Here is a 72089-nt window from a genome sequence, read left to right as displayed (position 1 = left end):
AGGCCAGCACAAAGGGATTCTGGTTGACAAAGTTCACAGATGATTGCAAGTAGGGAGCTATTATTAACTCCCCAAGTGATGCCGACATCCTACAGAAAGGCCTCAATGAGACCAACGTCTGGTGTCAGAACCACGGCCTTAAGCTCAATGCCAAAAAAATGTGTCTTCATCCCCTTTGGGAAAAACCCGGTTCCCTTGAATTACCACATTGGTGGTAGTCCACCGAACACAGAAGGCATTATAAGAGATCTGGGAACACAGGTTGACAGAAACCTCTCTTTTGACCACCATGTTGCCACTGTGGTCAGAAAGTCCTTATATGTGGCACATCTCATTACTAAGGGTTTTGCATCCAGGAAGAAAGAGGTCATTGTCTCCCTCTACTCTTCCCTCATTAGGCCAGTCATCGAGTACAACGCCCCATTTGGCATGTACTTCACTAGACACCTACAACAACTGGAGAGGCCGCAAAAGTACCTCACAAAGAGGATCCTAGGCCTTAAACACTTGTCCTATATGTACAGACTCAAAAAACTCCAGCTATTCTCTGTCTCATATCATCTACTTAGAGGCGATCTCTGGTTGACTTACAAAGCCATGTCTGACCCAGCTCTGTTAGAAATGCTACATCTAAAGAAATCCCAATCCCTCCATACCACATGCTCCAGAAACCTCAACCTCATTACCACAATCAACAGAACATGCTGGAGGGACAGGTTCATAACCCAGAGACTGCCCATGCTATGGAATAGACTTCCCATACATGTCAAGCAGAGCACCTCACTGGCCCTCTTCAAGAGAAATCTTGATGAGTGGATGGGAAATAGAAAATTCACCCTGGGGATAACTTCAGTGACTCTACTCGACAGAGGCACTAGGAACTAAGGTTGAGTGGCAAGATGCCCGGGTAATCCTATGGACTAGGCTTGTGAAGGCTCCAGGGCCATTAGCCTAGTACACACCTATGAACCTATGAACCTAAGTGTGAATTACCTAAAACTATGTTAACATATCATTTAGCAACAAGTCAAGTTTCCTGAGGATAAGTTTTGAAGTGTAGGCTACAACTTAAATGATAGTAATTTATGAGTAACTATCACAGTGCTTTAATGTGAATGTTTCATATACAAGTTAACAGTGCCTTGCCTGCTGTTTGTAATGTATATTTTGGTAGACTAGTAATTTCAATCTCTTTGTGCTTATAAAATACTCATAACAAAAACCAACTTATTTTCCGCAGTTAGGAAAAAAAATCATTTGTATCACATTTTATAAATTCAATCAAAAGAAGGGAAAGAAGAAGGAAGAAGCGATAGTAGAGGGGAAGACAGGAGGGGTAAGAACTGGAGAGAAAAGGGGGTGAGAGTAGATGAGAGAAAAAAAAGACTGAATGTATAAGATGACATACAAAGTGGGCATGTAAAATGGGAAAAAGAGGAATTATGGGAGATGTGAACTAAGTGGGCTGCATATGATGTTAGCTGTGGTATGATATGATATCAGTTTCTTTATCTGAACCAACAGCAGGCACTATATTTTATCATTATAAGTAATTCTATTAATAATGAGCAATAGACCATGTCCTGACACTTTGATTTATATAGTTATGAGACGGTATACCTTCAAGTACAAAAAAATTAAAAGTGCACCTTAAGCAGCTCTCTTCATGAGAGAAAATGAAAATATCACACAAAATCAGAACCCTTCATGCTCCCCGTTTACATGTAGTTTCAAAGGTTTGCGTCAAATGAGTTAAGAAAATCTCAGAACTGATAATTATCCTTGCATGAAACTAATTAGAATTGTTAATTTCATCAGGGACTACAGAAGACAAAATCTTAACATTAAATTGCATAAATTCCAAGCACATCTACACCTTCCTGCATTACACGAAATAGGTGGCAAATGCAATCCTTAGAGAAGATAATGCTTAACTTTGCATATTAAGAGATAAAAATAATAATAAAAAGGATTTAGAAGATGAATGCTATTGAGTGCTTAATCATACAACATTCCCAAGCTGTCAACCCACAAGTTTCATACAGTGATAATTCATTAGTAAAGATATAACTTTCATAACAAAACTATGAGAAATAATGCAGATTCCAACAAAGTTCTGTGCATGAGAATTAGAAACTTAACCTGCATGTGCTAAATGTTCATTAAATGTCAGTTTTTGCTATTAAACCAGTGGTGCTGTGGTAGCGCTGTTGCCTCACAGTAAGACGCTGTCCTGTTCGATTCTCAGCTAGAGCGTCTTCTGTGTGGAGACATGCGTGAATGGGCGTACCTTCATTGAAGGTTGTGCATCAGAGCTGGCAACTCAGCACGTAAAAATCTACTGCCAATCATTAGCGGACCGGAATTCCGCTGTGGCGACCCCTATCCAGGAAAAGCCGAAAGACACAACAACAACAACAACATTCAAGTTAGAACTACACAGTGTTTTTGTTTAGGCAGCACAGATTCTTAAAATCAAAATATTGTTTTGCAGTCTTAAATTTCCAACTACAGTCTTTCTCTGTTGGCAATGTGTAGGTCTCAGCAACAGATATTTAAGCAATAACTGACGACATGGTGTGGTATATTGAAGATTTTCCCATTGTTGGCGTGGTTTAATCATGAGAGCAAAGTCCGAGTGATTAAATAAAGCCAACCGTGGGTAAATCTTGAATATACCAAAACTATGGAGTTAGTTATTGCTATTATAAAATGACATTATTTAAGAAAAAAAATACTTACTTTTCTTAAATAATGTCTTTGTATAACGACGCATTACTGTTCTTCCACCGGTGGTGGTGTACTGCTTCTTTGTGTTGATGTACTGCACATGCGTATGGGACTTGAGTTCTCACACATACCCAATACATCAATGCTTTGAAATGGAAGCACTGGAGAAAAGAAAGTCTCTGTTGCTCCGTTTTTTTTTTTTTAATAAAAAAAAAGTTTTGGACACTTTATACCAACGGAAAAAAGTTTGGGCGACTGGACCTTTTTCCACTGGTATATTGTGGGATTTACAATGGGCACGCTGGTCAATCAGTGTGCACATTTCAGAATATTAATGGGGGGGGGCATTGTATAATTGTCAATAATGGAAGTGAACATAGTTGTATTTTTGTATATGCTTTACTGTTTATATAAGCAGAGCACAATACCATTGTTTTTAAAACACAGCTTGTAAGAAGTATTTCTTGCTGGCTCTTGCAATCTCTCCTTATGTACTCTGGCAGCTGTTTTCTACTTTTTCTAAAATACACTGATTTCCTGTGGTACGATTCTCTATCTTTTGCAACAGTTTTCATATTTTTGATCAGAGAGATGGCGGTAAGACACATGCAGTTTTGTTTCAATTAAGAGTAAAGGAATGATAATTTTTTTAAGCATTATTCCCTGCCTCAGTGGAATATTATTTAATACCTTTACCTGTTTGTGTAATTTATTTTTTATATTTGATAACTGTGTAGGTGAGCTGTTCATTTTATTCTTTTTAGCAATGATCTTTGTCTCAAAGGAGTAAATACAAACGTGAACATGAGCAGAGAACATAAAGTACATCTGAGATTTCAATCAGCAGATACAATCAAATTAACAATATAGAAGAACCTCAGGCAAATATAAAGTATCTTAATAGTAAACTTAACTTAGCATTAGTATGTATAACAATATAAATTTATATATAAAACAGTGTGCACATTTCAATTTACCACGCATTAGTGTCATTCACTCTTGCTGCAAAGTGTTTACAAGGTGTACACAAATGTTAGTTAAGCCAAAATCTGTTTGCACTGTAGTTCTTTACTTTCAAGAGTCAGTTTAGACTTAGCTGTTTTTTAACTGCTAAGTCTGCAGTGCAGACTCTCTTCATTTTAAAATATATGTTTTTCTGGAGCTGCTTTTCAGCTGTTTAGTGCCTGGTGGATTTATACTTCCATAAGTTTGTGATTTCACATTGTTAGTCCTACTTTTGAGAAGACATTCTCACCAATGAAAAGAAAAAAAGTGTGGTTTCACCAGTGAAGTTAATTCATTTCACAATCCCTTCACGAATACAGTTGTTTTTTTATATGTATTATTAACATCAACTTAGGGTCAGTTGCTTAACTTAATGATTTTAAACAACAGGGTGTAATGGGTTCTGCCCTGGAGTGTGAACCAGTGAAACATTTTCAGCAGATCACTGTGATAATTTTTCTACTACTAAAACATGGCATATTTTATATTAAGCCTTTTGCAACAACTGTGCATTTGAGATTGAGTTTAAGACAGTGATTGTTAGGCTATATTCTGCTCTTAAGCCATTCCTAGCTATAGTTGTCCTTGCAAATGGAGGCACTAAATGGAATATTTTATAACAATTGTAACCAAACATGTTATTTTTAACTGTCACTTTCGTAATCTAAGACTCTGGAACATTTGTTAAGCTCTGTTTGGAATTATATCGTTAACAGAGTATTTCACCAATATCGGGAGTTGTTTTGAGAGTTTCAGTGAGATACAACATAACTCTAAGAGGATTAATAGTTTATTGCTCTGTATCTAATGTGAAAGGTTTATAAAGTTACCCTGCATCTTTTTACGTAGAATATTAGCAGACTATTATATACAGTTGTCAGGAGTATATTGTCTGCATATATTGCACAATTACGTGAGGATAGATCATGGATGAGATTCACAAAAAGATGGAAAAGGAAAGTATTCATCACTGATCTTTTGCTGCATGACAAAGTTGCATTTTCTCTTAGGGAGGTGGTAGAGAATTTGAAATGTTCTTTTGTCAATCTGTTTCACCAGTTTAAAGCATTTCTTCCAATGTTGAGCCTGCCCGGTTTCTTAAGAAGAGTTGCTGATCACCTGTCTCAAAGGATCTCATCTCATCTACAAAAAGTCCAAGTATTACAGCATATTCATTCGTATTACTGTATACTGTGCTGGTTTCCTTCCATAGGGAGTTTGCAGTGTTAAATCTCTTTTTGGAAAACATACTGCTGATAAATGTGGTTTGGAACAAATCATTTTGTCCTGGGACATCTTCAAGTGGGACTGGATACATAGATTAGCAGGAATTAGGAGACTAGGGGAAGGATATGGTTAAATGGGATGGAGGGAGGTTTAGGCGGAAATGAGGTAAGGATAGGGAGGGACTTAGAGGGTTTTGTCAAGTGTAACTGAGGTAGGAGTCACAGTTTTTGGTGTTAACTTGTTACTGCAAGTAGTACATCCAGGTGCTTATGATGTGAGCAGGTAGGCCTTTGGCTTGAGTGGGTGGCATGAGGAAAGGGAAAAATTGGTAAGTAGCTATGAGCAATGGTGGTGGTTAGTGCTGAGTTATTGGTGTTACTGTAACTTTGGTAGTCTGTGGGAGTGTGATACTTATGGGTGAGGAATATGTTGGTGGGTGGTTTTAACTTGTTTGGATCTGGGTTTTGTGGTATGGGAATAGTATGTGTGGGGAATGCTGGTGGTGTGCCTTTTCATGGCTGAAGGCCTGGGTGGCATGAGCATTGGTTCATATTAGAGTTACAGTTAGGGGTTTTTTTTGTCTTGTCAAGGGGGCTTGGGGGATTATGGGAGGAACTGCAAGCAAGGCACTGCACCATTACTGTTAGGGCATCCCACTGTGTTGATGTAGTATGGCAGTTGCAGTAGGTGCAGCTTTTGTTTGCAATATACACTTGCAAGCTTGCCATTATTCGTGGGTTGGTAATGCATGGTTCTCTGGGGAGGCAGTTTTTGTGACAGGCCATGCGCGGGGTTTTGCGTTCATTGGTGGTCTAGTGTTTTGCAGGTAGTGCCTCCTGTTCGTGGTACTTGTGAGCTAAGGTTTCTTTGCCGTAGTTTGCGGTAGCAGGGGTTAGACACATACGCAATGGTGGTAAGGGATCTCTGTGGCTGTTAAACACAGGAAATGGAGTTACTTCGGGTTTGCTCAGCATGTATTGGGATGTCCCTCGTAAGGCACTCTTGGCCATTTGGTGAGATTTGTGGGGCAGATTACAGCCCCAGAGGAACTATAAACCATATATATCAAAGAGGAATGGCACTCTTTGGGACTGACAGTAGGATTGCCTCCCTCTCTTGCATTGGGTTGTTGTGGATTCCCATGGAAGTTAGGTAAGTAAGCCTCTCATCTGCCTATATTAGTTTTCTGAGTTGGTCATTCCTCATGGAATTGTTGTAGCTGGACCGGCAGTGGAGGATGGCATGCATTTGGGTTTCTGACTTTGGGTCCATCAGAGTGGTGTGGTTGGGGCAAGCTCTGGTGTTCTGGCAGCTCTCTGGGTTAGTGAGAGCAGAATCGGATGTGCTGCTATCTTCTGCCTCTGTGGGTCATTCGGTGCAGGTTTGATTCTGTAGTGTGTCTGTGCTCCTGACTTTATTTCAGGGAGCTGAGTTGGCCTGGTGTTGTGTTTCCCTGATGGCAGTTTCAGAGGGGAGTTGATGGTTGGTTGTTGATGTTGTCAGCATAACTCCTAAATGCACAGATTTTTGTAGAATGTCCAGACTTGTAACCATATATCTGCATACATATGTTGAAGTAAATCTAGTACCACCTGTAACATAGGGTTCTGTAACAATATAATGGCTGTGAATAAAACATTGTTCTGTGATTTTATATAGATTTAACTTCAGCATTTGCCAGGATTATACACATAAAACTGATAAATAAATTAGTACAACGAGGTATTGGTGTACTCTCGATATCATGGATAGCTGCATGGCTTACAAATAGGACATGCAAGTATCATACTGCAACTGGACAAGCGAAATCCTTGGTTATTAGTCAGGGTGCCCTCGGGGCTCTGTCCTAGGCCCTTACTTGTTCAGATTGTATCGTTCAGACCTAACTTTTCATCTGAGGTGTTCTACAGTCTATATACAGATGATCTGAAATTGGGTAAACTGATTACATGGGTTACAGATATGGTATGTCTGCAAATTAATTTGACCATTTGAGCACAGGAGAATAATATACTGATAAATACATCAACAACTAAGCATGGGGGGATTTGGTAGGCATGAACTGAAAGGTGAATAATTAGTATAGCATACAGTAATTAGACTGTAGAATAATTTAAGGATCTGGCTATATCGTAGAGCTATAGGTTGTAGAAAAAGATGTATAAAGCCTAGGAAATTAATCATAATGAGGTCATTGTTTGTTAGTTACATTAGACCCAAGCTTAAGATTGGAAACCCTATATATAAAAAAAAAAAAACAAAGGGGGGGGGTGGGAAGAAATGTCCATATGTCCGGATGTCAGTTGAGTCGTGAGTCTTTTTGCAGGCTGCAAGTTGCTCACAGGTGCCTTTAGCACCTTTGATGGTGCTGTAGGGGCCCCTTCTTCACTTGGCTGGAGGATCATGAGGTGGTACCTAATGTGGGTGTGTTGTTTCGGTCATCCAATAGGGTAAAAAATGTTATATATATATATATATATATATATATATATATATATATATATATATATATACATAGGACAAATAGGTCATACCTTTTGATTCTTCAGATTTTGCCTGTCTTCATGCAATTGTCACGGGCAACTTAATATAAAAAAAAAAGACAGATGCTTAAGTTTCAGACTTTATACCATTCAGGTAATTTAGGCTACCCCTCAGTAAATTCAGACTGGTGCAAGTTTGTTATTTTGTCAACTTTCTAAGTTTGTAAGCAGTAGTAATCCTCTCCCTCTTTGGGTCTTGTCCCAATTCTACTCATGTTTACCATGCATGCGCATGGCAGGATACACTGCTGGGTTGGGAGTGGATGCTCACAAAGTGCGGTAAGATGGAAATCTTTCCTCTTTGTGGCTTTTTTCTTTTGACAGCCCATGTGGTTGTGTGGATAACAGAATGACTGAACATGGGGTCTGTTTTTCTGATGTATTGTAGGCAAAGTTATCAGGGTTATTGAATATGTGTGACTGAATGCACATACGTGTATCTGGCTGTTTGGGTTTTGTTTGGGGATTCTTATACCTAGACACCACAGATGAAGGTAAGTAAGGCATGGAAGGGTCATACTTTTAACATTTTGGGAGGGGAATAGCTTGTGGTTAATTGATTTGATTTATGGGTCAGATTCAGTAGCAGGGGAGTCCGCATGACCTCCCTGCAGCCATAGGGGTAGCAAGGTGGGGTTTAACATGTACTGTGTGACTTTGCCTAGATTTCTTGGTGCAGGAGGTTGACAAGATGGCCACACTAGTTATTACTTTACTCTCTTAATTCGGTAAGCCTATTAATTGTGTAAAAATAATTTCTCAAGTTTTGGGCCTTTGCTTCACAGTTGTTTATGGCTTGTCTTCGGTATAGACTTCTTTACTTACAGTGTTTAATTAATGGTAGTGCACTAGAATTTTGTAGGTGAGCATACACCTCAGACAACTACTTAACTACATAAAGTGACCTATGAGGCATACATTGGTACAAGGACTGCAACGGGGTCTTGGATGCTGGAGCTACACACGGTGAGGCCACAGGTGGGAAGAGGTCAGTGGCCTGAAGGAAGCAGATCTGAAGGTTAATGGATTATACTGGGTGGATATTCTGGTGGCTGGAGTGGCGTACAATGAGGTATCAGGTAATCCTACTATACTCAGTTGTTTCTAGATCGGGTTTCAGGAAACATTGCAGGTATGCAGGTGCTTTTGGGATACTTCTGGAGCTGGGTGCTTTGTTGTCGTCAGGGAAGTTAGAAGGTATAAGTAAGGCATAGTTTGGGTTTCTTTGTAGATGTATGCCAGGTTTCAATCCCTTGCTATTTGCATAGGTATCCTAAGGGATGAAAAGCTTTAAAGGGGAGGCTGAGGACAAGCAGTAGATTAATTTTGTTAAGCTTGTGGAGTCCTGCAATTCATTTTGAAGATAGGGTAGGCTGACGGGTGATGCTGGGTTGAGGTATGGTAAACAGTATGATGTTAAGTTTGTTATTCTGCACTTGAGGGTGGTTTCCAGTCTTATGGTCCTGAGGTTTTTCATAACCTAGCCATATTCATGTAAGTGAGTTTTCACAATCCAGAGTGCTGCGCATGTTGTTCGTTGTTTAAAAGGACAAGGGTGAATGTTGTCCTTATCCTAAGGGCATATAGATGGAGCTATAGGGGGAGTTTGTATCTCTGTTTTTTGTAAATGGCTGTACAGTAGGATTGCGGCTGGCTTTAAATTTTCTTTGTCTAGTCATTAATTTCATTGAGACCTCCTGTTTTGGTAGAAGAGTGATAATTTTAGCTGTAAATAAGACCTTGTTTTATTTTGCAGGGTGATCTGTTCTACTGTTACTAAGGGAGTTGGGAGGTAATTTCATGGGATCTTTGGTAGGACATTTCATTTTCAAGAGTATTTTCCATCTGGTAGTGTCTGCATTTTATGCAGTTGGTAAATGAGATATGCCTTCGGTGGTGTATAATGGTCTTTAAGAATTTGGTTATGTGTGTGTGGAGTATTTACAGTCTTTTCTTTTTCAGATCACTCTGACTGGAGACTGGGACATGTAGAGTTGGTATTTACTTGGGGGATTAAAGAAATGTGGTTTTGACAGGGAGAGAAGATCCTGAGGAGGGTTTCGGCTGATGTAGCGGTACGACTGGTGGTCGCAGGTTGCCAGCAGTGCAGTGAATATTGAGTTGTTGGATTGTGGTGTTTTTCTTCCCTGCAGGCACAAGGTAATGTCTTGTTTGATCTTGAATGGGGGGCATCAGTGTGGAATTTTACTCTGTTTCATGGGTAGCACGGGTCTTCTTGGAATGGGTCAGATATTATTGCAGACATCAGGGCTAGGGGATTAGTGAGTGGCATTGCATCAGTTAGGCTTGTGAGTTAGATGGGGGTTTGATGGGAGGATTTAGCTTTGCGTGACTGCAGTTTCAAGATAGACTGGACTAGGCTGATTCACTATATTCTGGATGGTAGTAGCGTGTCACAGACATTGTGTGACCTGGTAGCATCAGGCTTTCTATAGTTTATTGGCATATTGTTTTGGTTGGTTGTGTCTGGCTTGGTCTACTGGTGATGCTGGCCATGGTAGGGGTGTTTTTAGGTCATACTGCTACCGGCCATTTTGGTGGTTTAAGTGTTTTATTGTTTAGAATAGGTAGTTGGTGTGATGGTACATTTTGTTAAATGGAATTTGGAAGTAGTTTAAGAGGGATTTTACATTTATTGGACAATAAAAAAAATAAAAATTCATTGGGCAATACTAAGGGGTTGCAATGCGGCATTGTGGTATGCTTTTGCCTCGGCATGGCTTCAGTGCTGGTGAGCTTAGTAGTGGCTCCATGGGATGGTAAGGCTGTTGGCATCATCGTGAGGCTTTCTGTGGCTGGGTGGTATGGTTTAATTACATCATGACAGTAGTTATGATAGGTGATGAGGTTATGATTTGCTACCTTATCATAAGTGACGGGTCAGTGATTTGTTTCAGTGGTTAGGTACTTGGCTGTTTCCATTAGTTATGTATGGGGTTAAGAGGTAATGACTTGGATCCAGCTTGGTTAGGGAGGATGGGTACCCCGAATGATGTTTGAGTTTACCTTTATATTACTGAGAATGACAACTACGAATGCACTATTGTGTGACTTTAAAATGCAAAAATCAAATGTCGAACGTCACCAAAGTTCGAAAATCAAAATCTGGAAAACCAGATTCGAAGATTTTCGAACTACAAATTACACTACTTATCGTTATGCAGGGGGGAAAGCCCCCTGCACCCCTAATGTGGGGGGGCTGCACCCCCCACATCCCCTACTTTAATATACTAACTCTGATATCACACTACAGTGAGTGAAAGGGTTCATTTCCCGATCCCCGCTATAGTGCAATCTGCACCTGAAATGCCGAATCTGAAATGAGTGAATACCAATGTGCATTCGCTCATTGCAAATTCAGACCATTTTTTTTGACATTCTGTGATTTTGGAATGTACTTTCAACCTTTTTGGGATCGAATTTGTGCATATCGGTAATTAGTGCTTTATTGGTGTTTAGAACAATGAAAGTTTGGTCGGATAGAGGGAGGAACAGCCTGGTCAGGCTGGTGGACAGAGAAGAGAGGCAGGCTTGCTGGTGTTGGATGTGTACTTCAATAAGATGGGAAGGAAAGTGAGTGGTTGTTCTGGTGGATAAGTTAATAAGCAAGCAGAGCTGCTTATGTGGATGGTGGTTTAATTCAATAAATTGAAGGGGAGCGGGGTAACGCTGCCTTGTTAGTGCAAAGATAAGTGACCAAGTGGGGGACGCTGCTTATCAAGGGTGAGTGGTTACGCTGCTTTATGATTATTTTATGTTTTATTTCATGGATGTTATTATCACCTGTGTCATGTTTTGATTGAAAGTAATAATTATTGGTTTACAATCATGTTTATGGAAGTTTAATAAAGGTCATCAAATGTCATTCGGTGTTGTGTGTTTACTGAAGCGGACCAGGACAAATGTGATTTGGAACAGACCATTTTGCCCTGGGACATCTTCAAGTGGGACTAGATACATAGATTAGCAGAAATTAGGATAATAGGGGAAAGATAGGGTTAAATAAGATGGAGGGAGGTTTAGGAGGAAATGAGATAAGGATAGGGAGGGGCTTAGAGGGTTTTGTCAAGTATAACTGAGGTAGGAGTCACATTTTTTGGTGTGATCTTGCTACTCTCCCTCCCTCCCCCTTTTTTATTAGTGGGATTGTGGGAGAAGAGGGGCAGGCTTGCCCTCTTCTGTTCCCCCTCTGGTGTTGGATGTGCAATTCAATAAGTTGGAAAGGAAAGTGAGCAGTTGCTCTGGTGGATACGTTAATAAGCAAGCAGAGCTGCTTATTTGGATGGTGGTGTAATTCAATAAATTGAAGGTGAGTGGAGTAACGCTGCCTTGTTAGTGCAAAGATAAGTGAGCAAGTGGAGAATGCTGCTTATCAAGGGTGACTGGTTACACTGCCCTTATGTTTATTTTATGTTTTGTTTCATGGATAATATTAACACTTGTGTCATGTTTTGATTGAAAGTTATAATTATTGGTTTACAATCATGTTTATGGAAGTTTAATAAAGGTCGTCAAATGTCATTCTGTGTTGTGTGTTTATTGAAGTGGACCAGGACAAGAAGAGTTAGGAGTGGTTTATATGATTAAGTAAGTGTTTGCATATTACCTTTTCAAAGAGTTTCCTTACCAGACAGAGATTACAATCTTTCAGTACTTTCACATAAGGTACCTTGGTTAAAAGTAATATTAAACTATGATATAATGGTTTAGGAACAAAGCCTTTCTATAAGAAAAGGCTGTAAATAAATGTTAAAGATTTTTTTCTGCAAATAGTTTAGCCATCTTAAGAACGCCGGATGGAGGATGTTAAATGTTGCCCCTAACTTTGTATCTAATTTCTGCCAAGCTTTTTTCATGTCCTTTGTTGTTATTTCTTTGAGTTGGAAGGATGGGCAGATGGCTCCCATAAATGTGGGGCATTAGTAATGTTTTCTGTTTTCAGACTGGTGTAGTTTAAATTTGGTTATTTATTATTATTATTATTATTATTATTATTATTATTATTATTATTGTTATTGTTAGTATTGCTAGTATTATTATTGTTATTATTATTATTATTATTAATCATTACCTCATCTAAAACAAACATCACAAGGCCACACCTTTTGATTGCAGTTCAAACTGAAATTTAAGAATAATGTGTATATTCTGCATCACAGCTAACTAACAGAACATTAGGAAGATCAAGAAACATTACCCATTCTAGTTTATGCAACAAAGCATCTGTAAATCAAATAGCACTGCATATAAAAAGGTGAACATCCAAAGATGTTAAAGTACTAAGACCTGTGGCTATTTAAATCAGTCCATGAACTGTTATAAGCTACTGCATTCTTACCCTTTAACTACATTTATGTTTCTTCCTTGATATAAAAATATAGGTTTGAAAACCACTGAAAAGTGGAAAACTTGTCTCAGCAAATGTATTCTAAGACTCAGTAGCTCCTTCTGTGTTTTCTAACAGCATTTTCTCCTATCAGCCATGAGCAAGTCATCTTCCACCCAATACAAACATCCTGTCCTTCTACCTTCATCCTTTTACCTTTTTCTCTAGCTCTCACATATTATATTACATTACACTGCAATCACTTGTTGACAGAAGAAGAAAATTAGCCCAACTAGTCTGTCCTTTAAAAGTTTTTAACATTTTGTCTCACCCCGTCATTCTCTTCTTAGTAAAACATTTTTCTGCATGTTCATTTTCATTTCAAATGCCCCAGACGATTTTTCTATCCACTATCTATGTTTACAGACCACTCTGTAGATCACTATCCCTGTGTATAAAAATGTTCTTGCACAGCTCCAGGGATAAGTTGGCTCCAAGAATCTGCTACTTGTGCCACCTTCCCATTCTCCATCCTCTTCATGGTGACCTTCCTAGCTACTCATTGTGATCTAGTTCATTAGTACATCAATATTATTCCTACACCCCATGTTTTCTGTTCTCTCTTGAGAAGCACTCCTTTTCATCTAGACTCTGGTTTATAGCCCCTCCCTCATTTCACATGCCCTTCTTGCAGACTTGCATTGAGCATCAGATGTCCTTCTTCCTGTATGTCCTCCAAATCCATATTCATCACAAATGGAGCATTACATTCAATCATGTTGCCAATTTTCTTTACACACACACACACACACACACACACACACACACACACACACACACACACACACACACACATTTGTTATTTGCAGGTAGTTCAGTAAAGTTTAAATTGACCTTTATTTTGTCTGCAGACTTTGGCTGAAAAAACAGATAGTCAAAAGTTGTGTGACATCTCATAATTCCCAGAGTTTGGGAATATATCATTTCCCTGGAGATTATACAATCCAGGAATTGGAATAAATAATTAGGAGGGAGTGTGGGATAGAGGAGGTCTTGCCACCCTGCAAAAAAACACTGTTTTAAAGCTTACATTGTCTGAGGAATAACCATGGAGTGCATGCAGAAAAGTGTCAAGTTTTGCTGATGTTAGCAATATTGATATTTCATCGATTTGACAATTGCCATGGACCTACTTTGGAATTTCGAAGTTTCAAAACTTCGAACTTCAAAAGGCTGAGACCATAAGATCAAAGTTTTGAAACTTCAAAAAAGTAATAAAAAAAATAAAAACATTTTTTTTTTTACATTTTTGCAGGGGGGGCACCCCCACACCCCCTGCTAATAAATATACCAACTCTGAAATCACACTACAGTGAGGAAAATGGGAAATATTCCATTCCGAGCTGTACAGTAATCTCCATTCAAAACATTCAAAGTTTCTTAACTTCAATCTTATGGTCTCAGCCTTTTGAAGTTTGAATTTTTGAAACTTTGAGCTACTGAAGGGGATCCATATATATGTGTGTGTGTGTGTGTGTGTGTGTGTATATATATATATATATATATATATATATATATATATATATATATATATATATTTATACACACCCATGTGTTTAAATATAAATATTTATTCACATATATACATTTATATATGATTGTGTGTCAGTATATCACCAACTCGCTAAATCTGCATACCCTATATCGACCACACATGGTCAGAACTTAGAAAAACATATGCACTACACGTGACATTCTCTACTAATTATATATACCAATTTTGAGATTGTAAAACAGTGGGAAAAGGGAAAAATTCCACTCCTACTCCAAAGTAATCCTGCAAAACAAATGACAGCATTTTGCAATGAACTAGTAGTTTGACTAAACAGTTCTCCTAAAGAAGGATTCATTTACTATACTTGCAAATGAACACTATTTAAGACATAATGTAATATTTGTAGTGCTCAAAAAAGTTAATCCAGGGCATCAACCTCCTTATAAATTCACTTTAATACTTGATCTTTTTGATTAATATCTAAATGTAGGCTATCTCATTTCTGTAAATTATTCCTAATTTTTGACAAGGAAAACTCCTTAGATTTTTCATAAGACTAAGTAATTCATATCCTTAAATATCTGATTTTTTTTCCTGATAGAGTAGAAGGGAGAGCCTCCTTGGAGTAGCCTGAAGTGCTGCACTGTTGTTAAGTACCACCTTCATTTTATTCCAGTTTTGTTTGTAGCCAGAAATTCCCCCCAAATTTTGAACTTTCTGGAGTAAAATCTCAATATCACTAGCGGAGTCTGATAGTGTGAGTAATTTAGCATTGGCATATAAAGACAACTTTAATTGTCTCTGGGCTCAGTGATAACCTGATATTAACAACTGCCTGGTTTCTAGTACAAGAGACTCAAGGTAAAGAGAAAAAAGATGGGGAGACAGAGGGTAGCCTTATTGGGTTCCTCCTGTTAAAGCTACTGTGTCAGATAAAGATGATCTTAGTTTCATCCAAGCTCCATTATACACGTGTTGAATTACTTTAATCAATTGTTGTGGAATGCCAAAGGCATTTAACATCTCAAACAAAAATATACACTTAACACAATCAAAAGCCTTATTGACATATAAACTCAATGAAATAACTGATTATTTACTGAAATAATGTCTTGCGCTATATCAGCATGTTTAATACATTGTCAAAGGTAGTACTACCACCTATAAAGCCAAACTGATCAGGGTGTGTTATCATCAGCAATACATTGGCAAGCCTTTTAGCTAAAATTGCCATAAACACTTGATAATCATGATCTAAATAGTTATGGGTTTATATGATGAAGACTCACAGAGGTCATTGCCATCTTTAGGGAGTACCACTATGATAAGCTGCTTCCAAGAACTAATGAATCTTTTAGATGAATAATCTTTGTACATCAAATTCTTCCAAACTTGAGTTATCCTTTTCTCTATCACATTTTCCAAACTTTAACTGGTATTCCATCTAACCCTGAAGCTTCCCATAAGACTGATTCTTCAAAACTTCCTTTGTTTCTTCTTCAGAAATTTGTTGATAAAGATTCCTTGTCTGTTCTTCTGTTATTTTTGTAAGGAGAAGCAATTGCTAATAATCCCTGACTTTCTGCTTTGAATCCCAAACTGTTACTTCTGAAGTATAAAGCTTTGCAGAAAAATCTGTGAAGGTTTAAAGAATATCATCAGATGATCTTAATAACATCCTTGAATCTGGAGCTCTGATAGCTGTAATTATACAATCAGCCATTTGTTGTCTAAGTTTGCCTGCTAATGCTGTCATAACTCTAGCAGAATTAAAGTGGTACATTTCTTTTAAGATTACCTTCTGCAATCTTAATTTACTGTCACCTATCTCTTTGTCTGACTTGTTAGTTGCCTGTACACTTGAGAAATAATGTTCCATTTCAATTGCAATTGTATTAAATTGTCATTCAAGGTCAGAAATTTCTGTTTATGAACTTCCTTCCTAAACTTCATATAAACTTTAACTATTTTGAATATTCTTTTTCACAATGTCCCAGCTATCTAATGTAATTACTGACATTTCCTATAGCTGGTTTACAACTTGGTCACATATTCATTGTTTAAACCTTTCCCCCTAGTAGGTAGGTTGGGAATTTCCAGTGGTGATGAATATTATGTTGAGAGGCTTCTTGTAGTGCCACCTTGAGATAAGCATGGTCAGAAAGGATTATGGAGTCAACCGAAGCATCCTTTACCAATTGTATTTGATCATGAGTCCTTATTTGTCTTAAACCAATAGTCGTGTCTTGGTGAATAATTATTAAAGTTATTGCCACCTACTAGGAGATATCTAGATAGGTCCACTAAATCCAAGTTGACCAGCATTCTACTGCAAAGCAGTTCTCTCTTGGTTAATTGTATTATATTTTTCCACTGGATGCCTCATCAGAGTGAATAAATCAAGTTCTAATCCCCCAAAACTAGCAAAACCCCTTCATGGAATTGAACATTTTCTGTCATTATTTCACATATGTCTCTAAGGAAACAATCAGGGAGAGGACGACAATCATCAAAGTAACCATCAATGTACCAAACAAAACCCTTCAGTGCTATAAATCTGCCCTAATTATTCTTTAACCTGTCCATAACATCCCATGATGAGTTATTGTCTCCCAGAATTACAACTCCCTTATGTCTGGCAGCTGCAAAGCTTTGAAATAGCTTCCAGCTCTTTCTTTTGACCTTTGTATGCTCAAGTGGAATTTGCTAGAATTGCATCTCTTCCTTTCTTAAGAGTATTTAAAACCCTATCTCTCTTCATTTGGTTGTTACATTCTAAGTAGCAAAAAAGCAAATATCAAGCCAAAATTGACTCAGGGTGACTCTACGAGAAGATCCCTTTGGGTTTTCATGGCATATTATGGAAACAGAATCCCAGGCTTTTTTTTCCACACAGACACTTCTACTGCCCAGTATTTCTCCCAGCCAGTTTTCAAAACCTACCAGCTGCCAATCCTGCACTTTAACCTCTTCACTAACAGGCCCGCTAACTAAGTGACTATATTATAAAATAAAGGCTCTGCAGGATAAAAGACCTTCTAGTGAAAAATAACATAATTGACTTTCACAATTACAAAACAGCCACTTAACTGCCCATTACTTTAAATTAACCCCCTTCATGATAAGTAACTTTGAAATGTCCATATTCCTGACAATTGGATGCATGGCTAGGCTTAAAAAGGCCCTTGTGGTCGTTAGCCTATTCGACACCTATGAACCTATGAACCTATAAGACAGGAATCCTCCTGCCAATTATCCTTCAATGCAACATTGCTGAAATGTTGTCAGTTTTGTATGAGCTGCTTAAGAGAGCATTTTAAACAAGATATAAAATCCTTATACCAGCAAAAATACACCTTCTTCTAATAAATATTCTCTTGTATATCAGTAACATGTGCTCCAACACCTGCACTGTGCCAATGCCACCAAAACAAGAAACAAGACAGTTGAATAAAATGGTGAGACATTGCAATTGGTAAAATGATTTGCCTTTCCAGTCCAGCTGCAATAATCCACAGTCATACTTAAAAGTGTAATTGGAGCAAAAGACTTTAAGAATTGCACACAGAACACTGAAGATCTCTCATTTATAACATTGGCGAGACTAAACATTGACAACAATCAATCATCATTGGTTAAAAATAATTAATCTATACTAAAACTACGTATCTATCCTAGAAAGTACCTAGAAATATGCAAACTACTTGGCAGACATATTGTCTCTTTACAAGTACTGCAAAGAAAAGAGGGGTCATGACAAAGCTTACTAGTTAATCAAAAATCACATAGCAAAGATGAAAATATTTCATTAACAAATTAGCACAACTATTCATTATGAAGCTGAATTACATTTGCTATGAATAAAGAAAATATATAAATATTTAATCAAGTATTGCCCTATTAACTTGCAGAATAATGATTCTATTAACTAGTGGAAAATGATGGTGTAACCCCATCCATGGTCCCATTTTGTGAGGAAACAAGGATCATACCACTCCATTAGAAAAGTTAAACAGGTGGTATATGCCTAAATTTATCATTCAGAAGCTACAATATATAATTTTAAAAAAATCATGGAGAATTTCAGCAGTCAGTACTGGGATGCCACAAAATGATATACATAAATTAAAAAAATAGCCCACAAGATTATCTGCACATATATTCACTAGTAAGTCAATGCTCCCCCTTAATCCCTGCTGAAAGACGCTTGTAGAAAATATTATTACCTTACCCTATCATAAAAATGTAAAGTTCCTTGCTGAGTCCTTCCTGCTGAGGAATCCACCATTTTCAGTGTTAGTTGGGGAGGGGGTGAAATTTTACCCAATGCTTCTTAGTTATTGTAACTAACTTGTCAGATAATAAAATATATTGTATGAGAAAATATATCTGAATACAGATTCCTTCACAGAAATAAAATAAAAACAAATTACACTTTTAGTATGGAAAACCAAATTATTAATAAGTTGGAAGCTCCACTGCACCCCTTAAACTGGAAGAAACCAAATATCTTGCAGCTGTCTTCAGCTGTCAAAACACAACTAAATATGTTGGATATGACTGAAAGAAAAGCTAAAGTATTGTTTTGGATAAAAATAAGCATGCACACCATTTTACAAATCACACCATACACTTATTTGGAAGAAATGGCCACAGCCATGTGTTTATTACGGCAATTAAATTAGGGATCAAATCAGTACCAGATCATAAGTCAGTGCAACTCAAATTAATGCCAGCCAAGAATATTCGAAGTGCACAAAGGTCAGAACTTGGAAGAAAGTCAAATCCATTCTAATCCCTGTAAATGCTTAACCAACACCAGTGTCTGAAGGGATCTACAACCAAACACCAACAGTCTTCTGAAAGGGATCTGCCACTTGCGGAACCCCAGACTGACCCCCAGCCTACCTGCTACACCATAGGTGGCCCACCCAGAAAAGGGTGAAGCTGTCTGAACCTACACCCTTCCCCAGGCCAGGCGCACGCCTTTGCAATTTTAGTTTTTCCAAGTCTGCCCTTCCACCACAGGAAGATAGCTTGTATTACATGTCATCTTTCCCCACAAGCACATCTCCCAACTTGCAATTCCTTTAAGGTTTCCTATAAATAACTTTCATCTTGAATGTGAGAAATGAACCCCATCACTTCTGTAGAGATCTGGTAAACTGATTAGTGCGGTGCAGTACCCAATCTCCTAGTTCTCTTACCTGTTGTCTAATGAATCTGTTGGCCAACTTCCTAGCCCTTTTCACTGCTCTGCCATTATTTGCTCCTTGCAGGACTGGTCTTGGAAATATATCTGACTACAGATGCTTAATGTTCAGCCAGTTCTGTCTGACCTGCCTGGACCATTGACAAATTTTACTTTTTGAGGTACGACAATGGGCTGCTTGTCACATCATTCCCCCCTATATGTTACACAATTAAACTTGGCTCAGGTAGTGACTCAGAATGCTCTGTTAAAGCTGCCAGTAGGTACCTTCCCTACATTCCCCTCCTTCCCAGTCAGCAAACCCACATTTGTTTCTCTTTGAAACCCAGGTTCCGCCCAGATTTACCCAATTCTCTGGCCACATGGTACATGAAAGAATACCCCAGAATCCACACCTCCATCAGCTACTTTATGATACCTGCTGAAAAGGGAATACTAATTAGTCATCATGATCTAACATAGCTTCTGTAAGCTTGCGATCTCCGACCTAAGCGCAGTACCTAAATTTATGATGCCCCTCTGCATGGGTATGTTATACAGCTCCAATTCTGAAGGAATGAGCTGTTTATTTATTTATTTTTTTATTTTTTATTTTATTGAACATTTGTTGACCGGGAATGTCCGACTAGGTTCCACAGAGCCTGTTTTCAGCGGAGGCCCGGGGAGAAATGCTCCACATGCATGTCTTTGGAACTTGTTAACTTGCTAATATCAAGACCCAGCCTTGCTATTTTTTTTCAGGGCTGCCCTGAATTGGTAACAAGATAAGGGAGCACAATCTCTGTAACACTACTTGGATGCATCACCTGGTATTTTTTAAACCATCTAATTTTATCCCTCCCTCTATACTTTGGGGCTGGAGCTTCTGCCATACTCCTTTTCCTAGCTGGTTCGTTTTACTCTTTCTCACATGATCCCTTACCCTGTCATCCTCTAGCTTAATATTACTGAGCTCTAGAACCTATGGAGGGTTGTCACTGTTACTGCACTGCACTATCTCAGGTATCTAGAACACGCCATAAAATGCTATTAACTGTGCTGTCCAAAAGAGGCACAATTCATAATCCAAGTTACATACCTATCTCAGAACTCCCCATAGCTGTGCAGTATTACTCGGCTTGGTGGGCTGATGCATATCTGCTCTCATGACCTCCATTCTTACACAGCATTGGAGCACTTTCTAATTGCAAATGCTTGAATGGTGTTCTGCCACCCTCACTCCTTTTGGTACCAACTAACTGGTGACATGCATGCACCAGCACTGCACCTAGACATACTCAACTCTTTAAACTAAAATGTAACTTAATGGCTGTGGCATAGGTACTGGCCATTTTACCTTCCATCCTGCATCAGCCTTTGCTTCTGTAAAATGGACAATACGTTTCTTATACTGTACTAGTGTACCTGGATGTAGTACTTTATCATTCCTCATATGCATTTTTTTATTGGATCCAAAGGTGTTGTGGAATCCTGTTTGAATCTGCTGTTGGCACCAATTGCCTGAACCTGTCTCAGCAAAAATGTGAAAAAGAGTCAGGAATTTGATTTTTAAGCATTTGTTTGCAACAATTATGTTACCCTCCATGTAGGTGTAGTTTCCTGTAATCCTGTATTGTATTTCACCTCTATGTTTGTGTGCAGATTCCTATATTCATGTATTTTATATTTTAATGCCATGTAGATGTAGAATTCTTGATTTTGTTAATGCACAGCCCAGACTAAGCCTCCCATTAGTCATTTGTGATCAGTGTTCTACCCTGTTAAACAGATATAAACAAAATAAATAAAAACCCTGAAACTTCTGTACTTGTCCTGTGTTGCTAGTAGTCCCACATACTTACATAGCCAACTGAGTACTCTTATATTGTGCCCCACAACAGACTGTGATTTGCCTGCAGCTCTCACCCTGATGTATACTGCCCCAGCTCTCTCACCCTGATGTCTACTGCCCCAGCTGGACAGATACCAGACTGTACTCATTACCATTCCTTAAATCAGAACTCTGAAAACCATTTCCCATTCAAATACCTCCCAAAAATGTATGCAACCTGTAATACCTGTAAACTGTTTAATCAGTAATTCTACATGACAAATTGCATAGTAATTCATGTTATCCTGTTATTAATGAAACACTATCTATGTGCCATTAATAAAGGATTTACTGTACTTACACTCTGAAACTTAACTCTTCTTAGCTACCACAGAACAAAAAACCACTAACTATACTGGAAAGTGAAGCAACACTTCCCTTGTCACTATTCCAACACTCCCCTTGTCACCATTCCATTTTGCTCCCTGAACTACCTTATTATCAACTACTCAGTCTTAAACTCAGTTAAGGGGCTTTATTCTGAAACTCTGTGTAAAACGTAATGCTGGAGTATTTCGATAACAGTATTCAATTTAACCTTTCAAGGCACTGCTGCAAACCTTAAGTTAGACTTGTTGCTACTCTTTCAGCACATTACTATTAATCATGTGGCCACTGAGTAAGCACCAGGTGTACCATACCATAATAAACGGTGTCCTCAAAGTACCAGGATATCCCCAAACCTGTGATACCTTTCTCACTCTGGGCCTTCACATTTATTTATTAATTAATTTATCTTCCCAGCCTTTATAGGCCCAGCAAAGTCATTTTCTTTCAGGGTGTAGATTCATTTTCAGAAGTAAATATGTCTGCACCTGATCTCATTTAATCGATGCTTATGACTAAGCTTAAACCCTGCCAATCCTTTATCTTATTAGCCAGTTTACCACAAAACCTGACCTCAATGCCCACCTACTAAAGTTGAGTGGCATAATGTAAGGCTGCTATATCATCTTACTCCATGCAACCCAACAAAACATACAAATAATGCTTGATGAGATGCACCTCAACATTTCATCTTGTTTTAACCAACAAACTTTAACCCCACTGACCACTGCTGGGCCTCATCCATATATTTGCAGCAGTTACCCTACCAAACTATACTGCAAGGGGTCTATGACATGGCATTGAAAAGTCTTTTCATCGAACGGCTTTATAATCAAAAATAGTGTTAATAGAAGTTGTTTTTGTGAGACTGTGGTACAGGGAAGATCAGAAAATTTGCCCTTTCCTCACTGCAGTGTGATCCTGGAGTTGGTATATATATATATATATATATATATATATATATATATATATATATATATATATATATATATATATATCCATATATATATTTATTTAGTGGGGGGTATGGGGGCGCAGCCCCCCCCCAAAATCTACTTCTATTAACTCAATTTTCAATTATTAAGCCATTCGATGAAAGGCCTTTTTGATGCCGTATCATAGACCCACTGCAAGAGCTGCTTACTGCCTTATCAAGTCTTCCTTAATACCCATCTGCCAACTTTCTCTACCCTTGTTCAGGTCTGCTACAATATCATAAATCTGGCTGTTACCAGCCATGACAATACCTTCAGAAGCAATAAAACTGTTATCAAAATGGTCTCAATCTGTGATCTCACCAAGAAAATAAGAGCCATATAACTTGGAAAATAGATGTCAGCAGTTTTAATTTATACTGCTACCCTGCACTTTTTTAAGTTAATTATGCAAACCATAAGCTGAAAATAATTTTGAGTTTGCATTCCTTTATGAAAGTCTCTATAGTGTATTGCACTACTGTAACCTTCTACCTTCAGAAGTATAAAATGTATCCCTGGTTTTCTGCAGCTTGCTAAAAAACAGGAATAATTATTATTACTATTATTATTATTATTATTATTACTTCAGATACCATTCTAAATGAGAGCTTTGTCTCCATTTACTGATTTGCAAACTCTGACCAATCAAAATACAACTATGCTTGCCTGCTGATCTGAAATGTCATTTATTTGCTTAAACTGCTGTTGTATGGTGTCAACTTTAGTTTTTCACCCAGTTGCTAAGAAAAGGTGAGCAGGTCACCAGAATGTATATAGACCTGACCCATAATCCATGAATAGCTCCAAACAAATATCTGCAGAAAAATAGACAAGTGATTAAAAGAAGTTGACAATTTATTTTCACATACTTATGGAGTAGCATTTACCACACAATATGCTCCACAGTATACCTAGTATGTCTCAACTTGCATGACAAGTAGATCCCTCAATTGAATGCTAGATCAACCCCCCCATTTTTTTTTCTTTTGGCTGTCCACCTTCAAGTTTGACTTTCTCACGTTTCTCTGATGGCCATTGTTGGTCCATAATGCCAAATATTGCAGTTCCTTACTTATTCATGCTCAGACAATACACATTGCTGCAGTAAGTGTACTCCTATTAACGTTGAAGCGCATAACAGTAATACTTCTAAATTCTCTTGATTTTGGCTTTTGTCTTTCCATTAAGTTTGGCTTTCCCCAGAATTCTTAAACAAAGAAGCTGAGAGATATGCTGCAACTTTCTACCTGAAGACAGAGAGGATCAACGTTCTATCAGGAGATTTTTTTTTTAAATCCTACACATATACACCTATCAGATTGCTTAGGAATATGGAGTAGCATTTGCAACTACCTGACTAAGTGTTATTGTTCTGTATTGCTGAATTCTTCCCCCAAACGGGAAATGTGTTTGCAGATTTTTTACAAGAATATGAGTTAACAGCGATTGCTAGGAAAGTTTTACAACTCAAGGCATTTACAATGTCCAAATAATTACCAAGATAAAGCTCTTAAAATACTCCCTTCAGGAATTATCTATGAAAAGCCATACAACTTTTTTTATAACTTGCACAATGCTATCAGCTTTGTCTCTACTCCGCACCTGCCCTTTGCATAAAACCTAATGACTGGGGCGGTGGGGGGGGGGGGCATGAGAAACACAAGCTAAGAAACCAGTTTTACGGCTCTTACAAAAACCTTTGCAGACATAAGCCAAGATCCTAGCTTGAATTTAGTAGCCAAAATGAAATATTTTGCCTTTTTAGGAAAATCCCACATTCGCTATATAGGATTATGCCTTAAATCTGTTCTCTGTTCCTCCAAGAAGCTTTGCAGGAATAAACAAAAGATAAAAAGAATCTAAATGATAAGTTAAAAGCTTTGCCCTCATCTGAAACTTCTAGACTTTTCTGACAAGTTCTGTGCATTGTCACATGACCTCCCCCTTCTACTTCTAAAGAAGTTAACACCAATAAAATTAAATGGGTATAATACTCTACTACCCAGCCACAGGGTTGCCAGCATCCTGCTCCTGGTTTCTATATTAAGTTTTAGAAATGTGTTAGTTAGTACATAAATAAATAAATAAATAAACCACAATCCACAGGGTCATCAATTGCAAGGCACATGTTTTTGGTTTTGCTGGAGTGGAGTTTGTTATGGGGTGCCCATCTTAGCTACTTATGCCATGTGGTCCTGAATAAAGAATTTTCAGAAAGGTTGCCTAAAACTTGGTGCACCCACATAACATTTAGTTACACATTTCTGTGCAATGATCCCCATTTATTTGTTTATTACTTGCAAATAGCTAGTAAATCCCATAACACCTAGATTAGGTTTATCGTAGCAACCAGACTTTTTTTTGTTAATTAAAATTAACCGAACATAATTTACCTTGTATTAAGCACCAGTCAATCAGTGAACAAAACATGATTTAGCCTGCATTAAGCAGCAGCTGTGTACAACCTACACTCATATATATATATATATATATATATATATATATATATATATATACTCTCTCTAACAGGCTAATAGATTAGTATGAGGTTAACTACCCTTGTGGGTTATTTTAAGCCTAGCCAACCAATTATCCCATGGGGGATCAAACCCTACACTTTGTGTTTGTAAGGTTAACACCTTAACCATTATGCCAACCTCCCGCCAATACAATCCTTTTACAAATATTAAGAACAAAAACTGTTTTACTTGCATTTGCTTCTTCATTCCCTTCATTGTCCTTTTAAACATTAGCGACATAAAGTATTGTGCATGCTTTACCGTCCGCTCAGCAGTTTAGCAGTCAACACAGTTCCAGAATTCTTTAGCCACTTCTTGTAAAGCTACATTTCACATGTCTATTCATATAGCTAGTAGGATTGATGATTAATAGTCTTCTATTTACTCACTCATTTCACAGTCTTACTGATGTCGTTCTTGGTGCTGCGGTAGCATTGTCGCCTCACAGTAAGATGTTGTCCTGTTCAATTATCAGCTAGAGCATCTTCTGTGTGGAGACATGCATGAATGGGCATATCTTCCTTGAAGGTTGTGCATCAGGGCTGGCAACTCGGCACGTAAAAATCTACTGCTGATCATTAGCGGACCGGAGTTCCGCTGTGGCGACCCCTAACTGGGAAAAGCCGAAAGACACAACAACTGATGTTGTTCTTGATCCTCTCTATCTCCCAGTAACAGTCTCTGGTTCATGTTCAAGGTACTACTGGTTGTTCTAGTCTGTTCCTGCTATTTTTTTGTTATGTCATTTCAAGCTTTTTCTGTGTCTGTATGTGTTTTGTTGTTATCAGCATGGGAAGCAGAGACTCATTCTGCTTTCTGTCTCACACTCTGTCACCTAAACAGTTTCTTATTTCTTCCTTAGCTAGTTTTGAATCCAAAAATTTCTTTGATCCTCCAGGAAAACTATATGTTGAAGAAAACTAAATATGGCAGCTTGAATCTTGTACCTGATGCTTAGCATTCTCTGACTACTGGGATAAACTTAATTCTCTTCTGCCTGGTGTACAGCAAATAAGTTTCCACAAACACTGTTATCCCCATGTTTTCCATTTCATCCTCTGTTTTTTTGCAGTTTTATCAGTTCATGTGAATAGCTAATGAAAGCTTCTATATTTTCCAGCCTTTTTATTTGACTTTATTTACTATTTTAATGTTTCACTTCTGATTACATTTGATATATTTTTTTTCTTTAAATTACTGGAAATCATCTCCTGTAGCAAAGATGAAACTGAACTGCTGTTTGCAGAGCAACTGCTAGATTCTTCTAAGCTATTTCTTTTCTTCATTTCTGGTTGATTTTCTGTTACTTTTTCCAATTTCTTCTTTGCTGCCATGCAAGCTTTGTAATTACTAGTTGATTACTGAATGTTACCCAGATTGGCAGCATCACCTTTTTTTTCCCCTAAATTTCCATTTTCTCACTGGGAGAGTTCTAATTAACTTGCTGATCACTGTGCAGCGATCTGGGAAGTCCTTTTTACACAAAACTACATAGGTTCATAGGTTCATAGGTAGGTATTAGGCCATTGGCCCTAGGCCCTATATAAGCCTAGCCAAAAAGGTACCCTGGCTTTTACCACCCAAGAAAATTATTTTCCTGTGCCCCTGTCGAGCAGAGTCACAGAGGTGATCACCAGGGTGAATTTCCCATTTCCCATTCAATCAAGATTTTTCTTGAAGAGTGCTAATGAGGAGCTTTGTTTGATATAGATAGGTGGTTTATTCCAGAGAATGGAAAGTCTCGGGGACAGGAATCTACCCCTCCAGCATGTTCTGTTTATTGTGGTGACAAGGTTTAGTTCCATAGAGCGAGTAGCTCAGAGGGATTGGGATATCTTTAAGTGGAGCATGTCCAACAGCTCTGGGTTTGACATAGCTTTGAATGTTAGGCAGAGATCACCTCTGAGTAGGCGATATGCGACGGAGTAAAGCTGGAGTTTTTTTAGACTGTCTGCGTAGGGCATCTGTTTGAGGCCAGCAATCCTCTTTGTGAGGGATTTCTGCGGCCTATCCAATTGTTGTAGATGTCTTGTGAGGTACATACCAAAAGGGGTTTTGTACTCTATAATAGGGCTAATGAGTGATGATTAGAGGGGAACAATGACCTCTTTTTTTCCTGGATGAGAAACCTTTTGTGATGAGGTGTGCCACGTAGAAGGATTTCCTGACTACTGTGGCAATGTGATTATCAAAGGAGAGACTACTGTCCACCTGTGTCCCCAGGTCTCTTATCACACTTTCGGTGTTAAGTAGACTACCACTTATGTGGTAGCTCATGGGTACAGAGTTTTTAAAAAAAGGGATGACAACGCACTTTTTGCCATTGAGCTTGAGGCCATGGCTTTGACACCAGGCATCTGTCTCATTGTTAGGAGTTTCGATTATGGCTCCTAGTCTGCAGTCATCTGTGAACTTTGTTAGCCAAAGACCTTCTGTGTTAGCCTGTAATTCAGAAAAGTATATACCAAACGGGAGAGGACACAGGACTGAACCCTGTGGTACTCCACTTGTCACTGGTCTGAAGTTGGATTTGGAGTCTGCTACTTTCACAGTGTGGATTCTGTCAGTGAGGCAGTTGGCAACCCATCTTTTGACATAGGGATTTATACCTAGTTTAGTGAGTTTATCTACAATTCCCGAGTGGGGGATGGTATCAAATGCCTTGGCGAGATCTAGATAGGCTGTGTGAACTACCTTACCCTCTTCTACGGCTTTGGTGACTGCTTCAAAGAAGTCTATCAGGTTTAGGAGATATGATCTGCCTTTTACAAACCTGAACTGGGTGGGGTCCAGAGTTTGGAGATTACCAATGTCTTTGTTTATAAGTTCCATGATGATATGTTCCATGGCCTTGCAGACCAGGCTCGTTAGGCTAATGTAGTTCCCGGGGTCCATGGTGGCTCCCTCTTTGTGGAGTAGGATAACCATTGCTGTGCGCCATTCAGTGGGTACAAAGCCTGAGGAGAGTCTATGATCGAACTTGGTGCTTAGGTGGGGTGCCAGTTCATTCTGTAGTTCATGTAGAATGCAGCCTGGGATGTTGTCAGGTCCCATGGATGCTGTGTTCTTGGCTTTGGAGAGTGTGTTTTTTTCCTTTGCAGCTGTGATTACAGGAACTTTGCATTCTTCTAGTATAGAGATCGGCCCTTTAGGGGTGAGAGGGGGGTAAAGTTAGCACTGAACCTATCTGCCAGGATGTTGGCAATATCAGTTGGTTCTGTATATTTAGTACCATTGTGCTGTAACTCAGAGCAGATCTGAGTGTTGCCATTGAGATTCTTGACATAGCCATAGAATGCTTTGTGGTTGCCTTTAGAATCAGTGGTGATTTTGTTTTCATAACTAGCTTTGGAGGATTTTATGAGGGATCTCAGCTTCTTACTGAGGCTGACCAGGGAGTTCCTCCAGTCATGGGATTTTACTCTTTTTTGCAACAGTTTTGTTCTTCTGTTGTAAAGTTTGTTTATTGCATAGGACCGCCAAATTGGCATCCCTTTTTTGGAGGATAGCATCTTGGTTCTGTTAGGGATAGCATGATCCATGCACTCGTGTAAGTGGTTTTAAAGTGCATTTGTGTAGGATTCAGCAGTTGTACCTCTATTCTCCATCTGCATGGGTGTTATGAAGTTTGCCACTTCTGTCTTAAGAAGCGTGAAGTTGGCTTTGGAGAAATTATTTATGGTGGTTTCCCTAATGGGGGGGGGGGGTGGAGGTGGGATGTGGATGTCTAGGGTGATTAGCTTGTGGTCGGATCTGACCAACGAGGAATTGACCTCTGGTGTAGAACACCGGTCACCCATGTTGGTAATGACCAGGTCTAGGATATTGCTGTACCAGGTGGGGGTGTGGATAAGTTGATCCAAGGCTCTGGAATTTTTGAATTCCAGAAAATGTTGAGCAAAAGAGTTGGTACATGAGTAGTTTTCCCAGTTAATGGTGGGGTAGTTGAAATCACCGATTATTAGGCCATTGGGCTGTACCCTAATATTTTCCAGTGTATCAAGAAATGAGGAGTGGGAATCCTGGGGCATGGTGGGGGATCTGTAGCAAGTTACAATTTGGATTCCTGTCTTGCCCAGAGTTAGTTGTACTTGGATAATCTTGGATGCATTATGCTGAGCAACTAGCCTGGAGGTGTGAATATCCTTAATGAATATGGACACGTCTCCGCATTTAGTGTTTTGGTCTAGATTAGGTGGCTGAAAGGTGTGGTATGAATTATAGACTGGTAATGCAGGGGTGCTCTCTGGAGCCTTGAACCAGGTCTCTGTCACTGCACAGATGTCGATGTTCTCCATTTTAAGGAGTACCTCGAGTGAATCCATTTTGAGGATTATACTTCTAGCATTGAGTAGCATTGCCCTCAGATTTTGCTTACTTGTACCTGTTATGGTGGTGAATTTGTCATTTGAACCTTGCTTAAAATGGCACTATAAGGGTGGCAAGAGCCTTAGCCAGTATCCGGAATCCCAAGGGAGACAGGTGCATGCCATCTCTGGAAAAGCATCGTGGTCTGTCAATAATGTCATCCCAGGCAGACAGATACTGGTTCCCCTTAGAATGACATCAGAAGCTTATCTAGTTGTTGAAGTCAATCATTTTGTCCTTGTACTGTGGTATAATTCTGGGTGATGGCAGGATGCTACTTAGGGCTAGGGTCATAACTGCCTGGGCTACAAGATCAGAGATCTCCTCCATGTCTCTTTTCATGTAGTCCAGGGAGGTACATCTCAGGTCATTCACACCAACATGGACAATGACAGAGTCATATTTGTACTTGTTGTGGAGTGACCAGAGTGCGTGCATTATGTGGCAGATCCTGGCACCCGACAGGCAGCTGACAGTAACTTTCTCCTTGTTTAGCCTGGTGAGTGGAACATCAGTGTGCCTGACTATAGAGTTACCTATGACTAGAGTGTTGGGTACGTTGTTATGCCTTATGGGCTGTGGTTGAGTGGCACATTGAGTTTGTGGGCTATGTGTCATTTGAGTTGTGTTGGGGGGGGTGGAGGTTGCTTACTTTTCTGCTTTGGAGGTCTCTGTTGCTTGAGCAGATTTTTATTGAGAGCCTCTGCGACTGCAGGTGTGTCTTTTGTGTTTCTATGTGTCTTGTTTTGGTGGTGTAGGTTTTGAGGGACTATGTGATGAGTGTGGTGTGGTACAAGTTTTTTTACCTTCTTCTCTTGACTGTCTAGTCCAGTCTTGGGTGAAGAGAGCTTTGCTTCCAGTTTGGCTATATAAGTTCATCTCTCACAGGTTGTAGTGCTGGGTGGTAGAAGGAGAGGGTTGTCTGTGTACATGAGGCAATTGCTGAATTGCCCCAAGATGCCCAGATTCATCAGGTAGACAGGGGAAAACACCTGGAGCTGAGCCTTAGACATGCATGGATAGGTGCATATTTATTAAGTACTAAAAACGTTTTTCCTCTAGACAAGTGAGGAAAGTTGAGTGCTGTAGTAATTTGTAGCTTATTTAGTGCTTACAATGAGTTCTGAAAAAGTGCTGAGCTCAAAGAAACAAATATGAGTGCTAAAATTAAAAAAACTGGTTAGTTCTAAGGGAAAAATTGAAGAGAAGACTTTATGGCGCTGGAAATAGTTTAACCCTAGCTAAGCGGTGATGCATAAAGTGTATTTTGTTTTTAATATAACATTAGCAAATGAGCAAACAGATGTAAATAAATTAACCAATTAACCAATAAAAAGATAAAAACTGAGCCCCGTTCCAGCAATCTGCGATCAGCCAAGTTCTAACTGCACACTCCTTCGACTAGGGTGCAGGGGAACCTTCTCCAAAAAAGATAGTCTGGATTAGTGCTCAAGTTATACAGCAAAAGCTAGATTCAGCAGGTCTGAATTTAGTCTATGCTACAGCAAACAAAGTCTACCAATTTCAGAAAGAAACAGTTCAAATAAGCAGGCACAATAACCCTTTAACCATAAACCCCCAGCTTAGAAGGGTAGAATCTACCCTCTCCTCCCACAAGAGTACAGACCACACCTTCTTAATTTAAAATAACTGGCCTGAAGCTGAAGTGCTTAAACCAGAACTAATACACTTTTAGAATAGCAGACACTAAGCCTTCAATCAGCAACTCCCAACTTAGAAGGATGTAAGCTACCTGTCCTGCCACAACAGCACAGACCACAAACCTTCTTAATGTAAAACAACTGGTCTGAAGCTCAAGTGCTTCAACCAAAGGCTTAGAATAACACTTACAATTTAATCAGGCTACTAACAAGCAGTAATAAATGCAGCAGAATAAATGCAATTAAGTACTTTTAAGAACAAGCAGCAAAAGCAAAATAAAGTAATAAAGTAGGAAGAAACACAAATACAGTAAAAGCAGATGAAGAAAGTGCAATTTTATATATATATATTATATATATAACAATAGAAAATGAGGAAACTGATTTAAACAAATTACCCAATTAACCAGTAAAAAAGCTTAAAACTGAGCCCTGTTCCAACAATCTTCAATCAGACAAGTTCTAACTGCACACTCCTGCCACTAGGGTGCAGGGGAACCTTCTCCAAAAAAGATGGCCTGGATTAGTGCTCAAGTTATACAAACAAAGCTAGAATCAGGATGTCTGAATCCATCTATGCTACAGCAAACAAGGCAGTGTATTATTAGTAAGTACATAACTTTTGTTTCTAAATAATGTAAAGAGAACCACCGTTGCTTAGAAAACCACCGGAGAAGGATCAAAGAAGTCCGGTGACAAGCACACTGCAAATTACCTCACAATACTGCTGATGTGAGTACTGTTCCGATTGAACAAACCCTCAAATTCAGTTAGACTTTGAACTCTGTAAAAAGGCTCTGCAGACAGCTCAAAAACTAAGGCTTTTATTCCAGCGAACAACAAGGAAAAAAACAGATGTAGTCACAAGCGCTTTCGCCTGGTCGTACCAGGCTTTTTCAAGTGTAACTAAATTAAAAAACAACAAGCTTTTATACTAAAAGCACATTGCCCCTATTACAATTAAATTGTTCCATCACATCAATTATGCAAAATACCTAATTGATTGTAAATCAAGGATTTTATCCCTGCAAGGTTCTTTGTGCAAAAAATGCTTAATAAACAACACATATAATTAATGTTAAATGCTCTTTGGAAACTATTAAAAAAAATTCTTTTTTTGAAAAAATATATGTATATTTTTGAAATTTTTCATCCTAAATATTATTACTCCTTCAAATGTTATTAAAAATGTGAATTGAAAAATGCTCACAATGACTTTGATTAAATAGAATAACTATGAATGAGCTTGACTCCAATTGCGTTCCAATATGTTATGAACTGAATAGAGTGTTGGATAGGCTTGGGTAAGCTCAATGGTGTACTTCCAAATGTACCCCTGTGTGTCAAAAACTGCTCACCCTTCACGTTTACTTATAATAAATACATTAAAAACAATAAAACTGCCTTTAAGAACTGTTTAAACAAATGACATGCTTGCCTAAATAAATGAAAATGAAAATAAAAATGAAAAGAAAAGAAAAATGGAAGAAAAAATATAACCAACAATAAAAAACTGCTTTAAATAAAAAACTTGAGACCAAGTTATAGTGCATTATAATATGCTCCTTTTCTTTTTCAAAACTGGTGCAAAACTTGTAGCCTCATTTAAACCAGGATTGCATTTAACTGCAACTGCCACGTGAGTTCCCTGATAGCTAGTAGGGTTTCCCAATCCCCCCCCCTTTGGTCTTGTTGTATATTGTCGATCACAAAGAACTTTATGCTCATTTGTGGACAAGTTAAGAAGTGTCTGTAAAAGGCATTTGTGTCCTTACCCTTAGTGATATCATATTGGTGTTCGTATATTCTACGCCTGAAGACCCTGTCAGTTTTTCCGACATAAAATGCCGGACAGGCCTGGCATAGACCAATATAAACTACCCCTATGGCATTACATGTAAAATGTCCCTTTGCGTATAAAGTAGTATGCCTTGCCTTAATGTGCACCTTGGTCCCTTTTAAAATGTATTGACATTGATTACATTTTCCACAGGGAAATGTTCCATTCTGCTTAGTAGTTGCATTACTTCTTAATTTTAATTCAGTTGTTAGATTTCAGACCACAAACCTTCTTAATGTAAAACAACTGGTCTGAAGCTCAAGTGCTTCAACCAAAGGCTTAGAATAACACTTACAATTTAATCAGGCTACTAACAAGCAGTAATAAATGCAGCAGAATAAATGCAATTAAGTACTTTTAAGAACAAGCAGCAAAAGCAAAATAAAGTAATAAAGTAGGAAGAAACACAAATACAGTAAAAGCAGATGAAGAAAGTGCAATTTTATATATATATTATATATATAACAATAGAAAATGAGGAAACTGATTTAAACAAATTACCCAATTAACCAGTAAAAAAGCTTAAAACTGAGCCCTGTTCCAACAATCTTCAATCAGACAATTTCTAACTGCACACTCCTGCCACTAGGGTGCAGGGGAACCTTCTCCAAAAAAGATGGCCTGGATTAGTGCTCAAGTTATACAAACAAAGCTAGAATCAGGATGTCTGAATCCATCTTTGCTACAGCAAACAAGGCAGTGTATTATTAGTAAGTACATAACTTTTGTTTCTAAATGACAAATATAAAAAATGACATAGAAGCCAATACATTGTTATGCAGTTTGGAACACCAACTAAGCATTTCAATTCAAAATTTTAGATAATTAGTGCTGTAAGTTTCATAAGAAAAATCAAAAGAGATGTGAAAGCATTTTGGAATATTTGGCCAAGTTACCTAGACTAGCTAAGATTTGTAATTTTGGAGAAGGAATAAAAGAGAAATCAAGTTTCAAAACTACATTTGAAGAATAATGTTTTTGGGTATGGAGGGGGACATTTTTCACCACCCCTATAAGAAACTGTATTCCTTTGTACCCCCTTCTAATGCTATTGTTGTTTCATGAGGTTAAGTCCTTCTTACGTTGACCCATTTGATATAATTAGCATTTTATGTAAAGTCACCAAAGATACTGATGCCCAGAACTGGCTGCCAAATAATTACAGAGCTTCGCAGAGTTTCTTAGGTATTGAATATGTGACTTGTTACAAAAACAGATGGAATGCTGATAGTTTAAGTAAGGTCTTGAATTTCAAGATCCTAAAATGTAATCATGCCAGCCAAAGACACTACTAGTCATTAACAAAACATTCTTTACTTTGTACTAACACATGAAATAAGTAGCAACTGTTTTATTAATTCAGGCAAACTGGAAACCATGCTTTATCTTACAAAAAGTGTGTGTAAAAAATTAAATAGACATCATTTACCTTGTAGTTAGATTCAAACTTGAAGTCTTAGTAATTCCCATTATTTTCAGATGCTGCTGAACTCTTTTCAGGAATACATTGATTCTTGATCGTCACCTTTTTTTTTTTTTTTGCTTTCTTACCCTTTCCTTCTCCTGTTCATTCCTATGTATCACTTCTTCTGTTCTGCTCTGTCCTGCTCTGCTGTTGAAAAGAGATGTTGTCTGGCTAATTGTGGCTTTTTAAAGTCCTACAACTTCCTACCCATCTACCTTTACACAATCCCCCACCCCTCACCTTTCCCTCCCTGTCTCCTGCATTCTATTTTCACCTTGCCAATATAGCTGTGCCTACGATTCCTTGACATGCTGTCATTTTGTATAATGAATCTGATCAAATACCTTAAAATATAAAAAAAAACATTAATAAAATGCCTTCAAATAATAATCTTTACACTAGAATTGGATTCAGCAGCTTGTAGCAATATAAATCAAGTCAATAGCAACATCCATTTACTAGTTGACATTATGATTGTGCCTATTTAACCCTAAAGTCCTTTCTTGTTGTTCTTGGAAAAGAGATGCCCTTACTTTCAGTGCAGTTATTTATTTATTTTTTAATAAAGGAAAAAATTCATCCAGTCCTTAACGACACATGCTAGGAACCTACTGTTCATCTCTTGATCTCTCCAAGTCCTGAGCATCCATGCTAATACTTCATTAGAAGCTGGCATATGATAAAGATTTCAAGGTAAGATCAGGGGAATCAAAGGTTTTAGTGCCTCCTAGAGTTAATATTTTAATTTAGCTGAATAACTTACTTTGAGTTTACATCCTTTTGCTTTACACATTGCCTGCATCAGGTTGAAGGCAGCTCATCTTTTATGAGTTGCAGCAGAGTAATCCATGCCAACAAAAAGTCTGGCATCTCCACAAATTAACTAGGAAAGTGTCTTTTCTCTTTGTTGAAAAGATGCAAACAAACAATCATTTGCCATGGGAAATGATTAACTGATCTTTGATGAGACCAAGATGAGTTCTTCTGATGAAGAAGTCAGATGTGGCACGCTGAGTCTATTCAGATATTTTAGCAGGCATAAAAAAATCACTGGGTTTCTGCATTCCAAACTTTCAGGAGTGTCACTAAAATATAAGTTAACTCTCCTAGTCTGATCTTCATAATCAAACATGCAGCATCTAAGAGATCAATTCTGACCTTGGCAGCAGTAAGTTTTGCCTTCAAGACTTCATTCTCACTTATGATGGTCTCGATGTCTGAATACTAATGTGCTGTATCAGTAACTTATTTAAGCTGAGCATAATTTTTTCTAACACAGTTACTGAGTTTAGCATTCATTTTCTATATTTTATTATATCTGGTCTGAAGCATTATTTCAAGTTTGTTGCTTGGTTGCTCTTCTTGCTAATCAATCTGTAGCTTCTTCTGAGAACCCCTTTACTCCATCTTACAGCTTTTTTATTTTTAGGCTTTTTCATATAAGTTAAGGTATGTACAATTATATGAACCTGGTGGACTTAACTGAACCTCCAAGAATTATTTATTTAACAGAACATACCCTGCACTGGGGGAAATAAAACCTCACATGTCTTAACCAGCTTATGCCATACCTGAAGTCACAGAAATGCATCTTGATTCAAAACCATTGTTCTAATAAATTTTATCCTGAAGTAGTATAACATTTTAACAATAATCCATAAATAGGTGGGGTTAAATTGGGATTTACTCTTGACTGACATGGCTTGATCACAAGCCAGAGTGATTAAACAAAGATAACCATAGGTAACACCTGTATTACTCATACACAGGAGTGGATTATTGCTGTTATACATTGACATTATCTGTGAGCAAAGTCTTACCTTTTATAAACAATGTCTGGGGCATTGTTGTTATATATTGCAAATGATCTGTGTCGACAAATTGATGTCTGCCATTTTTTTCTTAATATTAGTCTGATGTGAAATGTTTTGTTTGCAGTCTTGTCCAAATCTTCTTTGCCTTGATGTTTACAAAATGCATAGGAATTTGTCTGATATTGTGGTCTCCTAATTTGTTTTGGTTTTCTGGCACATGAATGTTGAAGGAAATCAGTAAGTAATGAGAGATGTATATTTGGGGAAGCAAGATGTTAATAGTGGGTCTTCTTGTAGAAACGCTCCCAAAATCGTGACCTTTCTTTGAAACTCTGTTGTATTATTCTGTTTCATGGAGGGAAGGGAATTGTTTCTACTTTTTCTTTTACCTTTTCATTGTATACAGTGCAGCTTCCTCAAGAAATGTGCCCTACAAAGAAACTGTGATTTTTTTTTTAACATCTTGTATTATTCTGCTCAACAGAGAAGTTTACTAGTCAAGGAAATTGCTTTTTTCTTTTTAATATTTTGAATTTTTGGCAACAGATGTTGAGAAATGTAACTTGGTGGAACTTTCTTCCTCTGTAGAATGCTGGATTTACAATCAGCAGGCACATTTTTCATTCTTAATGTTCATTTATTGTACAATCAAAATTTGACACTGATATTTGGCCATTGGTCCTTAATTATTGTTGGCTTTGTTCCTGTCTCTTGAGCAAAGAAGTTCAGAGCTATGCTAGAAGTTTACAGAAGATAGGAAAACCATTTGGTAAAATCTTAAATCAAAAGAGATGCAAGTAACACAACTGGAAATGAGAAATTGTATGAAATTTGCTGAGAAATGCATTTGCCAGCAGAAACATGGTTAAGGAATAACAGTGCCTCTTTTAAACATTCTGCACATTGTGAATACTTCGAGACAGAAATGGAGACAGCAATTCATGATCTACCAGCAATGTGGCTATTGTGATAATAGCACTTCTAAGATGTTGAAACAGGCCATGAAATTCAGAAAATTTCACAGTGCTCAGGGGAAATTGCCTACTGCAGGTTGGTCAATTCTTCAATGATGAGAAAAAGTAATTCAGAGATAGCTTTGACTGCAATAAAATCACATCATAGGTTAGAATTTATCTCATATAAGGCAATAGAAATTATATACCCACCTCCCAGTCTGCTTCAGTATCTCAACTAACTGACCTGTCCTGGCCAGGTTAGAATTCCTGCCAATCCAAAAGGAGTGAGGTCTAAAACCACCAGATCCTTGACTGGCTAGAACTTCCCTTAGCATGTTTCCTAGGTTCTTAGGAAAAACTAAGTGCCCTCAGTGTAACATAAAATCAAACTCAAGAGGTGCAGTATCATGAGCTATTCAGTGTAAAGTTCAGTCCCAGTGTACTGGACAGGAAGCATACACCATTGACCAATCTAAATGAACCTGCTGCCCTAACCTATATTGATCTGTTTTGAACTTTCGTAACAAAACCAAAACTATGTCACAAGTCAGCACAATATCTCTTCAGTGAAAATACTGCAGGAGTTAACTGACCTGAAAAGCTCCAGCTTAAAGACAAGATAATAATATGGACCAAATTACAAAAGTGTGACAGTCACTTACCATATTCTAAACTCCTACAATCAAAGCACATAATAATTCATTTCCAGTGGTGTGTTTTCTGTCAATCCTGGAACCCTTTAAATTTTGTAGCCTTTTACAAACTTGTTTACTACCCAGTGTTTAGAGAAACATATATGCCTAAACATTTGGCACACAACCCATTGCTAGTATGTGATTGTGGATGTAACTCACTGATTCCTTCAATAGATGCCTATGTTTTTAAAACGAATGGTCAAGGGAAACAGATAGTGTTACTCAGGATAAGCAACTCAACGTAGAACTTTTTAAACCTTGCTAAGGCCCCAGATTAGGTCATCATGGTGTTGCTTGCTCCTGATTTCCTCAGCAGTGTTGCTATTTATTCTCTTCAATCAGAAAGACCTGCAGTGGGATTGGCATGGGAAACTACAAAGCTGAAAATGTGATTGGCTTTTAACTATAAAGTTACATTTACCTGGGACATGTATGGCCAAATAGTTCAAATTAATCTGTAAACTGAGTAAAACTAAAAGTTTCAGTACTGTCTGAACTCACAAGAAGCATGTGGACCTTTTCAACAAGACTATAGCCATTGTTAGGTTATCCAAATGAAATACAACTTTGCAATTCCTGAAATGATATTGCTAGACCATTATGACCACCCAAATTTGCATGATTTTCAAGAAGGTGGCATTCTGTCTTCTGCTTTCAGGCCACGATGCAAGTCAAAGGCAGGAAAATCATTGGTATTCTAGGTATACTCGCATCCTGTGACTAGTTGTTTCAGTTATATATAAGTGCGGTGACTCTGATGAAACACAGTCAGCTTGCCATAGTGAAATTTTATTAAAGTCAAAGAGGAAGTCCTGTCACAATCACAGATCTTCCTTGTTTCAGCTGGTGAGATGGAGTCAATGATGTTTATTAATAATCTAAGGGAGGTCCTGCTTGGGGTTACCACCTAGCCAGCAAAATTGTGGAGTCCTTGCAATTCTATCACTCAAAGAATTCTGGCTTTCTTTAACTCCAGTATCTGCCTGATGGCCTCCCTCAAGCAGTGGAGCTTGTTAACTAGTAGTCTGAATGCTGCCCCTAATGCACCAATCTCATGGCCCTAAAATGAGATCAGACATGCCCTTTCATAATTTTGACAGCCAGGAAGTACCCATTTTCTGACAAATCCTGACAAACATTTCTATCCTTTCCCTGGCCTTCTGCATCTCCTCACTTATGATGAGAAAATCATCCAGGTAGTAGATGGTGGATTGATAGGCAGCCTTCCATTGCCAGCACCAGTGAAGGGTTGTACTGAAGACTTTAAAAGTGGTACGAGCCGTGGTGTAGCTGATCAGGATTGTCTTGTTGAAGCAGAATTGCCCTAGGTGGCATCATTATTTAGCAGGAGTGCTTATTTGACATGTTTGTTTGCCTGACTATTGCTGATCTCTGTCTGCATTTGATTTTGAATTGAAGTTTTTCATTTAAGGTTTGGTTATTTCTATTTTTGTATCTTTTTCTTGTATTGCATTTGTTTTATTTTAAGTTTTTTTGTTCTGTTGGAGTTTTAAGTGGTCTTGGATAGGCTCAGTTAGAAAAGTTAGAAAATAATTCCTGGGCAGATAGTAAATAACATCCAGCTAATTATTGGGAGGAGCTGAGAAACAGCAGTCCTCTTTAACCAGAAATTTTTGGAGTCATCTTTATTTAGCTGCAGTGCTTATTTGACTTGCTTGCTTGCCTGACTATTGCTGATCTCTGTCTGCACTGGATTTTCCCTCCCACTTGCTCAACTGTTGTTGTACTCATATATTTGCTGGCTTTTGAGTTACCCACCCCCACTATTAATCTGATTTTGAACACTCCTCCTAGTCCCATCTCATCAACTCATTTTACTGAGTATGGAGGGATACTAATTTAAACTTGAATTATCTTCCCTCTCTTCCCACTTACTAAAAATTTACTTTATTCAGCTGCTTTTACTGTATCTTTACTTCTTTCTACTTTATTACTTTATTTTGTTTTTTGCTGCTTGCTCTTAAAAATGTTCAGTCACGTTTATTCTGCATTCATTAGTCTTTGTTATTAGCCTGATTAAATTGTATCTGTTATTCTAAGCCTCTTAGTTTTCATTTAAGCACTTGAGCGACAAACTAGTTATCTTACATAAGGAAGGTTTGCAATCTGTACTCTTGTGACAGGAGAGGTAGCTTACATCTGTCTAAGTTGGGAATTACTGGTTGAAGGCTTATTGTGTTTTTTATTTTAAAAGTGTCTTAGTTCTGGTTTAAGCACTTGGGCTTCAGGCCAGTTATTTTACATTAAGAAGGTTTGTGGTCTACACTCTTGTGGGAGGAGAGTGTAGCCTCTATCCTTCTGAGCTGGGAATTGCTGGTTGAAGGCTTATTGTGCCTGTTATTCTAAGTGATTTTGTTCTGGTTTAAGCTGAATTAACAGGAGTTGCTCTGTGTTTGGCATCCTTTGCCAGAGGCCCAGAGTGTTTCTGCTTAAATCCAAGCAATCCAAAGATAAGAATAAGAAATTAAGCTTATTTTGAGTTTGATCTGCACTTTTTCATCTGTATTGTACTGTTTTATGCATTAATATGTGCCATTTTGACTGTTTTACTGTTTGTGCCTGCTTATTATCTGCACTTATTTTGCACTGAAATATTGCTTAGTTAGCATAATCTAGATCCAGACTTGCTGAATCTAGCCTGTTTTTCATACACTTGAACTCAGATCTAGCCATCTTACATTAAGAGTGGCTCCCCTACACTCATGTAGGGAAGAGTGCGGATATAATCCTGTCTGAGCTGGAGATTGCTGGAGGAAGGATCATTCTGTGATTTCCTATTGACAGGCTAGTTTAAAACTGTTTAATTTTGCCTGTATATAAGCCTTGCTTTTGCGTGTAGCTACACACTGAGCAATGGGGTTTTGCAGTGTCTTGACAAGACGCAAACACATACAAACTATTTTTTTCCTAGACACCGATCAGTGAAACCCTCCCAGTTTCCCTGCCACTCAGCAAGCAATGCAGCTGCACATTTCTGCAGTGCAGGAAACTCAGATGACCACTAAGCATCATCACCATACTTTTCATTGCTGATCTTTGATAGAATAAGTACCCTTGTTAATCACAGAGTAATAGCTGATCTAATTTACCCTCTCACAAATTAGCACTTAAGAATTACTAGCTACTATAGACAGTCATTTTTCAAACACTTCTCCAGCCAGCCTGATTAACATGAGCATCTTAAGGCTATGTAGCAATTGCCTCGTGTATACTGACAACCACTTGCTCCTAAAGCAAACAAATACAATATGTGACAGATGCAACTATACCATGAAACTAGAAGCAGTTCTCTCACAATAACAATAAACAATACATCAGACAGGTTGTCAGCACACACACCTCTCCACTCACACACCCACATATATGGAGGTACTCACTAAGAGACTACCAAAAGTCAAGAGACCTCCCAAGTGCAAACAACCTACACATACTAGTACACAAACAAAATCCACCACTACACATAACAACACACATATCAGTATCTTGACAATTAAGCCCCTAAGGCAAAACACCTCAAAATCTAATGTTCAAGTCATAGGCGACTCAATATAGTGAGACACACAGAGGTCCCCCTCACCAGGTTGGACAAGGAGCAGATCATGGTCAGCTGCCTGTCAGGTGCCAAGATCCATGAAATCATGCACACACTGAAGTTACTCAGCAACAATTACCATTATGACTCTGTCATAGTACATGTTGGAGTGAATGACTTGAGATGTACCTCTCTAGACTATATGAAGAGAGACATGACCAAACTCTTAGATTATGTGTCCCAGGCAGGTATGTTCCTAGCCCTAAGCAGCATTATAACTTCACCTAGGATGATGCCACAATACAGACAAAAAAATGATTGACTTCAATAATTGGCTTAGCTTCTGGTGTCACTCCAAGGGGACCCATTATCTGACAGCCTGGGAAGACATGGTCGACAGACCATGCTACATTGCCAGAGATGGCATTCCCCTGTCTTTTCAAGGCTTTCAGATACTGGCAAAGAAATTTGCCTCCACCATAGTGCCTTTTAGGTAATGTTAAAACAACAAAACTTCCAACTTAAAGAAATCCACTAGAGACAAACTCAAGGTTATGCTGCTTAATGCTAGGAGCCTAAACAGTAACCTGCACTCCCTGGAAGCACTCCTCACCTTGGAAGATGCTGATGGCTATGTAGTTACAGAGGCTTGGTTCAAGGCCACAGAGGGTAACATGGCCGTACAAGGCTACAATGCCTTTCACATATTTAGACCTCAAAATGAGCAAGAAATAGCCAAATGTGAAGGTGTATCCATCTTCATTAAATCCAAATACACCTTGGAGCTGGTAAAATGGTGAGACTCTCTTGAGCTACTCAGGTCCAAATAACTATAGGAAAAATACTCTGCCACATCATCGCTAGCTACAGGCCCCCATCATAAACTAGGAGAAGCACACTGCCTACCTGGACTTGCTAGAGTTGCTCAGTGTACAGCCAAGCACCTTGGTCATGGGAGATTTCAACTTTCCTTCTATTGATTGGGTACTTACACAAGCACAGACACAATCACTCTGAGGTTCCTGTATTTTGTTAATTCAAATGCCCTGGAACAGTTGGGCTGCACCGCCACAAGGGGCTCAAATGTCCTAGACCTAGTACTCACCTTCATGGGGAGGTCACTGCACTACCCCCTGTGCATTGCCTTCCCTGGTAAGGTCCGACCATAAATCAGTCTTGTTTGAAGTAAAGATCAGACCTGACACTCCCACAGGAGCCAAAAAAAAAAATAAGAAAAGTTTTTCCAAAGCAAACTCTAGCCTACTAAGCGATGGTATGAAAAGTTTCAAAGTCACTATTAACACAGCCAGCAATGACTCCTATGCAGAAGAGTACACAAATTACCTTTATAGCCACTTAAACAAATGTAGTAACTCATCTGTACCTGACAGGACTAAAACCAGGCCCTCCAGAAAAAAACAAGTCACCCTGGTGGGTAAGTATAAATAAGTTGTATAATAAAAGAAAGAAGCTGCTATCTAAGAACAAGAGGCAACTTACTCACAGAGGAAGAATACCCTCCACAGCTTAAGCAAGCAAATCTTGTATCTTGTAAAGTTCTCTAAGGCTAGTTACAAGACTAAATTAGCATCCCTCGCTAACGACAACCATAAGGCATTATTTAGCTATGTCCAAAACCTAAAAAGAAAAATGCCCAGCTGTTTATCAAACATATAGTGGATGATACCACTCATAGTGAACCTGAGGAAATTTCCAACCTGCTAGCTGACAGATTTGGCAATAACTTCACCCCACCCCCACTGTTCCCACCAGCCATAACCAAAAGCATTCCTGACACCAGTCATCTACAGTGTATCCAAAGAACAAGTCATGCAAGCCCTCTCCAAAGCCTGAAACACGGCCTCTATGGGATCAGATAACATCTCAGATTGCTTACTAAACAATATAAAACAAGACCTAGTGGAACCACTTGGCACTGTCTTTAACCATAGCCTGAGCACTGGCTTTGTTCTGGCAGAGTGGAGAATAGCAACAGTAATCCTCTTGCACAAAGGGGGTCCATAAACTGACCCAGGAAACTATCAACCAATAAGGCTAGCCAGCCTTATCTGTAAGGCCATGGAAAGCACCATCATGGACCTTATCAACAAGGACACAGGTGACCTTCAAACTCTTGACCCAACTCAGTTTTGTTTTGTCAAGGGTAGATATTGTTTATTAAAGCTGGTGGACTTCTTTTAGAATGTCATCAAAGCCCTGGATGAGAGCAATGCAGTATATACCACCTGTCCTGATTTAGCCAAGGCTTTTGATACAATTGCCCACTCATGGATCATTGAGATACTCTCCCAGCTGGGGATTAACCCATACATCACTAGATGGGTAGCCGACTGTATCACAGACAGAGCACACACTGTCAAAGTTGAGGAACCCACCTCCGCCAGTAAACCAGTTACCAGTGGGTTATCACAAGGATCTGTGCTGAGATCTTTACTATTTGGAATCTATTTCTCTGAGTTCCCAGCAAATGTAGATGGCCTCTGACTTACCAAGTTTGCAGATGACTGCAAACTGGAAGCAATCGCTGAGTCCCCCAACAATGTAAACAAATTACAGAAGGGGCTTACACAGACAAATGATTGATGCCAAAGTCATGGACTAAAACTAAATTAAAAAAAATACCTCATTATTCCCTTTGGCAAAGAAGTATCCCCTGCTAATTTTGGTGTAGATAGCAACCCTCTAAGCTCAAACCCAGTGGTGCGAGACTTGGAAACACAGGTTGATAGCAATCTAGACTCTGATCATCATGTCTCCATATTGGTAAGGAAAGCCTCCTACATTGCACATCTCATAAATAAGGGCATCTGATCCAAGAATAAGGAAGTTATAACTCTGCTCTACTCAACCCTTATCAGATCACTAATTGAATACAATGGTCCCTTCTATATATATGTATCGCACCAGACACCTGCAGCAGCTGGAGAGACCACAGAGGTTTCTAACAAAGACAATCTATTGCCTCCAAAATGTGATGTACAAGAAAAGACTGAAAGCCCTGTCACTGTACTCTGTCTCGTACAGGCTGCTAAGAGGCAACCTGTGCCTGGTCTACAGAGCAGTCTCTGACTGTGCCCTAATGGAAATGTTGCACATCCGCAAATCAAATGGGACAAGAGTCACTCACTCCAGGGATCTCAACCTAGCCTGTGACATTAATGAAACATGTTGGAGAGACAAAAACAAAAATCACGAAAGCGAGGACGAAAGCAGGCTGAGAAAATACTCCAAATTTATTAACACACAAAGCACGAGTATGTAATCCACAGAATGAACGCCTTCACAAATACAGCGTTTTCGTCCAGATGGACTTCATCAGATAAAATGCCTTAATGCTTTAAGGTGTTTTATATATAAAAACAATTTCCACAAGCACCAATCATTTTTCCTTCCCATTTTAAACCTACAAATCAACCTACAAGTTACTGAATAAATTATTATTTCATCACTTCCTATTGCCACCATGTTTGTATCTTTATTATATAAATAAATAAATAAACATTTAAATACATAAAATTCTAAAAAATAAACTTAATTTTCTACATTAAAAACTCCTATAGATGTGTTGACTAAATATAAATATTCTAAATTAACTTGTTCTTTAAAAATATCCTATTAAAAGATTCATAAAACTATTCTGTCCTGGATGTTAAAACTGATGTTACCTAAAATAGAGCAAGGGTGACACCTACTGACAAAATCTGGTAAGGGAATACTAAAATCACACTCTAGCAGATCTAATTTTCAAGAGGGGCAAAATAGAAATATATTCATTTAGCCCGGGCTTTTTATTTGCCTCCAGGGCCACTTGCCACCATAATTCTTTATAGGCAATATTTTCTTCCCAAGGGCCTCCTCTTATATTCCTTTTTATTTGTTCCAAAACAAAGAATTGGAATTTGGCTCCCCCACATGCTTTGGTATGCCTGTAAATAGCATTTGTTTCTTTTCCCTTTTTAACATCATACATGTGTTCGTAAATGCGTCTCTTTAAGGTCCTTTCTGTCTTTCCTATATAAAAGGACGGACATTCCACACAAATAGCCAAGTACACAAGTCCTATAGATTCACAATTATAGTACCCCTTACTTTTTATGCACCTTCCCCTGCTGGTCAAAAAAATATTATCTCTATTAATAATATGCTCACATTGTTTGCATCTTTGATTCTGGAATATAATTTATTGAATAAAAATATCAAAAATGCATTCCAAAGAGAATGGGAGAGATTTAGGGCCCTCACGGATTTGGATGGGTTGCCACAGGAGACACCAAGAGTAGTATTTAAAAATACATCAAGTATAAAGGGAATTTTGGAATACAACAATTATGGTAACAACGGAACCCATATGGGGACTAGGGGTAAACTTGGAACCTTTAAATGTGGCAAATGCAAACACTGGTGTTACAGGATAGTCTGCAACTTACCCTGAGCCAGGGAATTGGAGTAGAAACATAAATGGATGTAGCCATGTACTGATAGCACTCAACACACACACTGGCAGTGAAGTATCTGTGACAGGACCTGGGTGGTGGACAGACAAAACATGATAGGCACACCTCTGGTCACCAAGAGGATAGGCTCACAGTTGAGAGCTATGCAGACAGACTGCATTCCAAGGTAAACTAGTATGTACACACACACCCTGTAACTCCAGTACTATACAAATATGTAGCTGGCCTGAGTGTTCCAGTTCCCCTGGAAGAGGTATTGCTACCTGCTGTCTGTAACACTGATGCCCACACACAGGAGGGATGTTCATCAGACAGGAAAGATAAAGGGATCATGCCCACATGATGTACAGATTTATAGTAGGTGGTTGCCATGACAGTGGTAATTGCAAGTACTACACAGCAAGCTGCATGCAGTTAGCAAGTAGGACACTGATTGGTGCAGAGACCATCACCTGATCAAGTGCATCACCTACTAAAGCCAGGCTGCAGTCTACTCAAAGCAGCAATCCATTCACTGGAGAGAGAGAGAGAGAGAGAGAGATGAAAATGAGGTCATCATCAACCACCTGGTACAGCACTACCAGGTTCTTTTTGGCAGGACAGCCCATGACCAGCAGGAGAGGACCGCCCTGTGGAGCCATCTAGTCCACAGGGTCAGTGATGTCAGCCTGCATAACCACAGTTATGAGCAGGTCTGGCATCATTGCAGCGACCTTCTTCACAATGCTCTTCAGCATGCTGCCCCATTCTGGGCGGATCACCTCGCCACGAGGGGGGGCCATGCCATCCATCTCCATTGACACGTGTGGAGGAGCTCCTGGCCAGCCTCGTGGCACTTGCCCATCTGGAACACCAACAACCACTAGACTCCTTCATGGAGGTGGGTGTCACCACACACCAGCTGAGGAGCATGCAGACAAGGACACAGGGCACATCAGTAGACCACTGTTGTGTAAATATCCGCAATGGTACAGGTAGATCATGCATATCTGACATGTCATAGATATATTGTGTTGCTGCATTGTAGTGCTAAACAGATGCCCAGATGTGGTAGTATTGTGAGAATTTACCATTGCTTTATGGTAGTACTGCGTCCAACCTGTAGCAATGCCACAGGTGTGGCCACTGACATTGCATCTCTCACCCTCTTATGTAGGTCCCTCCTGGGTAACAACAAGGCAGCAGCCTGTAGCTGGTGAGTATGTCTCATGTAGATGCATGCCAACACACCGGACATGTAATGGTGATGGTATATTCCATGCGCACATCTAACATGCATACCCTACATGCATGCTGTACATGTGCATGTATTGTTGCTGTGAAATTCATGGTCTCACAGGGGCGACCATGATGGAGTATTGAAAGGGTATGTCACACACCGGCATGACAACTAACATCCTGTCATTACAGAACGTGTCCACAGGGAGTAACATACTGTTGGTAGACATGGCCTACAGTAGTGACATGTTCTGAATAACACCCATATACAGTGCAATACCAGTGTATATACCTGTAGGACAATGCCAACTGCTGCAGAGATATGCTATGGCATAAGGTATTACAGTAGTCCACATTATCAGCTGGGTCTAGGCAGCAACATGTGGTGTTCAGTGCATGGGACACTGCAAGGTGACACAAATTTGTAGGGCTTACCTGTCATGCATCTGCATAAGAGCTGAGGGAGAGGGGGGGGGTCTCAGCATGACACACCAGTGCACTGCAGCAGGATCCTAAGGATGGTAGGAATGGCTCTATCTGCATATAGTCAGGTTCAGGACCTGTGGCAGCCATAAACCTATCCACACTGCAATAGTGACAGCATTGTGTGAACATCATGGGATGTGCACATGAGTAGACCATGCAATCATGCAGAATAGGGGATATTTGTAGGATAGACTGAACATACACTGGCAATTGCAGAAGGCCCAAGTTGGTATACCCCCTGCCATGAGCAGTGACTGCTGTAGTACACACAAGAGGTGTGATAAACTGTCATGATAAGGGTGTGCACACATATGCCCACATGATGTGTATGCATTGCGATCAGCAGCTGCACACCTAACACAATCTGTAGACACTGCATGTGAAAGTATAGGACATATGCTACATACTGGGTTTGTGTACTGCTAAGATATGCTGTGCTGTGGTCCCATAGCAGATCAAGGATGTGTGTGTAAAATCAATATAGGTGTGTACACTCCCCATAGCCATGGTATGCTGTGATGGTTGTCAGTGTAAGCATTACTGCAGTGGTCATACATGGTCTGTTGATGTTGACAGCTGTTAATCAGGCATCAGGCATTCACCAATGACAACAGTTCACAGATCATCCCAGGTATGTGTTGCTGAAACACATAGGGGCTGTGAGAAGTACAGTAGGAATAACTGACACAGTACTACACATTCTGAAATGGGTTGTACACCTGTGCGTTGTGGTGCACAGTACATGGCAGGGTACAGAACAGGTGGCAATACTGTGTACATGGGTGCAGTGGTATCCAGGAGAAGGGGCATCACCTAGTCACAGCACATGCATCACATAAAATAGATGCTGTTCTGTACCATATGTTCTGCATGTTGGCAGATCGGTAATAGGAGGACTGTGTGTACAATCATTGTGCAACCTCACGTGTGTGTGTGTGTGTGTGCGTGTGTGCGTGTGCGTGTGCGTGTGTGTGTGTGTGTGTGTGTGTGTGTGTGTGTGTGTGTGTGTGTGTGTGTGTGTGTGTGTGTATTGTTAGGCAATGCTGTGCAGGTTTTAAAGTGCATTTATTGTTTTCCCCCACAGGTGGTGAGGTGGGTCAGAGTCCTTGCTGCAGTGCAATCTAGTATAGGTGTCCATACAGACACCGATGATGATGATGATAATAATGTTGAAGCACAGGTGGGGTTGTCAGTGGCCAACACTACACCAACATTTGACATCTCCCTTTTAGCCACCCTACCCCCGCACACAGTTACAGTGCCTATACACACCCCATTACCAGTGGCCATAGCAGAGGGACAGCTGGCATTCAGTGGCAGTGCACAGGAAAGTGTGGTAACCATGCCTACTGTGACTGATCGCAGCAGGGATAGCCAGATGTCTGGTTGGCTGCCAAATAGGTGGATGTCCCAGGATGCTCATGGTAGGGCCTCTGGACATCATGCCCCTGGCAGAGGCAATATAGCTGCAACCATCAGAAGCATGTTTCAGGCTGTAATGGCAGTGCAGGCACATATTGAGCATTACACCAGACAGGGCCTTAGGCTGCAGAGGGCTGCTCTTGCATCTGTATGTGACAACCTCCGTGAACTGTCTTGTGCCATCCATACTTCTACCGAGCAGGCGGATAGATGGCATGATGAGATGATGGCCCTCCTCAGCCATGGTGTGTCTGTGCTTCAATGTGTGGTGGGGATGCGGTGACACCCGTGTGGATGTGGGCCAGCAACACCAACAGCTGGCACTCGACGTGGGCATGCTAGGACACCAAGGGGCTCCCATAGTGGCAGTATCAGTCTCAGCAGTGTGGGGAGTGTGCTGTCCACACCACACCAGAGTAGGCCACGTGCACATTGTCCTGGCCAGTCCCAGGAGGGACCTGGTACCAGTGGACAAATGTCATCAATAGGTGAGAGTAGCACATCAACGCCTGTACCTTGACATGCCCGTGGAACCCTTGGCAGGCACAGTCCACGTGTCCGTGGCCAGAGGCAATGAACTGCACACCCTGCCAGGTATGGTCTGCAGCTGTCCATAAACACCTGTGTAGGGCAGCCACATGGCAGAACTGTGTGCATGCACACCCACACACTATGCAAACACACCTAGGGCAACCTCATACCTACACACACCACATCACCTCAGCCAGCTCCCCAGAGTACACCCCTCACCTACACATGCTGTCAAATGTATGGCCCACCCTCAGTCTCTGGCAAACCAACACCACACCTTGTGCATATGATGATACCTGTGCCCCATCCCTGTAATCCATACCATCGATGCAGGGACAGGCTGATATGGTTCTGATGCACACTGTGACTGTACAACAGTGTACCACAGTCCTGCAGTGTAACATGTTGTAGGGAGTAGAGTGTGAGGCATATTTGGCAGGTAGTGTAGCCGTCCAGCAATGATGCATTCTAGCTGTTAGTAACACTGCAAGGTTGTGGTCTCCAAAATGTTATGCAATTGTGTTGTAGGTGTACATGTGTCAGAAAGGGGATGCCCTGTGCATATGATGATACCTGTGCCCCATCCCTGTCATCCATATCATCGATGCAGGAACAGGCTGACATGGTTCTGATGCACATGGTGACTGTATAACAGTGTACCACAGTCCTGCAGTGTAACATGTTGTAGGGAGTAGAGTGTGAGGCATATTTGGCAGGTAGTGTAGCCATCCAGCAATGATGCCTTCTAGCTGTTAGTAACACTGCTTGGTTGTGGTCTCTAAAATGTTATCCATGTGTGTTGTAGGTGTACATGTGTCGGCACGAGGATGGTCTGCAGTCATATTGCACAACGGGGTATGTCACTGTGCTGACACCATGGCAGTGACATATCTGGGGTACAGTCAACCACATTTCACAGGTTACTATACCGGGTATTGTCAGTGAAACATGAACAGGTGGCCCACTGAGGTGTGTATACCCTGCAACCTGATGTAGACCCATCCACATACACGCACACTGTTACTTGCCAACACTAGGACTAACCCCCTACTTAGCAATGTCGTGATACTGACGTGTGTGGCTTACATTGCACAAAAACTGCCTTAACCACTGTGTATCCAACAGCCCTTGTTCTGCCCAGCAACAAAATGAACAACCCTTGCAAGACTTGGACTCAGGACCCTTTACACTGAAGTCACAGCACTTAACCACTACACCATGACCACTGTGGAGACAGTTGTTGTTTTACTAATAAAGTTGTCAATAGACATATTGAGTAGTATTGAACAATTGCCTTTACATCCTAGATTGTGTAGTCCTTGTTATTAATATGACTGTTGCATCACATATGTTGTTTTATCATAATGTACACATAGCAGATACATACGATGAGATACATGTGGGAGGGTATACACAACCGTGATGTTTACTCATGACAGGAATATGGTTGTATACATATCATAGGTGTATATATGTCTACATGTACATACACATGTATACTCATACATATGTCTGTATACACATCTGTATAGTGCTACATATATATGACCATGTGCACATCTCTTTGTATATACATATGTATGCATATATGTATATATACATATATGTATATATAGGTATATGTATATGTACATATATATTTATGTGTATATAGCAATATATGTATGCACATCCTATGTGTACAGATATGCCTAGTTATTTGGTATATATATATATATATATATATATATATATATATATATATATATATATATATATGTATATATAAAACTATATGTGCATACACATCTATTCTGATATACCTACTACTGCCAATATATCTGTAGATATCCATACATATATCTGCATATGTATCACTATCTGTATAAGTGTAGACATATATTACTCTGTATATGTATATATCTGGGTGTGTATATGTATATCTATGTACATATACATATCCATCTATATATGCTGATATCTATATGTGTAAACATATATATAGATATCTGGATAATTATATGTACATATATTTTCACCATATGTCCTACCCCAGCCCCTATAGTCCCAACTTCGTAGTTCAAGGGGATGTCAGGTATGTATAGCAGGTATATTAGTAGACTATTGCTACTGTAATTGGGATTTTCTTCACAGACATGATGTGTGTGGGAGGTCACATCTGCTTTCCATGTGTGCCATTTGCTACTGACAAACATCCTAAGGACATCATAGTAAAGTACCACTGCTAGCATGTAATTCCCCTATGGACTGCAGTGGAGATATTGGCCAATATATATGGACATTCTGAAACACTTTGTACAGTCCAGAGGTATACACAGAACCCCTTAGAGCAAAACATGTGTACCATGCCTGACAATATGGATGTTAACAGCCATGTAGATGGGTATAACACATAGCGACTGGTATACATATGCCACCATAGGTTATGCATTCACACACCCCTGTCTGGCCTGACACATAATAACCGCTGGTACAGGGGTGCCATGGCCACATACTACCCACTAGATATTGACATACATCTGTACAGCATCCCACTGCTCTCTGACATACATGACTGTTAATGGAGGCCCGGCAGCAGTACATATGGCAAGTATCTGCACATGACATCTCACTGGGTAAGTACACTAAGCTACTAGGCATGTAACAATGCACTGTGCAGGCTGCAGGCAGACTGGTGAGGTGAGGCCGGCACAGCTTGATGAGTTGCTGAAGTATGTCTCTGTCCACCCTGTAGTGCTATACTATCTCCAGATCATGTAGCCCCTCGTAGGTTACCCTGGGTGTGAACACTCTTCTCCTCCTCATTCTGGGGAAGTTGTCAGCCAGCATTATCCTTCTCACCACCCTCAGCCTTTAGCACATACTGATGTGTCAAAGCAACAGCAGTCCCTAACATTTTATCAGTTAAAATTCCCCCTAGTGTATACACCAATGGTGCAGAGTTTGTGGGACAAACCAGAGTGAAAGGTGTTTGCACAGTTTATACTGTTGTGCTGCAGATGCTGCCTGTATGATTGGACAGGTCTACTTGATATGGTCGACATTTCACAATGTCGAAATTCATATCACCGAGACCATATGATCGACATTTGAAATGTCAACCATACAAGTAGAACATAAAAAACAAAAAAAACCTTACCTTAACGCTGCTAGCAGGGGGGCTTTGCCCCCTGCACCCCACCCCCACGGAACTTAAATATTCCAACTCCAAGATCGCACTACAGTAAGGAAGTGGAACATTTTTCATTCTGCACTGTAGGGAGATGCCGAATCCCCATGGTCGACATTTCAAATGTCGATCATATGGTCTTGGCCATATGAATGTCGACATTGTGTAATGTTGACCATTCGAAGGGGACCCGATTGGACACCCTGTGTACACACCCACCCATGAGAGTTGCTTCTACTAGGAATCTCAGTGGATGTACCATGGTCTTAGCTGCATACTAGTATGCCGTGGGACTCTGACTATCACCATGTACAGGATGTGCTTCAGCTTTGACTGCTATGACACCAGGAATGGCCTCTCATGGCTATAGTTATCTCCACCATAGATGTAGCAGTTAAAGTACTAATGATGTGTAACCATGATTTGGATCATCCGTGGACACAATGGCTATGATTCATAGAGGAAGCAGATGATCAGCTTTGTGTACAGAATCCTAAGCATAGAGGGGAGCATGAGAGGAGATGGCAGATGCTAGTATGGGATTTAGTCTCTGAAAAGTACCACATATTCAGGATATGCACTCCCAGATTTCTTCTCACATACCCTGCATTCCTGCATTCACAATACTACTTGTGAAAAGGCTCGTACTAGCCTAGGCCTCCAGGATGGATCTGTACTTATGTTGGTTTGCAAATATAATCATGCCTGTGGAGTAAAGTTTTTTTTTCTGATGTGTCCTTTTAGTTGCTTTGAGGATATGTTGGTAGAATTTCAAGGGTTCACCTATAGTAACTCTGATTAGTTTGATGTGGGGCACCTATAGTAACACTGATTAGTTTGGAGTGGGCCACCAGTTTAAGTTTGGCGTTATTCTTGGGGCTTATTGTAGAAGAACACTTCTGGGTTGAGAACTGTTAGGGGTGCTAGCAGCAATTTAGTTTTCTTTGCATTTAAGTGGATTTAGGAGTTGTCTAGCCAGCTTTTTGTTGATAAGAAGGTTTGCTGATATTTCTTGGAGTGGGATAGGGTTGTGGTGCAGCAGATTAATGCATCATCATCTGCATACTGTTTGATGGTGGCATGAGTGGAGGTGGTGTGCAGATCTTTGGTGAACAGGTTGACCAGTAACGGTCCTAGCAGAGATCCTTGGAGGACTCCCATGCAGACAGATAGAAAGGAATGGTATTCTTGGTGCTGGTTTATAGTCTATGGTCTGTTTGATAATTAAATGTGGAACCAGTGGAGAGAGAGGAAAGGGATAGTCTTGTTGTGGAGAGATATTGCAATAGTCTTAGAAGACAGATGGCATCAAAAGCCTTCAATAGATCAAGGAAGAGAGTGGGGACTAGATTTTTTTGAATTTTGGTTCTAGTATATTGTTCCGATAAAACTTTAATAAGGCTGAAGTGGCGCTGCGATTTGGTCAAAACCCATGTTGTTTTGGGGTTATCAGCTGCTTATGGAAAAATGTTTCTAGGATCTTTATTTGGTAATGTAGTTATGGGTCTATACTTTCTAAAGTTAGTGGCTAGACCACCTTTATGCAAATGTATGATAAAGGATGTTTTCCATATTTCTGGGACATAGCTTTTTTGCTGGAGAGTTTTATGAGTATGGAGATTAGATAAGCAAAGACAGCCACTGTAACTTTTTATGTATGCTGGGTTTAAGATGTTGGTAGCTAAGTTTTAATTTTCATATTAATTATTATACCCTCTTACTTTTTCTCTCTCTATTTCTGTGTATGTGTGTCTGTGTGTGTGTCTGTGTGTGTGTGTGTGTGTGTGTGTGTGTGTGTGTGTGTGTGTGTGTGTGTGTGTGTGTGTGTGTGTGTGTGTGTGTGACAGCTGCTGGGGGGAGGGGGGGCTCATCATCAGTCTTTATTTGCTTCAGGATCAGCTAATGAAAATTCAGTCCTTTCTAAAGTGTTTTTTTCTCTCAGAGTAAACTAATATGCCTGTGCAAAGTTTCAGTGATAGTTCTAATAGTTTTAAAAAACACTCAATAAATAACATGAGATGTTAACAGTTTATAGGCTAAAACATTAGTATAATTAAAATAATTAAAATAAACGCTAGCATATATAAATTCCAAATAATCTGATTATGTATATCAGCCAAAATAAAATAGCTGTTAAAATATGTCCTCACTTAATAAAATGACTGAAAAACTGCTAGTCTCTAAAATCTTATAAGAATTTATTCAGTGAGAAGGTCAATAATGCTGCAAAGTTACTGAAAATAAAAAATACACTATAATTAATGTAATAAATATAATAATGATAATATTAACACACTAAATAATAATCACTGTTAAGACTCCAAGCCAGAAGTCTGACACTCACAGTTGAGAGTCATGGAACTTCAGCCATGGAAGTGGGATCAGCAAGGGAAAACAGTGAAGAACAAAACCCATCGCAGCTCTATTTAAAGTATTCACAGTGGGCCTTTGCCATGATGCCACCTGTACCATGTGACATGAGGTGGCCCCTACAAACATGCTTATATATAAACCTGTTTATATCTATATCTATACTGACACACACACACACACACACACACATATATATATATATATATATATATATATATATATATATATATATATATATATATATATGTATATATATACATACACATATACACACACCCATATATAAATCTCTCTCTCTCTCCCTATATATATATATATATATATATATATATATATATATATATACAATCTCTATTATGAAACTTTAAATGACAAAAAGCCATTATGCCACAGTGCTGAACACTAATGTGAGATACGTACAAAGCCCAAACTCAGCCCGTATGCATTTTTTTACACGGTGCAAAGCCCCCTCTCATTTCCTCCAATGTGTGGAGCAAGCTTCTGACACTTTGGGGTCACATAAATGTGAAGCAGGAAGAACTCTCCCAAATCAAAGGAATCACTGCTACCACACACATCAAAACTATACAGACAGTGATTGCCAATAGGAAGGAGTCATCTGCAACTTGATCCTCAGAGCCTTATGACTGGGGCACCTAATACTCAAGGAATATGCACCCCACAACTTGTGGAATACTTAAGGAATATGCACCCCACGACCTGTGGAATATTCAAGAAATATGCACCCCCACAACTTGTGGAATATTCAAGGAATATGCACCCCACTACTTGTGAAATACTCAAGGAATATGCACCCCCACAACTTGTGGAATACTTTAGGAATATGCACCCCACATCTTGTTGAGATGCCCAAATTCTTACCCTGAACTAAGAGCAATACTCTTAAGGTGTGGATGGCCTGGCCCTCAGGGGCATATAATCACATTTGAAAGTCAGTGATTTATGTTCCTGGACTTGTAAGTCTCTTACATTCAGATCATTGGTCATGATAAGTTGTGCATCAGAATAATGCCGTACACATTGCCTCTACTAAGTCAGATTTTCACATGCATTTTGTTTTCACCAAACCTTTTATAATGCAATATTAAAATGCTTTAATGTAAGTGGTAGTCCATGAGTACCATAATTAAAAATAGGCAATGGGTAGCATGTGGTGCTAACACCTTTTTATCTAAAACCTAAACTCATTCAACCTTTTGATTTGCATTTTGTAAACAGAAAAAATTCAGTCTATTACTGCTAAGAAGAATAAATCAGTTTTTCAAATTGAGGTTGTTTAGAAATTCTACCAACTGCATATAAAGGTAAGGAGATTCACAGTGAAACAGATTTTGCATCACTTTTTCTCATTTAAGTTCACTAGAGTTACTCAGCCAGACCTGGTAAACTGGAAAACTGCTGGACTGTATTATGCAACTCAATATAATGTCAGTACTTATATGTTTTTTTTTTCTTATGATAACTCGATCAGTAAAAAATGTGAGCGAAATATTGACAGATTACAGAGAAGCAATAACGATTAAATCCCTCTTTACTGGACAGGCATTATAAATAGAAGATACAAAAAGAATCAGCAGCTGATTCTTAATGGATATATGTTTGACCTAAATTGGTTTTAATTTGAATTCCTTTGTTCTTACTTTAATAGCTTTCCTGTTACATTCAACATTTGTGTTCAATAGGTGTTTCTTTTCTGTCTTTTCCTACTGCAGGTGGTTGATTAAAGACCTTCAGTCATTAATTTCTTTCCTGATTCCGGTGATGAGAGGCATAGCAGTGGCATGTTTCACAGCTGAGGTGATACTCTTTAAGGAGTATGTTAAGATGTAAAAAAGTAATACTAAGTTATGCTCTACATATCCAAATAACTACCTTTTTATCTTTTTTTCTGAAATATAATTGCCATTATTATCTAGGGCAACATTATTAAAGAAAGCACCTCCGTATGTTCGTTATGAGGATCAGAACTTAATAATTATGAAACAAAATGCATACATTCTGTGACAGTACACATTAAGGAAAACAGAGCACATTAATACAGCAGCGTGGAGAACAACAGGGAGTGCAGTCACTGATTACAAAACAACTGCTATTCTTAATCCATTTGCGCTTGTCAGAAAGGCAAGCTATGCTTTGTCATTTATAAGGACACCTCCAGTAGAGTTATTTGTAAAAATGTAGTGCAAGGTTTTTCAGGAAGTTAAGACACCATTCTTTCTCATCACAGCAGGATAGAATGCACCTGGAGTACTTAAAACAGAAAGTTTATGCTTATTTATTTGTTATAAACTAATGTTTTTTTTTCACATGACCATCAATTTAAAGAGGGAGAACTTGAAGGTTTTTCTTTTTAGCATAACTGCATAAATGAAGCCATCTGAAAAAAAAAACTGTATTGCTTTAAATTAATGATTATTTCAGCTGATGGAAAAAATGGTCCACTGACAGTGAAATATTGAACACTAGTTTTGTCAAACATTTCTTGCTGTGCTTTTTCTAATTGTGATGTACATTTCTCCTAGAACATTTGTTAAAAGATGTTTTACTTGTAAATATCTTCATGTCCCCTACTTATGAAAGAATTGGCGAATCACAGATTTTAATATTTAATAGTTCGGACAGTCCTCCTTTTTTCTTTACTCAAGGGGACTAACTAGGTACCTATTCATGTTTTAGCAAGATAGCCGAAAGTTTTGTCTGATTAAAGGAATTACTCAGTTACTGCTTTGCTTGTATTGTTGAAAGAATCAATACTAGAACTGCAGTGTAATGCTCTTTTAAATGTCATAGTTATATTTTACTATGACTAATGAGTGAATGCAGAGCATAAAGCCAGACCAAGGGCAGGATTCCAAAATGACTCACACAGACTTGCTCCAACGTCTTTAATGTAATTAAAGGGGCAATGGACTAAACAGTATTTATGTGTGATATGCAAGGGAATTGAATATTATACAAGACAGATTGTTTCCAATAAACAATGGAGTGTGTGATGGCTTTGCTTATATTATGGTTATGTGTAGACATGCACAACGGGGAATTCCAAACATTGTTTTACTACAGTATTGATACAACTTATAAGTAAGGGTAAGGCATTCAGATCTAAGGAGATCATAGTCCACTGTACTCAGCCCTCATTAGACCAATAATTGAGTACAGTGCACCCTTCAGCATGTACCTGACCAATCATCTGCAACAGCTGGAGCAGAGCAGTCACAGAGATTCCTCACTAAAAGAATACAGGGTGTAAATGATATGCCCTATGCAGACCACCTAAAGCCCTGTCCCTGTACTCAGTTTCCTACAGACTACTTCGGGACAATCCATATCTAACCTACAAGGCACTATCCAATCTATCCCTGAGGGATCTGCTGTATATTCACATAACAAACAACATTAGAATTACCCAATCTATGGATCTAAACCTCATCTGTGACATAAACAAAACATGTTGGAGGGACAGGTTTGTGTCTCAGAATTCACCCCGTGTCTGGAACAAACTCCCCATTCATGTGAAAAAGAGCTTTTCCATAAGCCTATTCAAATGCAATTTAGACCAATGGATGAGAAATCTCAAATTCACCCCTGGCTTGTTCCTTCTGACCCTTATGGACAGGGGCAGTTTGTAGATGCCCTAAGGCATAGGCTTATACCAAAGCCTGTGAGCACCGATAAAAGGGAAAATTGGGGCATGAATGGCTTGGCTTAAAAAGGCTCTTGGGCCATTAGCCAAAAAATGTCCTATGATGCAATGATCCTATTCTAATGTTTTTAGAATAATTAAAGGGCAATGTATGCACATGAGTTTTAACATTGACAACACAGATTTTTATCCAGTGCATTAATACAAATTATGCTGATGTTGCTCAAATTATGGTAATAGTTACACATGCACACACTTACACAAACACACACATGTGCAAGTATATCTATATTTGAGAAAACATACTTTATCAGAACACTACAGTGATTTACTTTTCTGCAGAGCACATAGTTATACAACTACTTATATATGGAACGGTACATGACATACAGTTAAAGGCAACTGAGGATGGCAAGCAGTTGAAGATGTTAGGAACATAGCACAGCTATAGACAGTGTACATATGTAAAATATGTTTCATTATCAAACAAGAGGTGCCAATACCAAGTGCTGAATGGAGTGTTTGCTGATTATATTAAACTGCTTCCAAAGGAATCCCCACAAATACAGGCAATGTCACAATTTCCCGGTTGCATCCTCCATGCAAAAGTGTGCTGCTATATCAACACATTCCCCCAGATTCAGCATGCAGCCGTGCAGGAATAACTTATTCCTGCATGGTGGGGTCCATTCCTGTTCAGCACGGTAGCGCGCCATGCATATGTATGAAGCCACGCTGCCATGCTGTAAAACGGACACAGTTCCATGGATGAGCACAAGAGGTGTGTCTGAGAGCAGAGCTCTCACAATATACACACCCCATGTGCTCCAGAATTGCCTTTCAGCAATTTAAAAAGAGCAAGAACACTCATAACACCCCCCAACCGATCAGGATAACAAATCTGGTTAAAGCCATAAAGGACAATTGTCCCTACCAAGACAAATGTAGTTAGAATAACACATTTAGCATAAGCACACAGAGCACACCTCCCTATGTGCTTATGCTAAATGTGTTATTCTAACTACATTTGTCTTGGTAGGGACAATTGCCTTTATGGCATAACCAGATTTGTTATCCTGAAGGGTTGTGGGTGTTACGAGTGTTCTTGCTCATTTTAAATTGCTGAAAGAGCACACCTCCCTAGGGCGGCCACGGTGGTGCAGTGGTTAGTGTTGCCGCCTCACAGTAAGAGGTTCTGCGGTTAGATTCTCAGCTGGGGTGCCTTCTCTGTGGAGTCTGCATGTCTTCCCTGTGGTCATGTGGGTTCCTCCGGGTGCTCCGGTTTCCTCCCACATCACAAAGACATGCTGTAGGTAGATTGGACACTCTAAATTGGGCCCTAGGTGTGAGTGTGTGCATGTGTGTGCCTTCTGTGGAAGGTTGGGCGCCGGGCTGGCAGCTCAACACTGTAAAACTCCACTGCCAATCATGAGCGGACAGGTGATCCACTGTGGCGACCCCTAACAGGGAAAAAGCCAAAAGAAGAAGAAGAAGATATAGAGCACACCTCCCAACCAGTCAGAGTAAGGAATGTGGACAAAGCCAAAAGGGACAATCATCCCACAAAGCAGAAAGAACAGGTTCAGCATTAGCATGGATATTCTGAAGGGTAAAAATAAAATAACACAAGAAATATATTTTTTTAAACAAGCAATAAAGTTTAAGCATAGCTGAGCGGGTGTGCCCATTGCTTAACTATGCTTAGTCTAGCTTAAACCACACAAGACGTTAAATATCAAGAGACATTTCACATAAGCAGTATTGCAATAGTGTAGTGGTTAGAGTGTGCACCTTACAAACAGCTATTTCTGGTTCGGTCCCCCTGTAACCAATTTGCATTTTACATGTGAAAGCAGTACATAAACATTTTTTATATAATTAGCTACTAAGTAACATATACTTGTTAATCAGAGTACTGTAGTAGGTCCAGATGTGAGGTGTCAGTTTAATAAAGTTGTGAAACCCCAATATAAGCACAAGTGCCCCATACAGTATAGTCACATATGAATAAATGTAATGAAAGCACATTGGGGGATGTCAGGGACAGTAAACAAATTTATAATATGTAATGAATGATGAATCAATCCCATTCATCAGATAGTCTATAAAATAAAAAACTATGCATTGGACAGCTCTGCTTATCAGGTGTAAGCATTGTGTAAATATGACTGCTAAGCAATGAGTAGCCCAGCTAAGTGGATTTGCCCATTGGTAAGAAATGCTGGACCTGCCCCTTTAAGCACTGCTAACTTTAGCTAAGCAGGTTTGCCCGTAGCTTAGCTTAGCTCAGCATATTGAAAACCATCCAGTCATGACAAAGGGTGGAAAATCGGCTGTATATAAACCCCACAGGTGGAAATACAGCTCATAACTGGTTGCAGCTTCCCACTGTAGTCAGTATGGCAGTAGTTGGTGAAGGCATGCACTTCCGGGTGCATCCTGGGGCATAAAGGAGTTCAAGGTCATGGTAGGACTCCTGGTACAAAACCATGATGAGAGACTGCTGCAAGGCCAGTACCAGGGCTCCCAATATAAAGCGGAAGCCTGGAACCATCTCACCCATGATCTCATCAGTGCCACTGGTATCCCGCAGACTGGTGAGCAGGTCTGACACCACTATGCCGACTTGAAGCGGAGAAAGAGGGAGCTCTTGGATGAGAGGGTCTAAGAAGCAAGGCAAAGGGGTGATTGTCCAGCAGTGTGTAAGTAGTCATACCAATAACTGTTTACTAATGTCCAGCCTGTGTATGTGATGGATAGGTATGCCTAAATATTTCTTTATTTCCCTTACAGCTGCAGCTGAGCGGGCTGTGAATAAGGAAGTCCATGCTAGTAGGCTGCAAAGGCTGCATAGCGAGGCTGGTAACAATCCTGCTTGTAGTAGTCATACCAAATAGGTTCATAGGTTGGTACTAGGCTATCGGCCCTAGGGCCTATACAAGCCTAGCAATAACAATTCCCTGGCTATTTCTTCCCACACTATTTACTTCCCTGGACCCCTGTCTAGCAGGGTGACTGACGTGATCCCCGGGGTGAATTTCCTTTCTCCCATCCAATCATCAAGGTTCCTTTTGAAGAGGGCCAAAGAGGCACTCTGCTTAACATGTATGGGCAGTCTATTCCAGAGTCTGGGGAGTCTCTGGGTGAGGAACCTATCCCTCCAGCATGTTTTGTTGTAAATATATAGTAGTAGAAATTCACCTGGCAGTATTGAAACTGTGTATGGGTTGTACTGAATAAACCAGACAATATGACAATAATACTCCCATATAGGTCATATTTAAATAAAACTGTAACTGCCTGGCAATAAAGTTCTAAATCCTGGACTGGTTGTGTTTACTGTGGTATTGTATGCCATTTAGTGTTGCATTCTCTGAATAGTAATGGTGTGTTAACCACTGTTACCCACACATTGCTACATAAAAAAATGTCTAGAAATTCTGTATAAGACTGTTGTAAGTACAAGGTCAGATTGTACAACCAAGAGAGACTTAGACAAAAAACACCGAAGGAACAGACAGTGATAACCAAATAGCATTCTCTGATGAAAATTAAATTGCTGTATTTTTAGCAGACACAGCCATGGTTCGAATCCTGGCAGTGGTAGTAAGCTGTATGCATAATCATACCTCTCAACTGTACAGATTTTCACAGAATGTCCAGATAAGTGGCTCACATTTTTGGCCTGTACCTCTGTCTCTCTGGCAAGGCACTGGGGTGATCTCAGAATTGTAGTCACTAAATAATGACATACATTTCATTTTCAGACCTCAAATCCTTCAGAAAAAGTATATTAAAACAAACCCTGTCACTCTTGCAACTCTCCAAGTTTATGAGAGCAGTATTCAAAATATGTCCCTATTTGTACCCCATGTTGTCAAGCTTTGTCCAGAGTGTGTGCATTAAGAGATTGAGAGGTATGTGCATAATATTAACTAGGAATCTGGGAATATGTGTAGAAGCAGTCATGTAGTGTTAACAAACATTCCCTGCACAGGTCTACCAGGTAAGAGATGTAGAATTTAACTATAAGACAGTTGAAGTATACACTATGTGCAAACATACCACTGCCCAAACCAAGGCCATGGGGTATTGTAATATTACTTGTAGAGTAATGATTAGAGCAATGATCATTAAAGTTGTGAGTACTGCAAAGATATATAAATTGTTAATTGACACCCCCCCCCCATATCTGCAACAATAATCTAAACACACAAATCAATAGGTATGTTTACACCAAACCTAGTGTTGGGACATATGTCCTATTGTTCAACAAATATTGAAATGTGTTTCTATTAATGTTACATTTTGAAATACTATAATTGGTGGCCTGTTGCTATCAATGTAACTTGCATGCCATTGTAACGGCCACTGTGGTTCTATATATGCATGTGTTCTGTTTGCTATGCAACTGTTCCAAACCTCGTGTTTTGGGTTAATGGGAATATCTATGCATGTTGTTATAACTAATCCTGGATTGTGTTGACTATTACTAACCAGCATATGTTCTAAAACTGCAACACCATAGCACATTTGGGAAGGCCGGTCCCAGCGGACCCACCTCTCCCACCTCATCTGGCCGTGGCACTGGGCCCCAGCACATCTGGGACCCACCCCAGGACCTCCTTGTCCGCTGGTCCTGCACCACCTTTCGGGTGGAACCACCTCAGGGGATGGGGCTCATCCCCACCCCTCGGGAGCGGGTGCGGGCAGGATCCTGTCACCCAAAGTCAGGTCTGGGATTGGTGCATAGTGAGTTCCGATGGAAGTTTGGAGATCTGCTACGCCAGCTTTAGGGCTGCATAGTGCATTTAGAGGGTCAGCCTGCCCTTCCTGCTCAGCCCCCAGCACAGCCATCTTCGGGGCCGTGAAGGTGCAGTGGTGACTGCCCATGGGTGGGGATCCCAGTCCCACTGTTTCCATTTGGGGGCTCATAGGCTTCCGATTTCCAAACACCACTCCCGGTCCAAGACGTTTACCCCCCACATGTGTCATATACTACCCCTGTATGCTGTCTTGTCTCTCTTCCTACCCAACCTACTTCCCCAAATATACCTACTATCCTACCCAACATCACACTCTCACCTTAAAAAAAGGGCAATCTGTTCCACCCAAAAAATTTCGCCCCATACATAGCTGTCCATTTCGCACATGTGTCCACTGGACACATGTAATCTGGTCTAATTGGCTTCAAAACACACTATTGTTGTCCTCATGCCTCTCTCAGTTGTTTGAGTGTCCAAAGCTACCTCCAAATTCAGTATATATGCACAGCTGTTGCTGTAGAAGAAATGGACAGCTATGGACCCTCCCTATACCTGTCCTGCACACCCCTAGCTACTTTCCCTATTCCGTACTACACAGGCGACTAATGTGCTGCTAACCTGTATGTACAATTCCAAAGGTGTATGCAGGTGACAGTTACATTTTATGTACCCTGTCTAGGGTACTTCCACTTGTGTACTGTGTGTATGTCTGGGCCCGCATTCATGGCATGTCCATCTTTTAGACGGTGACAATTATTGACATCTGGACAGTGAATAGGAATGACTGCTGACATGTGTATTGCTGAGAAGCATTGCAGTTGGCACTGCAGTTGTTGGAACATGTCCCTCTCATCAACAGTACTGGCCATAGGCCACTGAGACACAACCCTCCATGCCTACATGCTGACCACTTCTAGACAATATTGAACACACAACAACCTGACACATGGACCCCTGCATATTGTACACATGCAACAATCTATCCTGTAAATTGGGCCAGCACAGGTAATCTACTCCACTGTTATTAAACCCACATGAACATGTTACTGCATTTATACATAGGATTGTGTGTGTGTGGGTTTGTGGGGGGGCACACCTGACAACTGCAAATATTTGCTATGACTGTACTGGTATTTTAGGTATTCTGTTAGCTTCCATTTTGTTTTGTATTCTGACCTATCATGCAGACTAGAGGCATATCAGTAGAGTACAGATCTTAGGTTTTATTGACCTACATTTCAGTTTCAGACTTCTTACCCTTCTGAACTAACATACAACTGCCAGACCTGTTGTAGTCTGTCTGTGTAAGTCTGGATGGGACTGCTCACAATTGCCATCAATTGGAGGCCTTGGCACAGCCTTTATTTATGGTCATCTACACCTGTCCTGCTGGCTGAGACTGGTGTTGGGTATGTGAGCCTCACTGACATGCATGTGTGTGTCCTATGGACACACATTTGGGCCACCACATGTACTGCAGTGGGATTTGTCACCTTGTCTAGTACTGGCTACTTTGTTGACACCAGTATTTGTTATGGATTTCATGCTGCCCATATAGGTGTCCACTATCTGCTGCCATCCCATTCAGCCACCCGATTCCCTTGCATGCTCACATCCATACCATAGATACAACTAGCAGAACATGCTACTCCATGCAGCAATTGATAGGAAGAGTGTCTTAACTTGTGGCTATGCCAGTATTGAGGACAGTGCTGGAGGGCTGACTATGTCGGATGCACATAGTACACTCCCTATACATGGTAAAGCACAGGTAGTGTCATGTTTGGCATCCCTTTTGCTGTATGTGCGAGTCAGCAAGAGGTGTCATTCCATGTGTCCCTACCGTGTCAGAGTATGTGCAATGCGTTACCTCTTTACTAAAGCCTGGGCATACTGGGCATGCCTCCTTCTGCCTATATGGGCAAGCTCAGGTTGTTCCTCCTCTGAGTGCCTGTGATGGCCTTGGCAATGGTGAGGGGCTGGGTGGCCTTGCCCCATGCTGTTCCTGCTGCAGCTGCTTCAACAGGATCATATTGTGTCGCATGGCACATACAATGAACATTTGTGTACATGTAGCTGGAGAGTACTGCAAGGTTCCACTGGATATGTCCATGCAGCAGAACTGTGACTTGAGCATCGCAAACACACACTCTATTAATTATTCTTATTTGTGCTTGTGCCTCAATGTGAAGTTCTTGTTTGGATGTGTGCATTTCTGATGGGTGTCATCAGCCATGGCTGCAGTGCACAACCAGCATCCTCCACTAGGTGGCCATATGGGATATCCCCACTGGCAAATGTCTGGTACAGCTGTGCCATATGCCAGATGTGGAAGTCGTTTCCAGGGCTGCCAGCACACACATTCAAGATAATGCCCTGGACATCGCACATGACCTGGCAGTTGATGGAGGGGAAGTTCTTTATGTAGACCCTACCCCGCTTGCCAGGTGGTGCTTTGATGTGTATGTGCATGCATTCTATAGCACCCAGTACCTCACGGTATTCTGCTATTTGGTGGAAGAGATGCATATGGCCGGGCAACGCCTCATGGGTTTTGAGGAAATATATGTCCTCACCAGCATGTGCTGATATGGCATCCAGGAACTGGTAGAGTGCCCTGGATGCTGATGCCTGAGAAATCCCCATGATATCCCGAGTTGCCCTTTGGAAGGTACCTGTGGCTAGTAGTCATAAACCTACACATATCTTGGTATCCACTGAAAAGGGTTCCCCTCTGTTGGTTCTGTGTGTGAGGCATGGCTGGCACAGCTCAACAATTTGCTGTAGTATGTCCCTGTCCACCCTATAGTGCTCCACTATCTCCAGCTCATGTAGCCTCTGGTAGGTTACCCTGGGTCTGTACATTCTTCTCCTCCTCCTCACTGTAGGTTTGTTATTAGCATTCACATCCTCACCATCCTCAGTCTCTTCCACATATTGATGTATGAGAGCAACAGCAGCCCATAGCATTTTGTTAGTTTTGTCAGGTAAAATGTTCCTGTCTGTGTACACCGGTGGTATAGAGTTTGTGGAAAAAAACAGAGTGAAAGGTGTTTGCATAGTTTATAGTAATGTGCTGGGATGGGCTTCTGCCTGTGAATTTGGCTGATTCTGATACATTTCACCTGCCAGCTATGCTGGTTCTCCTTGATTGCCTTCCTATTGCTGTTTTCCCTTCCCATTGCCTTCCCGTTTAAGCCCCAAGCTGAGCCGCACATGCCCAGTGCTCAGATGTGAACAGAGCTGCTATTTCCTGTGTTTTTTTTTTAATTTTTTTTTTTTTGGTTTAAAATCTGGTGAGCAGTGCACAAACTGGTTTAGGCAATGTAAACACTGCTAGGCAGCCTCAGACACACCCCATTTCTTAGCTGTGCTTAGCTAAGGGCAAACACGGGTCACAGAGCTCCAATAAGTTTACAGCATGCATGACACTCCCACTTATGAGGTCATTTGCCTCTTATACTTATAACATGGTATTGCTGCACCTACGTGGTTGGGTGCAAGCTAACACTGAGAGGAATTCTGTGATTCAGTATCACTCCCCTCATTTGCATAAAACAGAATGCTAATTCATAGTTACCACACTCACACTGAGCATTCCCCCTTAGCAACCACTATTCCTTGGTATTGTTGTCTTATGCATGCCATTGACTATCATGGCAACATGCTGATTTGGATTGAAAAGCTTATTTCCAACTTTTTTTTCATATTTGCGCGCCAATCCCTTTTGCACTCCACTGCCCTATGCTTAAACGGCCAAAATCAGCCAAAAAAAATAAAAGTTATTTTTTATAATTTTGCAACTATTTCCCATGCCAATGGCCATATATTTGGTCATTGGCATGCCTACTACATTGAATACATGCTTTCTCTGGAGCTGTCATGCCTCTGTTTTGTAATTTGCAGAAATGTTAGTAAGGGGCGGCCGCAGTGGTGCAGCGGTTAGCATTGTTGCCTCACAGCAAGAGGTTCTCCGGTTCGATCTTTGGCTGGGGTGCCTTCTGTGCGGAGTCTGCATGTCCCCCTTGTGGTCGCGTGGGGTTCCACCGGGTGCTCCGGTTTCCTCCTACATCCCAAAGACATGCTGTAGGTGGATTGGACACTCTAAATTGGCCCTAGGTGTGAGTGCATGTGTGTGTGCCTTCTGTGGAAGGTTGGGCACCGGGCTGGCAACTCGACACTGTAAAAACTCCACTGCCAATCATGAGCAGACAAGATGATCCGCTGTGATGACCCCTAACCGGGAAAAGCCAAAAGAAGAAGAAGAAGTATTTGGTTAGTAACTGAATACATTTCTGCAGGTTACACTATTCCTGCACAGATGCCTGCCTGCTTCCTGGATCACTAATTCACCTCATTTACATGTTTTTTACCAGTAAATGGGGTAATTAGCATATAGCAGTGGTGTCCATGCAAGAATAGTGTAGGAGTGCTTGTGCATGTCCCGGAAGCTCATGCCTGGATCGCTTGTCCGCCATATTGCCTGCAGCAGTTCTTGCACTATTCCTGTACACCGTGCAGAGCTTGCTGAATCCTGGGAGTTGTTATATTACTACAGTAACATACATATACAACACAGACCTAAAATGTGATATGGTCCAGTAGATAAGTAGACACAACAGGAGACTTTTATTGCCTGCAGCTGTGAGTGACTGGGGTTTTTGCTTGCAACTTTACTCATATTTTATTTCTCCTGTCACTTTATTTTGGTATTTGGAGTTTAAAACTTTTTTATTCAGATAAGTAGACACACATTAGTTTTGAGCAACTGCAGTAACTCCCTAGACAGAGATAATAATCCGTTATATGTACATGGCTCAGAACACTAAGCTTACATGACATATTGACACTATAAATCACTAATGAGCCTCATTGGCATGCAGTGTTTTAAAATTCTGTTCTCTGCAAAATGTGTACCTTGTCAGGAACTAATAAAACACTGTGCCAATATTTAATAATATATACTGAGCCACCAATAAGTGCCAAAGTCTGTAATTAGGATCATAGGGTCATAGACATTTACTAGGTTAATGGCCCTAGGGCCCTTACAAGCCTAGCCATGAGGTTAACCCCAAAAAGAAACCTCAGTCAGCACCTGTTACCCCTGTCATACGGGACACAGGTGGAACCCCTGAGAGAAATTTGTGTTTTCCCATCCACTCATCAAGGTTGTGCTTGAAGAGGGTCAACAAGATACTCTGTTTGATGTGTATGGGAAATCTATTCCAGAGACAGAGCAGCTTCTGGGATACAAAACATGTCTCTCCAGCAAGTTTTATTGATGTTGCATATTAGATTCAGGCCTTTCAAGCAGGTAATGTGAGAGGAGTTAGACTTATGGATATGAAGCATCTCTAGTAGGACAGGGTCCAAGATTGCATTGTAGGAGAGACACAGATCACCTCTGAACAATCTGTACAATACCGAGTAGAGTGACAGTGATTTGAGCCAGTCCACATAGAACAGGTTTTGAAGGCCATGGATTCTCTTAGTGAAGTATTTCTGGGGCCTTTCCAGTTGGTGCAGAGGTTTGGAGAGGTACATGCCAAACAGGGTGTTATACTCAATTATTGGTCTAATGAGGGAGGCGTATAGAGAGGTAATAGCCTCTTTTTTCTGGATGCAATCCCTTTACTTATGAGACAAACCAAATAAAAGACTTTTCTAACCACTGCCGCTATATGATGGTCAAATGTGAGATTGTTATCAACCTGGGTACCCAGGTCTCTCACCACAGGTTGTGTGCTAAGGGGGTTGTCATTGATGTGATAATCAGTAGGGGCTATGATTTTGCCAAATGGTATGATGATACATTTTGTTTTTTCATTTATCTTGAAGCCATGAATTTGGCACAAGTCATTAGTTGCTGTGAGACCCTCTTGCAGTATGTTAACAGCATTTAGGAAGCCAGTGACAGCACCCAACTTACAGTTGTCCACAAACTTGATCAGCCACAGGCCTTTTGTCTTTGCATAGACCTCTAAGAAGTAGATTCCAAACATTAAGGGTCTCAGGACAAATCCCTGGGGAACTCCACTAGTCACCGGTCTGCTATCAGAGGTGGAGGAGCCTATTTATACCTTGAGGGTCCTGTCAGTGAGCCAGTTGGCCACCCACCTGATGAGACAGGGATTTACACCAAGTAGTGCTAGCTTCTTGATGATGCCCAAGTGGGGGATTGTGTCAAAGGCCTTGGTCAAGTCAAGGAAGGCTGTATGTACTGACTTTCCCTCATCCATTGCCTTGGTGACAGTCTCAAAGAAGTCAACCAGGTTAAAAAGGCAAGATCTACCCTTGACAAATTCAAATTGGGTGGGGTCAAGTGCTTGGAGATTGCCTAAGTCCTTGTTTATGAGATCCATAATAATATGCTCCATAGCTTTACAGACCAGACTTGTCAAATTAATGAGGCAATAGTTTCCAAGGTCATTAGTGGCACCACCTTTGTACAAGGGGATGACAATAGCAGTTCTCCGCTCTGCTGGAATGAAGCCTGAACTTAGGCTGTGCTTGAATAGGGTGCTCAATGGCAAAGCCAGTTCTTGCTGGAGATGGTGCAGAATACATTCTGGGATACTATCAGGTCCCATGGAAGCTGTGTTCTTTGCCTTGGATAGGGCCTGTAACACTTGATCTATGGAGATGTGAGGTGCGGGACAAATATTGGGGATGTTGAAAGGGCCTTTGGGGCTGTGAAGTTTGCACTGAGCCTATCTGCTAGCAGATTAGCTAAGTCAACAGGATCAGTGTAAGTGATACTCTTAAGTACTAATTCGGAACAGGCCTGGGCCTTGCCATGGAGGTTTCTGATGTACCTGAATAAGACTTTGTGCTTTCCCTTTGTTTTGGAGTCTAGTTTTGATTCATAATTAGCTTTGGAAGTTTTCACTAGTGATCTAATTTGCTTGCTGAGGCTAATTAAGGAGATTTTCCAGTTTGGAATTTGTTCTTTTTTACCCTTGGACAACAGTTTCTTCCTTTTGTTGTAAAGCCTGTTGCTTAAGGATGTCCACAAAATAGGTTTGTTTTTCCTTCAGGAGCAGGTTTTGGTTCTGTTGGGAATGGCTGAGTCCATGCAGTTGTACAGGTGATTGTATACTGCATTGGCATACTGTTCAGCATAGTTGTCTGCATCCTATGAGGCAGGTGGTGGTGTGAAACTGCTGATATCCTCCCTTAGGAGATTGTAGTCAGCTTTGGAGATGCTTTTTAGCTTGATTATGGCTTCAGGGGGGTTGGGTGGTATAGAGACTTTGAATGAGACAGTCCGATGATCTGATCTCACCAGGGAGGAACATACTGTGGGAGTGGTGCAGTGGTCACCCATGTTGGTGAGAATCTTGAATGGTAAGGCAGCTACATTGATGTAGAGAGATGAAGCCCTGGCAGTGACCCAGACCTGTGTTCATTTATGCAGTCCTGGTAGAAGAAAGGAATTATGATGCTATGCCTGCTCACCTCTATTTGATGGGACAGATAATGACAATATGCTGGAGTGAAGCAGGTGGTTCTTATTGTCCTCAGCGTTGTTCAAGAGTGGCACCCTGAATAGCATTTAGACTAAGTGAATGTGCAGGCCATGAAAGGGTATTGCCTCACCTAGTAGTGTTTATTCTGAATCTAAAAAATTCTCCCTTTTCCTGTAAAAGTATATCTGAAAAGACAATTTCATGGTGATCAAAATGAATAGTGCATTTCATAGCTCATTGACCTGATTTACCACAGTAAAATATTAACATAATTGTAGCCTAATGTGTACTCAGGTTATGCCCTGACACCATTATATATCACAAACACACTGTACAAGCAGACAATGTTGCCAACACAATTGAAAAGTATTTTGCATATGGTCAAAATATAACTTTATAGTCAATTAAAAAAAATCATCACAATTTTATTGTTAGTCTAGTGTTACTTATGCAAGCTGTGCTGTACATGAAGGTCTCTATAGTCATATGTTTAGCATATAGTCAAAGTACTTAAATCTTGCTATGATAAAATGCTCACACAGCCAGTTTAGAAAAAATAGGTAGAGAAGAACAACTTCCCTCTTTTTATACTTTACAGAATTACACATAGCATGAAGAGCAAACCCAACATGTTAAAACCATACCACCAATCCACAAATAGGCTTACATCTTCCACCATACTACTATGGGTATTTTTAATATATATTATACCTTGATAACTACAATGTATCATTGTGCACAGTGTGGAAGATGTGCCATAATTACACTGGTTTATTCCTAAACTGGGATTACAAGGTGCTAACTTAGATAGCTGGTATTATAAGAACATTAGTATTGCTATGTGGCAAAGAC

This window comes from Protopterus annectens, chromosome 1.part2 (assembly GCF_019279795.1).
Source record: "Protopterus annectens isolate FY-2018-M chromosome 1.part2, PAN1.0, whole genome shotgun sequence".
NCBI lineage: Eukaryota > Metazoa > Chordata > Ceratodontiformes > Protopteridae > Protopterus > Protopterus annectens.
This window is presented reverse-complemented; position numbering follows the sequence as displayed.